Genomic DNA, 68,334 nt, shown 5'->3' on the forward strand with positions numbered 1-68,334 from the left:
CCACCTTGCCAACTCCTTGCTTCCCCATGTGAAATCAAATTCCAGCTTTCGAAATCCCTGCTAAGCTCCTCTTCTTCCACAACCCTTGATGTCCTGTTCTTCCATGCAAATCGTCCACGGGTTTAGAATTCTCAAAGAGATCAAAAGTTGTCTTACACTAAGGTGGAATTAATTTCCTCTCAGGAAGAATTCAAATAATGTGATGAAGAAATATTCTTCGTCGAAGGCCAAAGTCCATCGGGAGTTCTGCCAGCTAACAAATGCCTGGGAATGGAATGCATTTCTATCACTGAATGATATGAAGAAGTGGACGGCCTTGTGGATTTGGAAGAGGGTGTCAAAGGTCTGGAACAAACAAATAGAGAAATGAAAGCCTTCTTCTGTTAGCAGACTTGGATCTCCTTAGTAGCTTCAGCTCTTGTTCATTTGATTTGGTGTTAAAAAGTAGAGATTGGGATCATAGATTTCTTGTATTTAAAAGAAGTTTCCCTTGTACGAAAAATTGCAAACCAAAGTAAAGCAGCTAAGGCCAATAGCTTGACCGAAGGTGGGGGATTTTGATGGAGCCTGAGAAGACGATGATGGTGATATGCTTGTTGGGAAAGCTGCTGATAATCTTCAAGAGCCCATGGTTTCATAAGATCAATAAGATCTTCAGGGTGTTTAGATAAAAATGAAGTTCAATGCTTGTGCGAGTAAAATAAATATGATCATAACTTGGCTGATACTAAAACTAGGAGTGAAGGGACAGTGAATGTTGATTCCAATGGAATTAAACTTCCGATCTGGTCCAAGTTCAATTATGCTCCCCAAGCATTAACGAGAGAATAAATTTAGCCAAGAAGGAATATCAAAGGTGTACAATATGAAAATATTATGTTAATCAAAAAAGAAGAATCATGATACCTTTACATATTCAAAGACAATTAAGTTCCTTAAGGCAGAACTTGAAGTGGTTCATTATGAAGATTCTCATCTAGAGAACCAAGCATCCCCATGTCAATTATCAGGTGAAGAACATCAAAGTCTTAGCTATAGATCAGCAAATTTAAGGAAGTGGACTTGCTCAAAATGCTCAGGTCTTGCCGAAAAGTTGTTAAGAAAGACTTCCATAAAATCTTGGAGCCCACCAAACTTGATACTCATATGGAAATTTTGGCATTGGATACCCTTTCTGCTTCAAAGAGCCATTTTTGAAAATTGTCTCAATGGTTAGAATCCGAAACGGTGGACTTGTCACCCTATACTATCAAAATAAGGAGAATCAAAAGAAAGGTTCTCAAAGATGGCTATCAGAAGGTAATTCAGCTAACTCTCCTGAAGCTATCAAGAGTGCCTGAATCTTTGGTATCGACACCAAGGAGAAATAGTAAAGAATTTTATTTGAGCAATAAAAAAAGTTGTATGATTTTGTCTATTTTGCACCGTCGTCATCGCCGCCATCGACACCTCGCCAAGGTATAAATCCCCAAACTTAAGAAAACCCACCATCGGCACTTGTACTGTGGCGAACAACCACCCATGCACACTTTTCTTAACAATGTGGGAGGAAGTTCATCACGGTACTTATGGAGAGGCTGGTAATCCTCCCCTAAAGTCCTATTTTCGTTGTTTACAGTGCGCCGAGGGATCCCCTATGCATGGTTTTCTTAGCATGGTGCGAGGGAACTCGGTGTGATGCTTACGCAAAGGCGGACGAGCCATATGCACTCTTCTCTTAACACGGTGGAGAAAAAAATAGAAGTACCAGTATATGAGGAAAGAACTGCTTTTTCATATATGCTTTTAAAAACCCATGCATGCCTATATTGACATGCTGGATGACAAAAAAACTACTATGGCCACGGTGTCTCGCAACACCAACCATTTACGTCTTTCTTGACATTGCGGGTCGACTTCCTCTTGATTTTTTTCCTAAATGGGGGAGACGCCGGGAGGCTGATGAAATTTTGTCTAAAGACAAGGACTTGAAATATAAAGGACATTATTTGGACTTGGACTTGTAAATTGAATGAACATTAAATGCACTTAATTTGAACTTAAACTTGTATGCAAAGGATATAACTTGAACAACGGGGGACTTGACGAATGGAAGAGGCTCGTATTGAGCCTACACTTTATTTGAACATCTTTTGGATTTGAACTTGTGTTTTGAACTCAAAAGGATAAATGAACCTAAACTCATCTTGAACATGATTCAAACTTAACTTGAGTGATAAGAACCTGAACTCAATATGATCACAAAGAAAATTGGAGTCAGACTTACGTGAACATGAATTTGCATTTTGATCAAGCGAAGGACTCTTGGATTCAAGCTCAAATGAGCTTGATGAACTCGAACTTGACTTGAACTTGCATATTAAGCTGAACTTGAACTAAAATGAAATTGAATGGATTAAGGACAAACTTGAAGGAAATGCAAAAGGAAACTCGGAATTCAGTATGATAATGAGGACTTATTGTGAACTTCAAATGAGCAAGTTTTGGAAATGAATAAGGCTACTTGGATTTGGACTTGAATGTGCCATACTAAGACATGAGCTCAAATGAGTAATGCAATAAACATTAACTTAATTCAAACTTGGATCTAACTTGGGTTTTGAATATAATTGAAATGAACGAGTTGTAAAGTGTTTCAATTTAAATGATACAATATTATAAATGGAATATTGAGAAGTTATCATCTCAACTTAGATGTAACTGAACGCAAACATAAAACTCATGAACAAGAGGATTTACAGTGTGACAATATGTTCATAGCCACCACAAAGAACTTATAATCGACACATGTATCTGATTGATGACCAGTCTTAATCAAAAGTTCTCTCTCTTGATCGGGAGGGGTAATTAACTATAGGGGCATTCACCTATAGGAAACCCGAACTCAGATCTTAAAGTCCTCGCAAAATGAGGAAAAAATCTCTGGATAGTGTCTTACCTACAAACCCATTTACATTCCAAAATTTACCCCGGAACCTAATACCGTTAAAACTTCCTCGCCAAAGAAAAAGCAATCAGCGGGTGGAGGCCGGGCCGAATTGTTGGAGCCCATAGATTTCTGACGACTCCACTGAGGTTAAGAAGTTAATGAGAAAAAATCATTGATTATTTTCCAACTCATACCCATAGCAGAACCTTCACGTCTAACAATTTCTCTTTTATAAAGTTTGTGTGTAATCAAAGAAAATTTCGAACAAAACTCATCAAACAATGAACGAAACCAATGCACATACATAACTGAATTCAACGTAGTGAAAAACACAAGACTCATACACATTGATATGATCGGCAAACAATCTAAGAAATCACTGATCAATTAAAACTACAACATCTACTGTAATTTCAAATATTGACAATGCAAAGTCAAAAATATTTTAAACTACTAGACATGAGATAAGTAAGAAATATGCGTCCTAATAAAAGCAAAATTAAATGGTTGCTTCATCACCATACTCCTTACTTCCTGAAGTTTTTACCATCAGATATAATATTTTGGATAAAATATAAAGAGGATAAAAAGTAGAAGTAAAAAAAAAAGGAAATGCAGCCCTTGGGTTTAGGAGGATGGAAGCCTATAACCATTTAGTTTGGATGTGAAGGATCACTAGCCGTGGTTTTTACCTAAGGTGTAAGTTGCTGAGCTCCTCTTAATATTAGCAAGCAACGAAACTACTCTCCCTTCTCTCTCTCTCTCTCTCTCTCTCTCTCTCTCTCTCTCTCTCTCTCTCTCTCTCTCTCTCACTCGCGCACACACACATTTTAGCTAGAAAGAATGAATGACTACATGAATCACAGTCTCCAGACCTTTCGCATCCCTCACACTCGATTCTCTCTTGTTTTAGCAGAGTAGCTCCTCAGCTTTCCTTCAGCTATCTATTTCGAGTGCTAGAAGGAGTGGGGATTGTGAAAGACCATCAATCCATTAAGAAAGCTTGAATCTAATGGATCAGCCTACCTCTCCGTTCCCCTTGAGAACAAGAAATGGTTTTCATGAAAATGAGAACGTGAAAGAGGGAGGTACATATAGCAGGCCTTTTCCTTGAGCCATCTGATCATAATATTTTTTTAATAGATATATGGAGATGTGCTATAGTAAACTGTACATCACTCATTTTGGAAGCAATGGAGTGAACTTGATAAGACCACATTAAGCTGGGTTTAATTTTGTTTGAGGAAATTTCGTCCAAAACCTATCTAGTTAGAATAGGTTGGCCTATATATATATATATATATATATTAATATTCTCTCTTCTTGACATGCATTAAATAGTATTCGATTCAAGCACGAGTGAGCTTAATTGATTCATTTTTATGAGCCGATCACAACAATACAACTCAATTAATAAGATGAGACTCCGATAAAAAAAATGTTACGTGAGAGATGGTTTGTGCAGGAAAGATTTAGGTGCACGGGTTCATATAAATTTGTTCATAAATCAAGGCCGTCCCGATCACATATTTCTCCAAATATAATGACGAACAAAATGTGATCAATAAAATTCTAAGGTCAATGGCAAATTGGGGTAATTAATAATGAGCGTCTTGACCTTCTCTCGCACTATCGCATAATAGCGAACCTAAATATCTACATGAAGCTAATGGGAGTGATCATTGCTAAAAATAATGTATAAGGGTAGGAAAGAAATAAATATCTTTAAGCTTCCTGAACTCTATCAATCCTACATATCGGTCCTTAAACACTGATCAAAGTTCAATTCTTTAAAAAAATTCTCTATTACAAACTACACCATCACGATCAAACATGACACAAACCCTTATGTCTGATTGGTCATATCATGATGCATAACCAACATTGCCCAAGATCTATTTTATAGGAATTCTTTTATCTATTAACAAAACAAAGCCACTAACAACTTCTAAACATTGAAAATAAAATAATCATTTCTTTTTTACTTTAAGTTAATGGATCATATAAACATAAGTATTTATTTACAATAGTCATTATCCCTATCACTATCATCATCAATATCATATCAATAACTAGAAAATTTAAACAATAGAAGGCATACGTATAATCCTTGCCCTTTACTTTATGTGAATTAGTTTACAATAATAAAATAATTCAAGTACACTAAAATTTTATTAAACATCACATCAATTATCACATGTATGTTGTTGCATCACATTACATTTATTTTCTCAGGCTCTTATACCTCCTAAGTATTTAACATATATTATATCAGACCCTTATGCCTCCCAAGCAATTCACATATATAGTAACAAGCCCTTATGACACCTTATGCACAACATATATAATTTATTCATTTAATTGAGAAGACCCCTAATATCTCCCCAGTAATCATTTACATATTTTCGATCACATGACAATAAAAATAATGTTACTTTTAACATGTACAAGAATTAAAACTTTCAACATAGATAAATAATATCTTTCACATCACAAGAGTATATAGAGTAGACAAAGTGTTAATAATGAATTACATGATTTTTTCTCTTCTTCTCCTTTTCCACACATTTCCAGGCACAAGAGTAAGAATTTCAATTACATCGACATGAATGAATAACGTCAAATATAATACAAGAATATGAAAAATTTCAAGTTTAAGATGAACACATTAGTACTTTGGGGGGAAATAATTTTATACATATTCAAAATTTATGAATCATAAAAATTTTTCTATAGAGCAATCATAAAATCATATTTAAAATTTATTATTTTATAGCCACATTTATCATTGTCCACCATACTCACAAAAATGCTTAAAATTTGATGCAATAAAAATACATGATGAAAATATAAATTTTTCTTGTTAACATGATAAGAACATTGTATTCTGCATTATACTTAAAGTTACATGATGGAAAGTTTTTAAAAATCTTTTTGTCAAATAAATTACCAAAATTCTCACACAAATAACCCAAATTAAAAATTGAGATGTGATAACGATAACCCACCTCAATCTAGACAACTTTTTCCACTAACTCGTTGGCTAAAATTGGCCTAATACCTCAAAAACCAACCTTCCCTCTCTGGGACCTCTCTCTAATTGCAATCTGATAAAAAAATAATTAAGAAATTGTTTGGATATTTTTGATCCTATCATCATAACACTCAATTCTTCATCATCGCAGTGCTGCCACGGAGATATTCCAAATAATAAGGTAAAGAGCATAAGCCTATAGCACCAATCCTTCAGAGCGCCACTTGCTATCATTTTGGCCCTTATTCTAACAAAGATGGTACCACCCAACCACCATCATAGTGTCATTGTGCTCCAAGAAGTATTTTTTACATAACATTTTATTTTCCATTTTAAACTATAATTCTATTTTATCATTATTTTAAACATAAAATAACTTTAATATTGATATAGATTCAATAAATATTAAACAAACTAGAAATTTTTACCAAGACTTGTTTAGATCATCTTCATAGAAGTAGTCAATACATATTGCAAGTTTTCCTCTTGCCTTTTATTTTGCAAGTAGCCAACTTAACCTCAAGTAAATTCACCAAGATCTCAATGGAGGCCACCTCTTTAGAAATAGATGCCTCAACTAGGCCCAAGTGGGACTCACCTCAACATTCTTATTATTAGAGGGATGTCCTAACAGCATAAGGAGAGCACCACTCAACATGGACTTATCCTTGCCTCAACTCTTGCAATATGTTCTAATGGATCCATAGCCTTATTAGGTGGCATGGTAAACATTTTCATTGCAACTACTTTGATATTTACTCTCTTTTCCAAAGTAGGAGTAACAAGCTCCATGGATACTTGGACGGTCTAAGGACTTGCCTTAGTAACCTTCATCTTACTTATTAAAGGGTCAATGTTTTGTTTAACACTCTCATCCATTGTGAGGTAAATTACTGCCATCCTCATTAATTTAGCACTCAACTTGGCTAACTTGACTTAGTCCATTTTCTCTTAGTCACAACACAGAAGAGTTTAATAAGCTGTTGAAAGGTGTACGATCATTAAGCATTGGAGTGCTACTTATAATTTAAAATAGTGGGTAGCATCGCAATACTATTATCATGAGGAATGAGCATGATGCCTAATTAAGGCTATAGTAAAATTGGGCAATAACTTTATGTTTACTTTCCTTTTAACTATTTGATAGTCATAATAAATGCTCACCATCAAATTACTTATCTATTTCAAAACTCACAGTCTAAAGGATCAAGTGAATCAGGGAGCTAAATGTATACTCATGCATACATTCTCATGTGTTTGGAAAGTATTTCATCAGTTCCAATGGAATTATCCATACTTGGTAGATCTTAGTAACAAATATTCATTTAAGGGTGGTCATCCTCAATCATTATTACTTGAAAGCTAAGGAGTTGGACCTAACTTGGCAAAGTAATCCAAGGAAGGTCTCCACTTAAATAAATCCCTAGGGTCACACAAGACTCTCTATATCGTGAGGACTCGTCACTCAAGTGGGACGCACCCTTTCAACGTGACGAATCATCACCTCAATCAATGAACCATCAATGGATGTCACCAACCAAGCCATGAGGAGGGATCAATCAAATAATATATAAACTTTCTTCCTTATGTTTAGCTAACCATGAAGTTCACTTGTCCTATATTTCATTTGACTCACCATTCATACCACAATAATCAATAAGAAACCTCACCCAAGAGGTCACCATCATTCCAAAGGGATGTGATCACAATAATCTTTCCAACTCAATCCATTTGAAAACCCGCCTTCACTAACTCACCCAGCAGACAATTGGTGCAGTGAACTCACCCCAAAGTTGAAAACCTACGCCAAAGAATAGCGATCATATCATTTCCCCAAATTTGAAGAGAGACAACCACCACTTTTCCCTCAAAGATTGATCAAATAAAATCATGATAACTAGTTCTCAAAATTATAGCCTTTTTTATATAGCCTTCTCTATATGCCTTAAATTCATTTAAATAAAAGTGTAGAGAAACAATTATCTTAGATGTTTTATAGAGCTAGCAAAATATCTTACTTTCAAAAAACTTATTCCCCCTTTCATTGTACAACATGTTCCCATGTTTGAGTCTCTTGAGTTTGCTTGCTAGTAAAGCTAAGTATATTTCATGGACAAATTTCAATTGAATAGCTAGTTCTCCTCTTTCAACTGAATTTAAGATATTAACTAAATTCAAATAAATTTTTCATTTTTACTGCAAATGAAATCAATTTATGATAATATGAATTCATTTTATACTTATATGATTACCATTGAAATTTTTTGTTTTGTAAATGTGATTTTATAATGCAGTGTGAACTACCTATCTATATTTTTAAAATTGAATATCTCTCATATTTGTGTCATATAAAGTTTATATTGTCATTTCTATGTTGATGCATCTTATGAGAGAAAAAAAAAAAAAAAGTCAAATATTTATTCTCTTAAGATTTTTAATTTTAAATTCACCAAAATGACTTCCTATTTAGCCTAAATAAATGAAATAATACAAGAACTTCTGTAATCTTCATAACTAATAACTATTAACATTTATGCTAATTGATTTTTTAATTAATTTATTATTTTAGTTAACCTATATACTATGACCATCAAAATTTACCCCAATTAATTAGTTTAGTAAAATTATATTCATTAGTCTATTTTTACCTGCTTAATCTCATTCCTATATTAGCTAATTGACTAAAGCAAACATAATTTAAAACTTGTCTTGCCAAGTCATTATTAAAACTTAATTAGCATACCATACAATTCTAGTTAAGAATTAATATATAAAATTTCTTAAATTAAATAACACATAAGTTAGTTAGTGCAATTAGTTTCTTAATCTACTAAAAATTAGTTATTTTAGATACATCATTTGAATTTTACAAGTGTAATTAAGATTTAGGGTAACAAATTTTTTTGTTTGTTTGGGATAACTTTCTTACTACTTTGATTTTTAAATTGTAACCTTAATCTTCAAAAAAGCTACACTTGTCCCAAATAAATCATTGCTTGAATGATTAGGAAATCAAATGAGTGTCTGATAACTTTTTGTCAAGGGATAAACAAGGATAAAAATCATTGACATTATAAATAAGTCAAACCCAAAAAAGTCATTGACAAGCTGGATTAAAGAGGAATGCACATTTGAACTATTTAATATTTCATCAGTTAGAAAAAAAATGACAAACTTTAACATCATTAAAGAATAATCAACAAATTTTGATCAATGAGAGTATCAAAACCTATCATATACAACATGTGCAATGCACCAACAAAGCCTTTTTTTTTTGGACTATATTGAATCCACTATCCAGCTTTAAATAATAATAAAAATTAATAAATAACCACCACTATTAATTTTGGTCTAAGAAAAATAATCTGAAAGTATACTTAAGAGATTATGTTAAAAGTACACATTCTTAATTACACATTTATAATATTATACAGTTAAGAATTATTTTTTTCATGAGAAAGTATTGAATCTATTTTAACAGATATAACTGGTGAGATCACAACTCAAATGGATGTAGAAAGTTTGCTATATTGATAGTAATATCGTCAACTATGAAGCTTTGGGTGATTGCTGCAACAAAAAAATACATGAATAAAGATCACGAATTAGATACAAGTTTAGTTCACACGTACTTGCTTGGAAGAACAATTGTATCAAAGATTATATGCTCTCATCCAAACAATCCTATCAACAAATTTGAATATTTGGCTACTCGCTTTCATGGTCCTGATGAATGATAAGTGCTATCTAAATGATAGTTGCATGATAAAGTGCCCTTCTCCACATTCATCTGTAGGACATACTTTTAACACTCCTTCAGCATCACCGCTGATGTATCTATCATGGGCATTAACAACCATTTCTATATATCTTCATCTACAAAAAATATATGTTGTATACACTTATATTTATAGGCTCTTGGTGTATTGTATGGTATGGAAAATGTAACAAAGCTTAAGGTGATTGATATGCCATAAAAATTTGCCTTGATCATGCACGAATCTCAAAGCATATATATGTTTGCTACTACCAAAATTAAACTCATGACCATCCAAACTCTAATTTTAATAAATTTATAGTCAAATTGACCATTTCAAAGAGACAAATCCAACGACACAATAATTGGTCCAATCATAGCCGAAATGGGTCCAAATCAAGGGACTGATATAAATTTGGATGGTGCAAAGAATTAATTTGATGACCAAATGACTCCAAATATGACATGATTATAGTCGAATCGCGCGAGCTGCTCGATGAGACTACAGTCTCTCTAGACAATCACTAAAATAAAGTCCTTCCACCTTCGTCGCCTAAAGACTAGGTCTCACTAACTACAATCCCTCTAACCATTGTCGCCGGACAACGATCCTTTTGACCTTTGTTGCCCATCGACTAATGTCCCTCAAACCACAGTCGCTCGACTACAATCCTTCTGACCTCTGTTGCTCATTGACTACTGTTTATTCTTTCGACCTCTATCACCCTCTGTAATAATTTGATTTTTTTTAAATGAAAATTTTAAATTTCAATGTCGTGCCTTATCAAAGAAAAGAGAGGGAAGAGAGATAATGTTGTTCAAGGCATTTTCATCTATCAATTTTGTTTAGAGATTTCTTCTATTTTTTGTAGGTAACTCAAATATCATTTTATTTTTCATTTGATTAATTACTATATAGATTTTCTTGTATTTAACGAAATTGCTTATTTTTTACTACATTTTGATTGTGATATTTGAATAAGCAGGAAGGGCTTGCTAGTATAAATGATATTTTATGTGATTAAATAAAAAAAATATCTTGATGTATAAGATTTTAGTTGCTTTGACTTGTTATTCTTTATTATATTGATGATTTATAGATTCTCTAGTATATTTTTAAATTGATAAATAAATTATTCTTCCATATTTGTTTCTAACATGTTACGCCCTCCGATTAAAGTCCCTTCGACGACAGTTTCTTGACTACGGTCCTTTTGACCTTTGAGGCCCATCGACAAAGGTCCTTCTAACCATCGTCACATGAATAAGATTCCTCAGACAACCATTGCTAGACTATGACCTTTTCAACCTCTATCGCACGCCGACTATGGTCACTTTGGCCACCATCACACAATTAAGGTCCTTTTGATTTCAATCGCAGACCGACTATACTCTCTCAAACCACTATTCTTTAACTATGGTCTTTTCAACCTTTATAGTCTACTGACTATAGTGCCTCCAACCATTGTCACCCGACTACGGTCCTTTTAACAAAACTAGAAGGTAAACGTCTTCTTGAGAAGAGCTCTCATGTCATTCAATTCTTCTAACTTTAACTATGTACTATGTTATATATGATGCATATTTATTACATTGATCCAAAGCAAAGACATCAATTTTTAATCAACAATAAACATTAGTGAATTCATTTCTTCTCGGTAAGGCCCCATGGTTTTTCCCTTTTTACTCATTTAAATGAGACAAGTTTAAATGTAGTTGCTTATATCTTATGGCTCCAAGTTTACCACTACAGGAAATTCACTGTATACCAGCGGTTTGACCATCACTATTAACCAACAATTCAACCGCTAGTTCTTAACACTAAACAGTCAGAATTTTTGGTGGTCAAATGCCCACGAAAAATACAGTTGATATTTTCTTTAAATGGTTACTTTTACTGGTGGTTTAGCCTCCATTTTTAACTAAAATTTTTCTAGTGGTTAAAATCACAAGAAAACCATTGAAAAATGGCCCTAAAATTTGACACCCCTGCCCTTCTTCCTCATTTCATCGTGTTACTCATTTTCTTCTAGATGCCCGCAACCTCGCCCTCACCCTCACCAAAGCGCATTCGATTCATCAAAAAAACTATGGCCACTGAATGCGGTTTGTGTGTCACCCCTGATGCCCTCACTCCGGCCGTTGAATACCCTTGTAGGTGATCAACTCCATCATCTCCTTAGTTTTTTCTTTAGTAATGGATGTTCTCAGTAAATATTTGTAAGAGGATGTACCTTACCTTATTTTTTTTTTTTTTTTTTTTTGCTGTTGATATTCTTCTTGTTGATAAGACTATAGAAGGAATTGAAGGTAAACATGAATTATAAAGATCAACCTTTTAATCTAAAGGTTGATTTTGCGAAATCCTTAAGCCCATATCATTTTGCTTTAGTCATGGATGTTCTTAGTAGACATTTGCAAGAGATTATACCTTGTTTTTTTTTTTTTTTTTTTACTTAAGATATTTTTCTTGTTGATATGGTGAGAGAGGGAGTTGAAGGTAAACTTGAATTATGGATGTTAACCTTAGAGTGTAAATGTTTTTGCTTGAGTTAATCTAAAACATAAATATATATATATGGTGTGTAATGTTAGAAGTAATACACTTAGTGAGAGGATTGCGACTTTGGGTGATCAAATCATTAATTAGTTTATCGTTTAAATATATTGGATTGCTTGTTTAGAGTGAAGGTTAAATAGATGAGGATATTATCAACATAAATCATGTTGGATGGTTACAATGGAGAAATACATCAGGCTTGTTGTGTGATAGAAAAGTCCCCTTCAAACTTAATTGAAAATTCTATACTATGGTGGTGAGACCTGCAATTCTTTATGGTGCCAAATGTTGTCCATTAAAACAGAAGCATAATATTAAGTTATGTTTTGCAGAGATAAGTCACGTCAGATGGTTTGGTCACTTAAAATGGAGACCTTCTGATTGTGTTAGTGGAGTTGAAGAAATTATTTTCCCTAGGGTTGCTGCCCTGAGATGAGGGATAAAGGAGATGAAAAAGATTTAAAATGAAATACAGGTGGAGAAAGATTTAAAGAACTATTTCTGGCTATTATGGATTATGTAAATATATCTGTTTATTATGTGTTATTTTTTTAGATGAACTGATATGTTGATTTTAGATATCAAAATTATTTCATATATCTTTTTTGTTTGCAGGTAATTGTGAAAATTGGCGTAAATAGAGGGGAGAGCTGACAATTTTTTTTTTCAAATACTATAGGTTTTCAGAACCTAAAAAGTGTTTTCCCCGCCGGAACCTTCAATACCAGACAACTTTCAATTATGGCCATTGTTTTTATTTTTTTCAAAGCAAATAACTAGAGGCTAACAAGTGGCTTAGTTGCGAGACATACCGGCAGTAACTAACCGCAGATAATACCGCAAACTGTAAGTAATGGAAAACTTTACAACAAAAAATTGGCTACCGATTTTCATTTCCTACGTGAAAAATAAGAGACTACCGAATTTATCTGTGATTTACCTGCGGTTTTGGGTTCATTAATTTTTGAATGTTTTAGCCACAAAAAATCACCAAAAAATGGCTCCCAATTTTCATTTCCTATGCAGTTTATTCTGCCAGTTAATTAACCTTTGAAAGACCCTCAAAAATCTTACCAACTGCTAGAAAATCTATCTAAACCATTGATAATGAGTAATTTTCCTGTAATGTACATTATAAATTTCCAAAAGAGAACGCCTTCCAGAAAAGATGAGATTATCATTTGGAGCCTTATACATATGTATAAGCAAGGAACTTGCATCACAACAATAAACTATAACCTAGCTTAAGACTAGAGTTAGTGGCCATAACAAATAAATTTTGGACTGTGAGAGGTTGCGGGGTTTTCATATGTCCTAGGTGTAGCAACTTAAGAATCCAAATTGAGAATATGATTTTTTATGATAGCAAAATGTTATTTTTTTACTAAGTTTATTTTTAATCTAAACATTTCTTTGATATTTTCTATTTATTGTTTGTATGTGCTAACATTTCAGGGAAATCATATTCTAGACTGTTGAAGACTTTAAGATATAGTAGATTAGGATTTCATGTAATAAAGTTTATAAATTTTTTATTTTTGTTTTCTTGAGTCTGAAAGAGTATGATTGTAATTGATTAATCGTGTACACACACGGGGAGAGAGAGTAAAAACTTTAAATTTTAAAACTAATCATATTATACGAATTCTAATCGTATTGTATAATTAGTCATGTTTTTCCTCTAACATGTGGTTAATCAAATCATTCCTTGTATTTTTTTAAATGTTTGTACTATATGAAGTTAATTCATATAGATGACTAATAGTGTACGAAATCAGGTGCATAATAGTTCGTACCAAATGAATTCGTTCATTTTTATTTTATTTGTAATGTTTGATGTTAGTTCATACAAATGACTAATAGCGTAAGAAATAAGGTTTGTCCATTATCGTACTAGATGCAACATGGTTTATATTAACTATTCATATTATATTGTGTTAGTTCATATAGATGACTGATATTATATTAACTAAGGTTCGTACCATCTCATACCAAATTAACACATTCAGTTTTAAACTGTTTGTACAGTACCATAATAGTACGTACAGATAACTATTAGTGTTTAAAAATAAGGTTTGTATATGATCGTAACATGATTTTTGAACTATTTTTACAGACAATCCATGATTGTACTGTATGATCTGAGGTCGATTCACTTATAATTTTTATTTTTTTTTATAGTTTTTCTTATGTTTTCTATATAAGAAGTCCTAAAAACTAACACTCAACACCTTTGCTATAATTTTCTCTTGAGAATGGCCATTGAGTGTGAGTGTTTATGAGAGATTATGAGAGTGAAGCGTGAGAGATCAAGTGAGAGGGAGTTGTGAGGGATTCACTTGATTTCCCAAAGCGAGGATCTCTTTGTCTTCTTCAAATTTCTGCCCATCTCCTCTGGAGGGTTTTGAGAGAAAATATTTAACATTGTGTCTAAGTTCTTTGTCTTCACCAGGAGGATGAAAAAGGATGTGACAATTCTCTGCTTTCACCAGGAGGGAAAAATAGGATTTGATAGTTCTCTGCCTTCACCAGGAGGGTAAAAAAGGATGTGATGTATGCTACCATCACTTGGTTTGTGTAAAAAGCATCAATAACTTAACACACCGAGTTGGTGGAAGAGAGTTAGTAATGGCTTCTCTGCCTTGTTGTGGGGGAAAAAGAGAGTCATTTTTATTTAGTGCAATACCTAGTGAAGGAATCCCTAGGGAGTGCACATAGCTCTAGTTTGGACCAAACTACTATAAATTTAGTGTTCTTCTGTTCACTTTTATTTTTTTGTATTTTATTTTTTCACACTTTAAAGCTTTGTGGTTCAAAATGTTTTTGGATAATCATATCTAAATAATTGCATACTCAAGGATCATTATTAAATTTTTATATGAACAATTTTTAAAAATTCAAGATTTTTTTTTAAATTACAAGTTCATACCCCTTCTTGTTATCCTTGGGAAAATTCAATAAGGTCTAACAACCTACAAGAACTTTCTTTATGAGGCTTAATGTTTAAGTTATTTAAGTTTGAGGTTATTTGTTAGTAGTATGTCAGTGGAGATTTTAAGTTTAATTTTAATATTAATATTTTAGAAAAAATTTAATTAAATTTTAGAGGGTTCTACTTATTTGAGTTATTTTATTTTAGGTTTACTAAGCCCAAGTATTGATTACTGATAAAACACCGTAATAGCTAGAACATTTTACTTATTTAGCGTGTTTACTTAAATGCATGTTATGAAGGAATTAATTTTATTATTATATGAATTTATTATTACATCATGTTTTTGCTATTATTGACTTATTTTATTTCTCATACTATTGGAATGTTAAAGTTACCAATATAAACACCGATATTGTTTAATAATATTGATTCATTATGTCGATATAAATCTTATGGCATGTTGAGCACATAATATATTAATTTGATATTTATATAGATTTCCTTGATAGTAAGTGTACACTTTTATATAATTTTTCAGTATTGATAAGATTTTCATAGTATTTATAAATGCTTTAACTTTATTAGTTTAAATAATTTCTTTTTTAATTGATAGTACCGATATGATAGTTGCTTTATCGATTTGACACCCATACTAGTTTATTAATTTCTCCATTATATATATTTACTAGCATTTATTTCACTTTGCTTTACTGTTTACAAACTTTATTGTTATTACTTATACACCTTACAATTTTTGTATTGATTCATGATCATATTAATACTACTGCTATACTTTTACTATTGACATATATATTACTCTTTCATCATGGTTTGAATATAGTCACAGAATTTTAGTTACTTACTGGGCTATTTAGCTTATTATATGTGGTTAAATATTTCTAAGTCAAGATAGAGGATCATGAGTGAGAGGTTAGTCATCATTCTTTTAGTTCTATTCCGTTTCATTTTTGTTATTCCTTTATACTCATGATTGGATAGATATATTATTTGAATTTTGGGTTTAATATAATTAAATTGGTTAATTAGGCCTCAAATAGATCAAATTCCATAAAGTTATATGGTTAAATTACGAAATATGCTTATGTTTACCTCCTTTTATAATTATATTGATAAAATTATTAAGTATTTCCCCTTACATAATTAGGTTTTCTTGCTTAGTTTAGGGTCTTCCTAATCACAATCTTAGTGTAGCATTATTAATTTCTTAACATTGGTTAACAAATAAAAAATTAAAAACCTAGGATACCATATGCTTTATATTGAAACCCTTCAACCCATATACGAGGTATACCCTAGCTTAGCATAATTGATGTCCAAGACCTTTACGAGTAATCATTAGACCCCTATAACCTATTTGATCAAATATTAAAGCAACTAATGGCTAGTTCTAGATAGCTCTTAATCATAGGGCTCATTCTAGATTTCAAAATGTTTCTTTCGAGCCAATTTAAAGGTTTAAATAGTAAAGACTAATCAATCTCTTTGACAACTTGTCAAAGAGTGTTTGAATAAAACTTATCCTTAGAATAAGGTAACTTAAATCTAATTTCAAACAACCAATTCAAACCCACATAATATCTTAGTATTTTTTTAAAAAAGGACTTAAATTCATGCTCGACCTATAGTCAATTCTATTTTACTATGGTAAACCAAATTTGATAAAAATCTTAAACCCTAAATAATCTTCAGTTAGGCTTAATAAAAAAAGTCTAAAAGTTTTCAAACTTTTGTAGACCACTTATATGACCCTAAACCATATGCTCAAGTTTGATTAGGTCATTTTGGTTAGTGCATGTTTTGAACTATGTTAAACTTAACACCAATTGATATTAAACTAGAAATTAAACTTAATTTACCCATTACCTTACCTAATATAATTGCCTACAACTATCCCCAACTAATGCCCAACATTTATTAATTTATAAGGTTGTTGATCATTGGCAATTTAGTTAAAATGCCGTATATTACTTAGGTGACACGTAAATTTAGCTGTAATTAAAAGCTTAGCAATCTAAAAGCCTTAGACAGTTCCTAGACACTTTGTAGTACCCTAATGGCTAATTCCTAATAAACTTAATCCATAATTTATATGGCTACCAATAAAATAGGAGGGACGAAATGAAAGTGAAGCTTATAAATATATTAATTTAGAGTTAGTTTGTGTTGTGCATTATGGACCTCAATGCATTATGAACCTCAATCCATCTCAAAGACCATACCTAATTCTATCCTCTAATCAGCCCACTTTAGGAACTAATCCTAAAATCCTCAAATGTTATGTGAGGCCTTGAACATAAAAAGCACTAATTTTTTTCTAGTCACTTTTCTTTTGAAGTGCCTTTAGCAAGCCTATTTATTATGATCACACAAAGCTCAACTATAATTAATTCTAATATATCCTTTATAGATTATGGTACACAATATTCTCCCAAATCCTATTTTAAACTTTACACATTGTGACTATAATTTTAATGCCATGAAGGAAGGCCAGACTCGTACGGCTCGGTAGGATCAAACAACAAAGGCTCTGTGCAGCTTTGCAGGATCTTTATGTAAATGGAGATCACCTGGGGGTAATCCACACACGATTGGAGTCACAAGGGAGGTTCGGTAGTGGTTGTGAGAGTTTCAGTTTTGCAAAGAAGGGAAGTCTCGTGGCTTCGCCCTCCCCGATGCTTCACTCACTCTACTAGGGCATTTCCCTAGAGCCTCTCAGGCGCTTCCTCTAATTTGGAGCCCTATTCTTCCGATTTCTATTCTTCATAACTCTATATGGCTGGTAATTAATTGCTTGGCCCCAATTTTTTGGATGGGGTTCCGAAATCTTGTTCTTTTTTTGGAAGTTTTGTCCTTGACTTCCTCATCGTCAAGTTTTTCAGCTTTGAAAGTTTCATCTTATCTGGATCTTCCTGCTTTGTGATTTATGATAAAGAATTGAATGCCCTAGCAATGCCTTTTGAGTTTGCTTTAGTCGGTAAATTTCTCGGCTATTGTCCATCTCTTGAAGCTATACAATTTTTTTCCCAACTTAAGCTCCATGGTGAATTCTTTGTCACTATTCTCAAGAATTCTTTGATCAAACTTAGGAATGATTTATATTACTGCTAGGTTTTCGCTCTCCATTCCTATTTTGTTAACAACTATTAAATGAAGTTGTTTAAATGGTCTCTACATTTAAACATTAATATGGAATCCCCTATCATTCCTATTCAGATTTTTTCCCTATCCTTCACCCTCATCTATTCTCTACCCAAATTCTTCAAGGGTTAGGGCCCATTTTTTGCCAGCCATTAAAGACTACTAATGCTACTACCAATGGGACTAGACCCTTATTTGCTCATGTCCTTGTTGAGCTAAATGTTACAAAGAGGTATCCAGATCAGATTTGGCTTGGTTCTAAAATTGTGGGTTACGTACAACTTGTAAAAATGGAAGTTTTTCCCTTCTATTTTATTCATTATAAAGCTTTGGGTCATTTGAAAGCTGAGTGTAGTGTGTTCATCTTGATGTTGTCCCTTCCCGTTGTGATTGGTTCATTTTTGGAACCTTTGGACCATCCTATTGGCGAGATTGAAAATGTGGATTCTAGTCTTTGCGACTAAACTTTTACCCTTGTGGATGTGAGATTGTCTACAGATGCTGTTTGTTCCTATCTTGCTAAGGATAATGTTAGCTTGATAGTTCCAAATATTGTGGAGTTCAATAACTCAGGAAATGAAGAGGTTTTTTATCTGGCGTAAAGCCCTTTATTATCGATGTTGTAGCTAGTACAGAGGTTGTTTATGCTCCTAAGGATGCTTTGGTTGTGCCGGTTCTTGTGCTTAAATCTCTTACACTTACCTGCACTACCCCTTACTTAGTTTATTTGGTAACTAGTCTTATTATATCCCCTAATCCTAATGTTGATATTAGTAATGGTGAAACTGAGTATTCTGATGATTATGTTTCTCTTGACCCTACAGACCGTGTTCGTGATCCTTCTACGGGTGGGATTTTTACTCTTATTTTTTGTGAGGGTGTTAGTGCTTCAGTTCTTAAAGGTGATGATATGGAAAGAAATTTGGGAATGGCTTATGTTCCCATTTATGTTCTTTGTAATGATGCTTTGCCATATCACCTAACTTGTTATGCAATGAATTCAGAGGACATGCATGGTGATTGGTCAAATGATGATCATTCTTCAACTACTGGGGCAGGTTTTAATGAGAATGCTTTAGATTTTGATATGAGTATTCTCCAAATTACTGAGGTTGGTCTTCCTGTTAAAAAACGTAATTCTCAGAATAAGTGAATTACTGCTATCTCTTCTTCTTTAAAATGGTGCTCTTTCTTATTTGTTGCGGTCTGCTTTGCTGATGGTTTTCTTATGGCAATTGGTTTTTTTTGGGCAATGAAGATGAGGCTTCGTTTCCACTTGGGCCTCCCTTGTTGGTAACCTTGGTGGTTCTTTTGTGGTTTGGGGAATTGTGGCTTGGTCTTGGTTTCCAACCTCTAATGGAGGGCCCTTACTTGCTTAGGTTGGGTATGCATTGCCTCCTGAGTTTGGTTCTCTTTATTAGTTTAGTTTGTATTTTGGCTCACGCTTTGATGAGTGACTTGGTGTTTTGGCTCCTTAGGATCCTCTCTCCTCCTCATTTACTGCTCTTGGGAGCATTACGAGCCCTTTCGTTGTGTTGAACTTATTTCTTTTTCTTGAATAATATAGTAGCCTTAAAAAAAAACTATAGTTTTAACGCCATATGAATTTGATTGAAAGAAAATACCCTCCTCACCTTCTTAACCATTTCAAGGATTGATTGTATCAAGAATATCATCAATAAATATACCAAGATAATATTATTCTGATGAATAGATTCTTTTTTTTTTGCTTGAGGCAACAGAAGGATGTGTTCAACCCCAACTTTACTCAAATAAAATGAACAAATATATTCCTATCATATTAAAAATCTTACAACCTTCATATTACCCAATGGTTTGATCTATAATGTCCAATTTAAGGTAATTGGTAGGATTAATCTTGAATGATTCGTGGGTCTTCCACTTTATTAAAATCTCAAATCTGATGTTGTATTATGTAAATAAACATTTTATTTATTTAAAAGGATTTTCAATTTAATAAAATTAAAAAAAATAATAATTTAAACATTTTAAATTCATATCTAATTCATTTCAAATTTAATTTTATTAGTAAAGCCTCTAAAGATTTAAAAATATTATAAGAATCCATTACTACTACATTCAAATGGATCTGACAAAAGCTTAAACAATCCAAAGGATTAAACCAAATATTTTCCCTTCAACCACCTTTAATTCTCAAATTCATATGAGCTAATTATAAGAGTCTCCTATATATCTTGGAAGCTATCACTAGCATTTAGAAGTTAAATGTTCACAATTTTCTAAGTGAATTTGGTCATTTGGGATGGTTTAAACCATTGTAATTTTGTCTTGTCCAAATGGGTCATATTGTCCCATTTGCTTAAATATGGTCAAACAATCGGTCAAATGGTTTAAACTCAATTCGATTAAGTTTGTAACATTTTAGGTAGAATAAATCTTATGGTTTTAATTTAATAGAATTAATTAATTAAGCAAATCATCCCTTGAAATTAGCTTTACCCATTTATGCTCAAGGAAAAAAATGTTGAAACATTTAATTAAATTGAACCACTTAAAAATGCCCAATTTGGTTGGATTAAACAAAATTTTCTCCACAAAATGCATTTTTAGATTCACTTTATAGGAGTTAGTTAGATTTGTTCAAGTGACTGTATTACATTGCATTAGACTTTGCTTGCTACATTTAACAAGTTATTTCACTTCTTATGCATTAGATCCAAATTATGCTAACCAAATATGGTTTATGTTATATTCATTCTAAGGAAGCTTTATGTCTAATGCACTGGGAAAATTTTATTCTTAAGGCTATTTATTCTTATTTGAACCACTTAATCCCATATAGGAAAATGTTGGTAAAGTGAGCTCATTTGGAACAATTAATTAACAAATTCACTTTATGAGATTTTCTCTAAATATGGAAATATTATTCTGAACAGTATGACAATTTATAATGGCCAATAAATATTAGTGATGATTCATAAATTGGTTATTATAAGTTTTATTTTAGGTCAATCATAGTTTTGTTCGGCCCATTGGTAATCCTATAAAACCGATTGGGTTCGAAGTATTTCTTTTATTATTGTAGCCATCTAGTAGTATCGATAGGGTCCATGAATAAGGTTTTCTAATGGTCAAAATTTTTTTGGAGACTTGTTTATAATTAATGAATTTAAATTTTCATGATCAAGCTGAAAATACCATAATGTTCTAATTAAATATGACCATAGAAAATCCTAAAAAAGATTCAATTTTAATTAGTAGATGCAATATGATTGAATTGGTCTGTTAGATTTTAAATGGGCCAAATTCCTTAAATAAGTGGTCAAATTGAGAGATACGACTCTATTAACTTTCATTTAAAATTAGGTTGGAAGAGTTTTCCTTTTTTTGTGCTTAGCCTTAATTGATTAGGTTTTGTTCAATAGTACTTTAAGGCTTTTTCGATGTCACCTTCAGTGGTGGATTGCTAATGACTTAAATATTCCTTTCTTTTAACTATAATATTTCAAATATTGTTATTTCTTAAACCCAGAGGCAAAGATTAACATACATCAAATTAGTATCTCAGGTCTTGTTCTTTCTAGAAATATGGTATAATCAAAACTATTTTATCAATATCTCTTCTTGTGTCTCATTTTATTCTCTCATTTCTTAGCCAATCTTAGATGAGGGTTTCAGGTATTTTCTTGGATAAATTTAGTTATAACTTTCTTTTAAGTGTGGTGACCGTAATAGATTGCCAGAAATCAAAATCCAATCATCGTAGCTATAGAACAAAGAATAAACATACAAGAAAGAATGAGTTAAAGTGCAAAATGAAGGCTTCATCACGATCCTATAACTTAAAAATATGGATGAGTGACTAACTGGAATTATCCAAACAACTTTGTGATTTAGCACATTAAATGGTAAACAAATTGGTCCATTGGACTAAAAAAATTGCAAGAACAAAGGCACATCCTAGAAAAATTTCTAAAATCATGGTCCATTATAAAGGTGAAGTTTAGATTTATGTCAATATAATCTTTATAATCTTACATTCTTTTTAATTTCTTACTTCGGAACCACATTACTACCCTCTCTTTATGTAATATTCATGAAAAATTAGTTATATGTAAAGCATGTTCGAACCACTCTAAGCATTTAATATTTTTGCCCATCTTTTCCCTCATTTAATTTATAATAAGGCTAGTCCACCGGAATTGTAATGCATATACATATAGTTTGATATACAATATAAACTTTTAGATGTTTAATAAAAATAAAAATTGGGAATAAATTCTTCTATTCAGTTGGTGAGTTAGCATTTATCATTTTGTAAGTTTTTTATAGCTCCTTCGTAAAAATGTACTTTAACCTTTCCTCACATCTTTGGTACCATCTTATGTATCCTCCAAATTTAACAACTCATCATCTAAATTCTCGCATCTACCCCAAACACCCCATCATACAAAAACTATTGGCCAAAATAAGGAGCCCCATCTTCTATTATTGTTCCCAATATCCTGGCATCACCATTAAACTCAATCAAACACTATATTTACTCTATATATAAATTACACATCCAAATCCAACATGCTTCTATCATTTCTTAAAATTGACCTTTTAAATCATCCCAAATTAGATTAATAAGATTAGTATTATTATTCTGTTCATTACACCCCTCTAAATCCTTCAAAGTTTTGTCACAAACTCAATATTATTTTTCTGAAATTTTAAACTAATGGCTCATAATCATTGATAGCATTTAATATAACAATATAGATTTAAAATTCTTTAGAAATACATAAAATAATGTTAATGAGTTTCACCAAAATGCTTAGACAAATGCAATATCATTTGTTTAAACATTACATACGAAATAATAATAAAAACAAATTGCATTAATTTAAGTAAAATCATATTTAACTTGCATAAAGTTACAAGTCCACTTTATAAAAATAGTCTGTTTAAAATATTTTATGGGAAAAATTGTTAAGTATTTTTTGAAGTCTAAAATAATAATATTCTTAAGGACATGAAACTTATTATTATAGGCATATTTTTTTCTTGCAACCAAAACTACATGCAAAAGAATATATTTAAATAACTCGATGTGTTTAATTCTAAAATGACTTTGACTATATATATATATATATATATATGTTTGTGTGAGAATCTTTGAATTGAGATGAGGGACGAAGGAGTCGGTTAGTGGAAATTCTAACATATTATTTCATTGGAAATTAGGTAAATTTTCTTACAAACAATTTGCTAGAAATTCTATTACGGATAATATTTCTGGCATAAACTTACCTCCAAAAAATCTACCTATAATAACCCTATGATATATATTGAATACATATACCAATCATATCTTTACCTAAATTTTTTTAACGCTCCAGAGAAAATATTCCACATAAAAATTAAGTTAAACCCGAATAACCTTAGTAGGTTTTGACCACGTTTGGATCTACCTTTATAAAGCCTTTGAATTCACAAAATTTTTTTTTGCTCCCCCATTTCAACTCAGCAAATAAATTTCCCTAATGTATTCCTTTACCCAAAAATCAACTTTACACCCCACATCAAATGATATCCATGCTCAAGGCAGAGCGAAAAAAAAAAAAGCAACATATTATCTCCAAAAGACACTTTCTTTGTTTCCAATAGTGGTTAATATTTGCCTTTTCACCTTCATTTTAGTGTTAAATTGATAATTTATTACACATATTTTTGTTGATAATTACAAGTTATTTTGCAAAACTCATAAAAAACTTGTTTACATTCAACTATAGTACTTCATTATCATCTTTAATTAATTGCCTTAACAAATCCCTTCCACTTTTATTTAAGTTTATCTAATGAGTGAGGGTATTTTACACTTCAATAACCTTAGTAGGTCTTGACCAGGTTTGGATCTACCTTTATAAAGCTTTTTTATTCACAAATTATTATTTTTTTGTGTCCCCCATTTCAACTCAGCAAATAAATTTCCCTATTGTATTCCTTTACACTAAAATCAACTTTACACTGAAAAGGCACCTGCTTCCGCCAACGTCTCTGCACCACGAACCACCTCGTCACAACTCAAGGCGGCGTCGGACAGCAACGGCTGAGCAGGCATCAGCTTTATTCCCACTTGGTTCTGCCACTGTACACACTAACGGCCATGGGCAATTTAGACATTTACTATTATATCATAGTTGGCTTATATATACTCATGTAACACACATTAATCAATCAATGGAAAATGTCGTTGTTACTGTTCATCTTCTTCCTCTTGATAGCCTTCTTCAGCTTGCTGCATCCCTGTGGTTCTTCATGGTATCAGAGCCACATCTAGCCTAACGGCTCTTGCATCATGGGAGACTCAAACGCTTAAGCCCCCAACACCCCCCCGATCGCCGTTCTCACTTCCGATGTCTCAACAACGTCAACTGACGTTGTTATTCCAGCTACTCTAAAATTTCTCTTAGCCAACAAAAAAAAAATGTTATCAACGTTCAGCTTCTTCCAGAAAATTACCCTACCTGGCGATCTGCTATTTACAAACTGTTTGCTGCCAATCATTTCTCCGGATATCTTGATGGCACCGTTCTATCTCCCCCAAAACATCTTTTAACAGCCACTGGCCAACTCAATCTCAACCCTCAACATTCTACTTGGACACTCATTGATCAAAATCTCTCCGTCGCCTTATTCTCCACCATATCTCCACCCATTCTCCCCTACATTCTCACCTTAGAAACCTCGGCATCTATTTGGAAAACGCTGGAACAACGTTTCTTCTCCACCAACCGCTCTAGAGTTATCCAACTCAAGAATGAGCTCCAATCTCTCTCTATGCTTAACAAGACAATGACAGAATATCTAGCTGCTATGAAAACTACAGTTGATAACATCCGCTCAGCTGGTGGAACAGTGGACAATGAAGATGTCCTTCACTACATCCTCAATGGATTACCGCCGTCTTATCAGTCTTTTAAAACCACTATCCGGAGCTCATTACATCCAATTTCTCTCGATGACCTGTATTCCCTTCTTCGCAGTGAAGAAGTTCATCAAACAACTGATGCTCTTCGCGAGCTTTCTTTTTCAAATCCAACTAATACAGAAAGTCAGATTGCCCTCTTCTCCAATCGTGGTCGCTCCCGTGGACGCTCGTCGAACCAGCGCGACCGCGGTCGTTTTACCACCAACAACACCAAAGCGTCTTCTCGTTCTCCCCGTTTTGATGGTGAATGTCAGATCTGTGGCAAGCGCAGCCACTCAGCCACTAACTGCTGGCACCGCGGCAACTTCAACTATACTCCTTCCTCTGCCTCCAGTGTTGCCTTAGTTGCAGAACCAGAATCTTCCCCCTGGTACTTAGACAGTGGAGCCTCTGCCCACCTCACTCCAGATCCACCTTCGGCACAGCATTCAACTCCTTACTATGGTCGAGATCAGGTTTTTGTTGGCAATGGGAATTCTCTCCCTATACAGCATGTTGGAAACGGTCTTCTTCCCACACCCACCCGTAAGATTCACCTCAAACCTCTCTTCCATGTTCCCAACCTCACTCATCGGTTAATCTCTATTTCTCAACTTACCAAAAACAACAATTGCTATATCACCTTTGACAAATCTGGTTTTTCTGTCAAGGACAAGACGACCAATCAATCTCTACTCCACGGACGCTGCCGTAATGGTCTGTATCCCGTCCCCTGCCAACCTTCCATTGTCGCTGCATCCACGACCATTGCTCCGTCAAGTTCCGCTCTGTCTTGGCATCGCCGGCTGGGACATCCAAATGCCAAGACTATGGCTGCTCTATCTAAAGCCTTTCCGTCACTTTACATTTCATCTTTTAAGTTCGTCTGTACTTCCTGTGCTCTTGCTAAGAGTCACCGGATCCCTTTTTCTACATCAACTAGTGTGTCCAGTTGTCCGCTTGAATTAATACATATGGATGTTTGGGGACCTTCCCCTGTTTTTTCATATGATGGCTTTCGCTATTTCCTTTTGCTCATTGATGATTACTCTAAATATAGTTGGTTAATTCCATTAAAACACAAATCAGATGTTGCTTTAAACATAATTCGGTTTATTATCACCATTGAAAAATTAGTTAACTATCAAGTTCGCAAGCTTCGCAGCGACAATGGTGGAGAATTCACAAATCAAACCATTCAAGCTTTCACTCGCACCCGCGGCATAACCCATCAACTTACTTGTCCCTATACTCCTGAACAGAACGGCGTATCCGAATGTAAAAATCGGCACTTACTGGAAACAGCTCGTGCGCTTCTCCTCGACGCTCATTTACCCCCAACCTTCTGGTCTGACGCTCTACTCACTGCCGCTTTTCTTATCAATCGTTTACCATCACCGAACACACTCAACAAATCTCCCTATCATCTTCTCTATCAATCACCACCAGATTATTCCGTTCTTCGTCAATTCGGCTGTCGCTGCTATCCCTGGACAAAGCCTCTATCTCCTCATAAACTTGCTCCACGTTCTATTCCTTGTATCTTCTTGGGTTACACCATCAACCAGAAAGGTTTTAAATGTTTTGATCCTATCACTCACAAAATTATCTCTTCTCGACATGTCCAATTCGATGAGTCTTCCTTTCCATTTCTTCCATCTCCCTCTATATCTCCAGCTCAACCCTCCTCTGATCTTCCCTATTTCCCTCCAGTCAAACATTCAAAAAGTCTTACCGACAATCTGTCTCTGTCCTCTTCACATCATTCCCCACAGCCATCCCCCAGCCTCACTACCTCGCTCTCTCCAGTCACAAATTCACTTACAGAACAAACGCTGTCTGCATCCTCCTCCGATCAACCAATACTACCTATTTCTCACCCTATGATCACTCGCGCGAAGACGGGTAATCTAAAACCCAGAATTCTCTTGGATCTCTCCCATACTCTTCGATCGTCTCCAACGTGCTTTTCCATAGCCAACAAAGACCCGAATTGGCGCTTTGCCATGTCTGCCGAGTTTCATGCCTTACAAGCTCAGGGAACATGGTCTCTAGTTCCCCCGCCTATCAACACTCCTATTATTGGATGCAAATGGATCTATAAGCTTAAATTCATGGAAGATGGTCGCGTTGCTCGCCATAAGGCACGCTTGGTTGCTCAAGGCTTAAAACAACAGTACGGCATCGACTATCTTTAGACATTCAGTCCGGTGGTCAAGTTCACCACCATCAGGCTATTTCTCCTAGTCGCCCTGCATCACGACTGGCCTGTTCATCAGCTCGATGTAATGAACGCGTTTCTTCACGGCAAGCTTGATCAACCGGTCTACATGACTCAACCACAAGGCTTTGAGGATTCTCATCTACCACATCATGTCTGCTTACTTCACAAGGCCATCTATGGCCTCAAACAAGCCCCAAGACTCTGGTTTGCTACTCTGTCTACTTACCTTAAACAACAGCACTTCGTGCCGAGCTCAGCAGACCCGTCATTTTTCTATTACCATCAGGCTGATATCCACATCTACATTCTCGTGTATGTTGATGATATTCTCATTTCAGGCATTGACCCTACCTCAATTACAACATTGATGTCCAATCTTCAAAAAAAATTTCAAACAAGAAATTTGGGACATCTATCCAAATTTCTCGGAACAGAATTCTGTCGGACTGCTGAAGGCTATCACCTGTCTCAACAATCTTTCATCACCGCTCTACTCCATACTGCCTCAATGACTAACTGCAGGCCTCTGCTCACCCCACTGCCCTCAAAGTATCCCACCGACGCTCACCTTCAGCTCCCATTCTCTCAGCCAGATCTCTTCCATCAGCTTATTGGTTCTCTACAGTACCTCACCACTACCCGACCTGACATTGCATTTGCTGTCAACAAATTGTGCCAACATATGCACAACCCTCTTCTCCTCCACTTTCAACCACTAAAGCGTATCTTGCGTTACTTACAGGGTACACTACATTATGGACAGTTTTTACCCAAAACAAACTTACTTCTCACTGCCTACTCCGATTCTGATTGGGCTGGCGATCAACTTGATCGCAAGTCCACCACTGGCTACTGTCTATTTCTCGGTACTGCTCTCCTGGCCTGGTCCGTTAAAAAACAAACGATCGTTGCCCGTTCGTCCACGGAAGCCGAGTACCGTTCAATGGCTGCCGCCGCAGCTGACATTATGTGGACCAGACGCCTCTGTGAAGATTTTCAAATCTTGCTTCCCCCCACTGACCTCTTCTGTGACAACGTATCCGCCATGTCCTTTGCGTGTAATCCCATCTTTCATGCTCGAACGAAGCATATCGAGGTCGATCATCACTTCATCCGTGATTGCATTACACCACACATCAAACGATATCCATGCTCAAGAAAGAGAGCAAGCACTGAGCAACATATTATCTCCAAAAGACGCTTGCCTTGTTTCCACTGGTGGTTAATATTTGCCTTTTCACCTACATTTTAATATTAAATTGATAATTTATTAGTCATATTTGTGTTGATAATTACAAGGTATTCAGCAGAACTCATAAAAAACTTGTTTACATTCAACTATCGTACTTCATTATGATCATTAATTAATTTCCTTCTTAACAAATCCCTTCAACTTTTATTTAAGTTTATCTAATGAGTGAGGGTACTTTATACTTCAATCAAGTTATCTCTAAATAGTTGGGAGTAAACAAGCAGTCATAAATTTTTAATAAAATTCTTAATTTATTTAAACTTCGACATATGCATTTTTCTTTTGGCAAATTAAACATTCAAAAATGAAACTCTAAAGACTAATAAGATTAACTGAATTATATAGCCAAACCCATATTTTAACTTGATTGAGAGGACAACCGACTTTGGTCTTAGGTTAATAATGTTGTTGTGAATGTTTAATGAATTATCTTTTATTTTTGAAAAATAAATTGTTTCTTTCATGGATATGTGTTTGTGATTATAGTGGTTGATTAATTCTATAAAGATGATGTGATGTTGATTCTCTGATTTATAATGCATGTTTAGATTGCCCTAGGTTAACCAATCTAATTTTATGCACGTGATTATGCTTATGAAAGATTATTTTGAAAGGGGGCTAAATTTTAATGTTTAAAACTAATTATAAGTTGCACTGAAATGGACAAATATTTTTTTGCACTATGTCATGTGTTGTGTGATTGAATGCCCGAGAATATAAAATTGCTCTTTCTTTAACATTACAATAGTATAGACTCTTTTTTTTTCCTTGTTATTTTTTAAATACAGTTAATGTGGTAAAAGTAAGGTTGTCAAAGTTTGAGGGAAGTTGAATTGTTTATCTAAAGAAGAAAAGGAACCAAAAAGAAAAAAATCTTCTGTCATGAATGGTTTCCTTCTTTTGGAAGCCTTTTGAAAGGTAGATCAACGTTGAAGATATGAACAATCTCATATCATACTCATGTATGACTTGTATCAATAATATATATATAAACAATCTCATTACTCTTATATGCCTATTTTTTTACTCAAATCTAAATACCCATAAAGAGTTTGTATTAAATGCTCTGTTGGCCTAGCATCACAATTTCATAACGGCTATTAAAATATTTAATACAAATGACTGTTATGGAAGTAGAAGAAGAGACATACATACTTTGAGATTAGTAAAAAAATAGTAAATTTTTTTAACTTATGGTTGTATAAATGACTAATTTTAGATATATCTATCAAGAATAAAATTTAAGCTAAAAGTAAAAATATCATAGCATTATCAAAATGATTACTCATATCTCACTGATCAAAATTTATAGAGTTAATCTAGAATTTGTTCTAAATGTAAACTAGTTTCAATAAATTTAAAATTTTGAGCAAAATTACAGAGTGATATCAAGCTTTAAATGTGTGGGCTTGAACAAGACCAAACAACGACAGCTAAGGTTGTCAAACTTTCTTGAATACTACTATTATAAATATACATATACATATACATATATATATATATATATAGACACTCACACACACACACGCACTTATAGTGATTATGAAGCTTTCTTAGAGTCTTAGTTCTTTTGTTTCCACTCAATCTTTAAGAGGAACTTTTAAGTTTGAATAACAAATAACAAATGGGAGGAACTATTATAAAAGATAAATATATGATATGTATCAAAAAGTAAAATTGTTAAGTGTTGACATAAGAGTAGAGATTATTTATATCTTAGTGGTGCAACAAAAAATATAATATAACACTCAAACCTTCTTATTTACATATTTAAAAATTAAATCATTGTATTTACATAGCTTATCAGTCCGTTAATGTCATTCATGTATACAAGAGGAAGAGAAAGCTATGCAAAATCTCCTAATAAGATTTTGCCAAAGGCCATTGACTGGACAATGATGTGTGGCAAAATGCATTAGTTGAGGTCATTGATGGAAATGGGGTCTTCTACATTATTTTAACCTTAAAGTACTTAGTTGGGGTAGCACCATAGCACCACAGAATCTAGCATCGTTAAACTCTTCTAATGAAATATGAGAATTTACTTTACTTTTGAAATTTTTTTCTTTGGTGTCAGACCAACCATCACCCAACTTCTCTTTTAAATATAAATACAACTACCAAAAACCTCCTATTCTCTAGACACTACAGTTCATCAAATATATTTTTAATCCTCAACAAATAATCATAATGAATAATCATATTCATTGCATGTTCTTCGTTATCACTTACAAGGGTTTAGTGCATTTAGCTACAACATGTAGCTAAATGACATTGAATTAATGCATTAGTCCACTCGTTGATTGCCATTGATAATAGTTTGAATCTATTTCTTGACGGTCTCTTCCTTTTCTTATGGGTAGCATGCATTTTTCATGCATATGTTGAATGTTTATCTATTCTTGCTACCTCAGAGCAATCACCAGCGTTAAACACAGCTTTTCCATCATGTCGTCAGTTGATCCATGCTATGAATGACAAAAATAGTACTATTGTTAATTAGAGATTTGCATTCCAACTAATATAGCCTTTATGAATCAACTATAACACTTATTAGAGATTTTCGCATGATATGTTGTGGGTAGATTTCCACGTTTCTTACAATTCATATTGGTTTTTGCTTAGGGATGCGTCATGTCCAACATTATAAAAGAACCATCATGCTCCAAAGCCCTAATATCATGGCTTTGACACCAAGCCATATCCTTCACAATTTTCTTGTTACCTACAAAAAAATTATACTTGAAAGTTCTTTGCTCTCAAAGAAATCTTACAATTTGTATGATGAGCCTGATGTCATATTCATCAATATTCTCATCCAAATTAAGATGATCGTTTCTTAACCTCCATTAATTTTTTTTTTTGTTTTATTCGCTATAAGCAAGCCATTGTTTCTTCCACTTAATTGTTGTTCGCACGTTGTTATTTTGTCAAATAACAAGTTTTATTTTAAATTGTACTCCATGTCATTCAATTATGTCTAAGCTCATATTCAATTTAATGGCAAGTTTGAGTTCCTAGCTATCCAAGTCAAGTACCTTGTGGTCCAGATCGGATAAAAAAATAATTTGCTCAATTTTAGGTTCCAATTCAATTTAAGTCTCTTGTACTTATTCGTTTGAGTCCATGTTGGATCCTTTTTAATCAATCAAGATATAAAAATCTTCAAATGAAATTTCGGCATCCTCTTGGAATCTCCGCTTTCTAGTGGAAATTGTTGGAGTCTTAGCCTGCCTGCCACGTCACGAAAGACAAGTACGATCGGTGTCGAGGGACGCTGCAACCTAGTCTTCAACCCCCATGATTCCATGAAGGGCATGCACGGGTCTTTAAAAGTAACTATTTGAAAATGCAATTTTTCCCCGCCATGTTACACGAGCGCTTAGCGGTACTTATATTTTGCCATGTTGTGCTGAGAAAAGTACGAGCAAGGCTTGTCTGCCTCATCGTAAGTGCCGCACCGAGTTCCCTCCCACCAAAATAAGAAAAGCGTGCATATGGGGTTCCTCGGTTTGCTGTGAATGCTGAAAACATGACTTTTGAGGATCACCGGCCTCGTCATAAATAACACAATGAGCTTCCTCCCACCGCGCTAAAAAAAGCACGTATTTGTGATTGCTCGCTACGCTACAAGCGTCGACAGTGGGATCTCGAAGTTTGGAGAGTGTATATACCTTTTGTGGTGAGGTCAATGGCATGAGATGGCAAAATGTATATAATACGGGACTTACGAAAATGGACAAATCACAATGAATCCCACTCTCTTTTTTTGTTTGCATTTTTTTTAATTTTGTTAAATCTTTTTTTTTATCCTCATTATTTTTTTTGAAATCTCTCTCTTTGGAGATATATATATATATATTCAACACAAATGATTATAAATGATTTACCGTTAAATGCTTACTGAAATTAAATGAAGGTAAAAAAAAAAGATGAAACAGAGTAATAATCGTAAATGAATAACTAGTAAAAAATGAGAAAACATAATAATGGTTTTAACATAAGTAGAAGCATTCGAACTAATTTATTAATGATAGTAACCAATATAAACAAAAATGAAAAGAGCAAGATAAGAAAAAAGAGTAGAAATGGTAGCAGGGAAAGAAAAATTCATGTGAATGCAATTATAGGTACACAGCTCACCATGGCCTATTGGTTGAGAGCTTATGCTTCAACTAAGAGGTTTTGGGTTCGAATCTTTGTGTCTGCGTGGTGTGCGTGAGTTTGCTTTAAATTGGCCTAAATGTCCCCAAAAAAACAATTATAGGTGGAGAAAATTGAGAATATGCTTCTTTTTAAACAAAAAAAAAAGCTATTTTTTACCTTTTTTGTATAAAAAGGAAAAGAACTATAGATTCTCACGTGAAGCAAGAGTGGGAAAATAGGTTGACTGGAGAAAAGAAAAGGGCTTGCAATTGCGGTTTCATGTGGAAAACAAGTTTTGCTTACAGACGTTAGTTCACAAGTTTGGTCTATAAGAAGGCGTGAGATTTCATGAGGTAAAAAATTCTATTGCTGTTTTTGAGTTCAATTGAAGCCAGGATGAAGATTTGAAGGTTGAGAAGGGACGGGAATGTGGTGCTCTGATCTTGAAGTGCCAGTGTGTTGGAGATGGTCAAAACAAAGAGTTATGAAAGTAAGGAGTTTAAGATTTTATGGCTTGCAGTTGGATAAAGAGGACTTCGGGAGAGTAAAAACAAAAGAGTAGAGCTTCTGAACCTTGAGCAGGAGATTGTGAGTTTGAGGATAGGCCTATTGGGAGCTCGTTTGCGTGAAGGGAGCAACCAGAAGAGGTCTTATGACTGCTGTATGCTCTCGTTTTAACAAGGAGGCTACGCACTTGATGAAACTCTGCGCTTGTTTGGTTTAAGATAGAGACTCAACTTTCAACTCAAGCAGATTCTTAAGGATTTACCGGAAATTGGCACAGAGCATCCGAGGTAAATTAATTATGCTGTGATTTTTATTTTGACTTCGAATTTTGGTTAAATCTACTGGCAATGTTAATAAAGCTTCACTATTATTAGTAGTATGATTAATTTGGGCTAATCTTAATGCTTCAATTAATGAAAATGACCTTAATTCATGTGAATTTTCTCAAAATATGTGTGAATGCATCGAAACTTGCACTTATTTATGCGCATGATTTTTTTGAGCAAATTAATTGTGTACTTTGAGTATTGATGATGTTCCGAACATAATAGCGAATTTTGTTTTGTGATTGAATGTCATTTGGGCAAGGTTTCATGTAAATTTTCATATTTTTCATATCATCACTTTAGGGTTTGTGATGACGCGTTAGACGACCACAATTGAACAAGTAAAATGTATATTTTTGGTGTTGACGATAGTCTGTATGCCACGGTGAGATTTGTTCTACGATTGGACGTCATTTAGTTGATGTCGTACGTCAATTTAAAATGTTGATCACCCCCTTTAAATCGATCTCATTCGATTTGACTACGAGTGGTCTCCATTTAAGAGAATTTGATGTCTTGATTGCATAAACACAGTCTATTTGATAATCAGAGGTCATTTGACCCTTGAATTGGTGTATCACGTCGACACGCTCCCTGCTTGGTTCTCTTGTTCTGCTCTCTTTACGTGTGGTTTTGTGTATAGGGGGTCAACAAATTTCCCCAACAAATGTGATTTGCGTCTAGAGCGTATCACACTTGTTGCAAAATCGTTAGTCTTTGTTGGCTTTCTTTTGATGCATTTGATTTGTTATGTGGACTATAACGCTTTTTTTCTCCATGTGCAGAAAATATTTCATTGATAGAGGCTCGATGATTTACCTCCATGTGAGCATAGCAAGGGCACCATTTGGAATGTTATTGACAAACAAGATCTCCCGGGTGATGTTTATGCTTGGGACAACTTGGAGTAGCACGAGGATATAATATAGGGGCTTGATGTCTTTAGCAATTTCTATATATGTTCCATCTACTTATGGAATGTTCTGAGTATTCAGTAGAGTTCGAGGACCCTAACAGATGGGTCACTAGTTTTAGATTGTAGATCGGGGAGTACAACCCGCTAGAAAGTTCAATTTCCTAAGTTAGTTTTGCCACTTGGGATATTTTGCAGCCTGTATCAGATAAAGTTTAGCCGGTAAAGTAGTCTTGACTACTTAGTCACTGACAGCTCTAGAGTGGCTACGAGATTCCATTGTCACACATATTTAGTGCACGATTATTGGTTATATTTATTGGGCCCATTACATCCACTAGGTGCAAAGAGTTACCCTTTAAGAGGTGGGGATTTTTTATCCCTTATATATATATATACCTCAATCTTTGACTACGGGTGCCTTCCTTCATCTTGGGCTCTTAGTTTTATAGAGTTTTTTGGTTTCAAGTAGCAGCACTTATTGTGTGTGGGTAAAGGAGCTTACTGTCGTACTTTTGGTTTTTCAGATAGTTTTTGGGCTGCCAGTTTTCAATCACCTCTTTGATGAGTGTGTTCCTCTTGATGGATAGTTATTTCATCGAGTCCCCTCAGCAGACTATGATTGGAGAGGTTAGTTTGTGGTCCAGAACATCAGAGGGTTTGCCGATGCTTTCTCGAGCCAACATGCCTGCAGGTGTCTGGGTTCATAGTTTTTTTAAGGAGAGGTACCTTTCTTCTACCATAGTGTTACCTCATGATCCTTTTGACTATGGCTTGGAGTGCGAGACTCCATTGTCAGGAGAGTCTTTTGAGCTATTTACTTTCCACTTGTTACTCTTTGCCACTTTAGTAGGTGTCAATGAAGACGTACTTTTAGAAGGGTTTTTAGCACTATGGCTCAGTACTTTCATGCTTCCACTCAAGATAGGGATTTTGTGGTACAATATCCTTATAATTCCTTATTAATTTTTTGAGGCATGGAGACTTGCCCTAGCTCCAACCGTACTTTCTAGGACATACAAAGTTTTGAGGTCCATATTTTAGTTGAGTTCCCTATAGATATGAGATTCATTTCTTCTCTAGTATTACTTGTAAGCTTGGATCTCCTTACACGTTCAGGGTGCCTTCTCTTGCATAGAGACTCCTGCTTACTTCTTATGGAGAGAGCACCCCACAATCCTTATGATGAATAGATACCCATCCCCAGAGTTTCAGACGAACGATGCATGGACTCCGTTCTACGAGAGACCTATTTGCACAATAAATTTTTTCATAGATACACTTGCTAAGATTTAGGATAGGCTCCAACTATCTTATGGTTCCATCTTCTAGTTATGTAGGAATCGTTTAGACATGATTGACCTGGGTACAATTGTTTTTTTGTCCTACTTTTGAGCATGGTACAAGGAGGTATGAGTGCTAGGTGCGTGAGCTTGGAGTGCCGAGAGGACAAATGCCTCATCGGGGCTTTTTAGAAACTATAGGCGGTAGAGGTACTTCTCTATCTTATTCACTCTCCTTGCCAACAATTAATTTAATAAATAGTTTAGTCATTTGAACTTTTTCTTTGACTCTCGTTACAAGGACATACTCTTAGGCATGTACTATAACTAGGGCCAATGTTCCTTCTCTAGATAGAGCTCTAAATGTGGCACTCGTGTCACATAGCACATAGACTTCTTGAACTTCTCATAGACGTGATGGTCTCTAGTGCACTACATCTTCCAGGAAGTCCATAGATGCTTGCTCTTTTCTAAGGGACCTTGGAGATAGTTCATAGGGGCTAAGGAGGTTAGACTTTATTGGTCATAACATATTGGGTCCTTTCACTGACTATTTCTTCCTAGTGGACCCATACAATTCTTTTTGTTCAGGAGAGTCCTCCGGAGTTGGCACAATTTCACCAACAGAGGTTTTAGAGATACAGTCGTACAGATCGATCATATTATATTTGGTTCCTATGACTCCTTCATCCCTAAGAGTTACCCGACCGACATTATAAGTCCTTATGTGGGTATGCTTTTATTATATATTAATTTATTACAATGCATTATTGTAATATTCATATTTTTATTCATTAGTTGTAACACTTTGTATAATACCTAAGGGAAAGTATTATATCTCAGAGATTCATAGTTATATTCCCTTAGCCTTAGATCCGAGGAAAGCCAACATATGGAGTAATGGTACAAAGAACTTGTGAGAGTTGATAGCTCATATTGACTCGGTCTCTTTAGAGTCCTAAGATAGGTTTCCTTCCGCCACTAACCAGACCCTCAGTCTACTTGCCAGCTTCGGGATGGACAGTTCAAAGTTACCCTATTGGGAGACACTGTGTTGTGAGGTAGAGAGTCACATCAAATGATTAAGGTCCTTCTCCATCCTATGGACCAGAGCCACACTTCCAGAGCTAGAGGAGAGAGTCACCAGGTAATAGGTGATAGCTTATGATGCTCATAACCAATTTTACAGTACTGCAAAGTTTTTGAGGAGACACTACCATAGTTGCTCGAATATGAGCAGGGAGATAAATGGATTGTAAGCTCGTATTAAGGATCTGTCGATGGAAATCATGGAGGTGATGCCCATGAGATTTTAGATATGAGAGGGCTCAATTAGCATGACTGCCTCATAAAAAGAGAGGACCAGTGCCACCAAACTTTACACCAGTCGATGTTGGTAGCTGACTTCATACTAGCACAGGTTGTTGAGGAGCTCAAGATTGCACTCCCTTTAGCTACTATTTAGAGTAATTGGTTATAGGTTTATCACATACTTCAGAAATTTTTGTTTTTTTATCCTATGTTTTGTGCGGCAAACTTGACAGAAAATTTATACGTTTTTATTATTGTTGATAGTACTGAATGTGGGTAGATATCTTAATTTTTAAATAGCAGAGGAGACTTTAATTTTAGTCGCTTAAGTTCAACAGATTGGGTGAGATAGAATTTAATAGCTTTTTTTCCTCTTATTGTCGAAATAGGGGTTTCTCTACTGTAGCCTTTCTTATGACTTGTTGAGTAAATAGAGTTGCCAACAATTTGATCATATTTGGGTTTATTGGATCCGACCTCTTATAAATATTTTGTCTTTAGACTTATGATATAGAAAATATGCTTTCCAATGCTAAATTTATTGAACATGATAGATTTGAAGTCATTCTTGGTGGTTGAAGATTTGGAGCCTCCACACATTTAAAAGTTTCTCGAGATTCATCCTTCCCACTAGAACATGAAAGTTCGTTAGGGATGTTAGGCCCTATAGAACTGGCCCAAGACTAATTAAAGTGAGTGGTGAATTGGTAAACTTTAAAAACAAAACTCCAACCAAAATCACCATAATCAAAGTGCGGAAGAAAAATAAATGCAAAATTTTCCAAAAATCAAATGTAATATTTTCAAACAATGGTGGTCTTGTGATTGAATAACCTTCCGCAAAATTATGATTAGCCATGGATCAAATTCAAAATCTTTTTAAAACTTATTTATAAAATCTTGCTTTGATACCACTTGAAAGTTTGTTAGGGTTGTTAAGCCCTATAGAACTGGCCCAAGGCTAAATAAAGAGAGTGGTGAATCGGTGATAAAGAAACTTTAAGCAAAGTACAAACCAAATCACCATAAATAAAGTGCGGAAGAAGAATAAATGCGGAAGCGATAATAAGAAAAGAACACACCGTATTTATAGTGGTTCGGTCAAACCTTGACCTACGTCCACTCCTTGGAGGCACCCTCCAAGTATTGCACTACAAAAGTGTCTCTCCTTTAGCCCCACAACTAGGCGGAGAAGCCCTTACAAAAATTCCTTCCACCTTCCCCGGTGCGGCGGAGTCGCCGGGTCCTTTTACACCAAAGATATCTTCTTCTTTGGTGAGCTTTCCTCGAGACGATCCTTGAATCCGACGGTATTTAGATGCAAGCCTGCCGGAGCAACCGTGTGGAATCCCCTCCACACTCCCTTGAGTCCCCGCTCACAGGATCTTCTGCCGCCCAGACTTCACCCGTTCCTCACTCCCTTTCAAGCTCTCTCTTCAAGTCTCTCCCATAAGAACGAAGCTCTAATGGCTGCCAAAGACTCCTACAAAAGTTACCATGCCATAGATTAAATAGAATCTCTACAAACTAGCTCATTGATGCAAGTTGCCCACATTATCATCCAGGATGATAGGACTATCGTCCTATATGATCAGTACAAATTCAGCTCATCAGCCCGGGACAATATGGGACAATCAAAAGAAAATTGGTTACATCATCCTGGATGATCTCACGATCGTCCTGGCCGATTAGTTTAAAACTGACTTCAATCGTCCTGATCATCTCCTTTGATAGATATTGGCCGATGTAAATCGTCCAGGATATCGTCCCGGCCAATCCAATGATCGTCCCGGACGATTGGATCGTATCAATCAACCATTAATGATTTCCAAATACTACCAGGTCAATTTAGGTATAATATAGTTAGATCATCCTGGACGATAGTAATATCATCCTGGCCGATTTCCTAAAATAAAGAATACCTAAACTGATTATGGCGGCTGATTCTTTCTGAATTGATAATATCGTCCTGGCTGATAAAGGTATCATCCAGGCCAATCAGTTTATGATGGCTGCCTTAATGAGATGCCCTAATTAGGGTTTCAGATTTTGGACATATCGTCCAGAACGATATAAATATCATCCCGGCCGATATTACCAAAAATAAAAATCCTAAAGGGAACAATATGAAAACTTCTATGTTACAAATCAACAGGTTCCACACCCAATACAATAGACTCAAGAAAGGAAAAAAGATTACAAACTGACACAGACCAAGTCTACCCAATCTTGAGCTGGTTCCAAATTGCAGTCTGATCGTGTGGACCTGATGCGTTAGCACATAAGGCAATCGTAGAGAAATAAGGAATGTTTGCTATCATCAAAATCATAAACCATTGATCCGCAATAGAACATTCATTCTCCAGTCAATTAGGAGAATTTGGTGTACTATAAGTACTTAAACTTGTCGAGTCATATTAGAGTTCATACTTTTTATAGTCACTGCTGTCGATTTGACGATGTGGGGGGTTCCGCTACTATGGCCTTTCTTATGTCTTGTTGAGTAAATAGAATTGCTAGTCATCCAGTCATATTTAGGTTTATTGGATCTGACCTCTTACTCCCATAAAAACTTTAAGCTTTAAGCTGTTGAAAGACTTCAAGCTGCTCCGGTTCGACTTGTTAGAGTATGTAGTCGCCCAAAATTTATTTCATTACCATTGAAATCTTGATACACTAGAGAAAGGGTTATCCCAAACTTTTTGGAATATCACCCACATATGTGTTGATAATAGAATTTGTTATATACCTATTTGAAAGAATTTAAATCTTGTTAGTTTTAAATATTTATTTGGGGACTCAACGCATAGTAGGATACTAACCAAAATAAATATTTAGAATGCCCCCTATCTTGTAGGCAGATTTTAGATAGATTTTGTATTTTAAAATTTAAAATATTTATTCAAGGATCTCAGTGCGTAGCACGATATCGACTCAAATAAAAATTTAAAAGCCTTCAAACTTGCAAGGGATCTCTACGAGTTTTTTTAAAGCATTCTTGTAATACAAGAGAAATTTAAAATGTGAAATATATGTGATAATAAGCATGTTTGAAGCATATAATACATTTAACACAATGTTTTCTCGAATGATCTTCATGCATGTTATTTCTATAAGTATCGCCTATTAATCGGTGACATAGTTCTTTGACCGTCCAGATCAATTAGTTCATAAGTTCCTCCCTAGTATACTTTCTCAATGATGAAGGGGCCTTCCTAGTTAGATATGAATTTTTTACTAACACAATAGGAAAATAGCCTATTACCGACGAATTTTTTGGCGGCTTTTCGCCGGACTAATTTTTGGTAGATTTTATGGCGTATTTCCGATGCATCACAATGAAATATTTTAGGCATATTTTTTTTGCAAATTTTCCTGTGGAAATTTTAGGAAATTCTGACGAATTTTCTAGCAATTTTAATACATTCTAAAAAAATATTTTTTTGTGATTTAATTAATTAATAGATTTATATCCCATTTTAATTAATTACTAATTTAATGATTTATTTTAATTAATTATTAACGCATGCTCATGCTAGCTTGTTGGCTGGTGTGTTGGGGGTTCGACCTAATATGAGAGGGCTCGGGCGGGTTCGTGCTGGCTAGCGGGAGGAGGGTTCAGGCTTCCTGGGGTGGGCTTCGGCTTGGTTTCAATTTTTGTTAATTTGTTTTTATTCTGGCAAATTTTTTCATCGGAACTTTTTTTTTCCACCGAATAGTTTTCCGGCGACGAAAGTTTGCCGAAAACATTTTCCGGCAATTTTTTTTCATCGGAACTTTTTTTTTCGACGCACATTTTACTGACAAAATTATTTTTACTAGAAATCCACCATAAATCTATTAAATTTACTGGAAAATAAATACGTTTCCACTAGAAAATAAATACTTTTCCACTGGAAAATCTTACGATAATACATGATTTTCCTGTAGTGTAATTTTTTAGTATAAGATGATTAGCCTTCACAATACTAGGACCAAATTCCATTCTTGAAATTCTTAAGGATGTACTATTAATTCATATGATTTTATCATTTTTATTCATTAGATTTCCAGAATTTTGTTCAACTTATAATTTGACTTCATTAAGTGTGTCAAGCTCCTACATTCTCAATTACACATTTTGCTACTAAGTGGGATTGTGTTGAATTACTACCCAAAGTGATGACAGTTTGACCTCTACTGACAGCCCTACTTCACCCTTAAACACTAACACATAAGGAGAGGCTTTGGTCAGCATCTTGTAAGTGACATGATATGCTCATAATTCCTCTACCAATTTAGTGTGTTACACTCTTTTTTTCTTAGTGGGGATATTCTTCAACAACTTCACTAACATCGTATTGAAGCCCTCTGCCAAACCATTTTTCCTTGGGTTATACTTGGATGAATATTTCCAATGTATCTTGTCCTGATCAATAAACTTTTAGATCTTAGTACTCTTGAATGTAGTACAATTGTTTGAGATTATACGACAAAATACACCAAATCTATAGACTGCTTTACGAATGAAGAAGTTAATCACATACTCGAACTTGAATTCTTTAAATATAGCTTCTTCTACCCACATAGAAAAAAAATTGTTGCTACCAAGATGAATAAGTGTCTGACTAATGATGGTGGATCTACCAGACCAATTATTTCTGTACCCCAACATTCAAATGTCTAGAATTCAAATGTTGGGTCCAATGGTTTTGGTGGTTGTTCTATAATATCATTATGAATCTGTCACTCGTGGAACCTCTTAGCATGGTCCATATAATCCTTTACCATTGTTGGCCAATAGTAACCCAATTTCCTAATTTTAGAAGCCATTTTTGGACCCAAGTGATGTGCACCACAAAGTCCATCCTGGACTTCTGATACCAGTCTATCAACTTACTTTTTCCCTAAGCGTCTTAGCCATATTTGATCAAAAGCTCATCTATAAAATGTGTCATTGACAAACGCTTATTGCAATTCTCTCCACTTGATTTGCATGGCTAGAGATTTATCAATCGGAAGTTTACGTTCTTTGAAGTTGTCAATAAATTATTACCTCCAATCGCCTTCCACTTCAACATCTTTGCAATATAACCATGGCTCTGAACATTTGCTAGATTTATGCCTTTTTGCCTTATAGCATTCTCCTTGCTAATCATTAGTAAAGATTGGTTGGGGAGGTTTATGATCAACTGGGGTTTTATCCTACTAGCTTGAATCTTGCATTTCCATTATCTATGAGAATTATTAGATTTTTACTCTAAGACTTGAGAAATGTAGACCCCAATAATTATAGGCCTTTCCTCATTTGTATTCGCCACATCCTTGGCTAATTTGGAAAGGAAATCTACTTTAGCATTTTGAACTCAAGGAACTTGAATTATTTTATCATATAGAACTTGTTTTAAAAGCTCAATAGTTTGCCGATGGTAGTGGGCCAACTCAAGTTTTCTAAATGTGAAAGACTTGATTTATCACAAGCTGAGTCATCAAAGATTTAGAGATTTCAAATTATGACATCAATCAAAATCTTTAATCCTATTGTTAGAGTTTTGAATTAAGCTTCATTGGTCTGAGTTTTAGTTAAATTGAATAGAAGCCTCATTATGCCTCTCTTAGGTGCTATAAAAATGATATTAATGTCAGCACGGGCTTTTATAAGATTTGTAGGTCGAGCAGCCTAAGTCGTAGATGCCCCATCAAAATAAATCTTTCAAAATAATAGTATTTCCTTCTACTCGACCTGCATGATTTATTCATCATTTAAATCATCGTTCAATGGTAGATATATAAGGATATGATTTGTAGCGAGAAAATTTACCAAGGCGTGTCATTTCACTACCTTCCGTGGCATGTACATGATATCAAAATTATGGTAATATTACTACCCACCTAGCTAGGAGACTTATAAATGATGGTCTTTTAATCAAGAACTTTAAAGAATTGATATTAATATCAATGTAATCTTACAAAATACCATGTAGTGGTAAAGTTTCTAAACTATGAAAATCAATGCTAAATAATTCTTCTCAATTGGGAAATAATGAATTCTTGATCTGACTGGCCTCCGACTGATGTAGTAGAGCATGTTCACTTTGCCTTATTCATTATGATTGGCAAATAATATTTTTAGGGACTCTTCTAGCACCGCTGTATACAAGATAAGAGGCTTCCCCGATATTACACTACAAAGAAGGGGGGATTTAACAAGTATATTTTTATACTATCAAATGCTTCCTGACATTCTCCAACCTATTTAAAGCGGATGTCTTTCATCATTAGCTTTTAATGGCAAGAACCTACCTTATAGATTCATTTTGAATCATCGAATAAATAACAATTTTCCTTAAACTAACGTAGTTAATGGAGGTTTCTATGAGGAAGCATTTCGATAATCGCATTGATCATATTGGGGTCAATTTTGATGCCTCAATATCGAATAATGTATCCAAGAATTTTTCTGATGAGATCGAAAAAGCACACTTGAGAGGGTTCATCTTCATATCAAATTTCATTATTCTCTCAAATACGATAATTACATTATTTATGTGATCATTCTAGTTTATGCTCTTGACAACAAGTTCGTTTACACATGTATCATACACAATGCAATCATGATAAAAAAAAGCATGCTAAAATCTTATAAACATTTGTTATAAATATTGCAATAATCATTATTAAGACTATAATATTAAATTTATTTGTTGTGTAAGGGATTGTATATTATTTATATTAGTCCTTGTAGTTCATATTGTACAAATTATCATCATGTATAGTAGTACAATCCTCATACAAAGTATCATGTACATAATATTGCTTAGTAAGGTAGGGCTTTTAGTATAGTCATGCCTCCTCATATAGTGCATATTCCTATGCATCATCATTTCATTACATAATATTTCATGTGGAACATCATATCATAGCATCATATACATAAAATATAAAGCAAGATAAGACTTTTGGATAAATAGTTCGTAAGTGTAGCTTTCCCTATATAATATCTTATCCCATATGGTATCGTATTCTGTCATATCATATTAATAGAACCAAACATGTGGCATTACATATTATAATATGAGATCCCGAGCTTGTTAGTTTGATGTAATAATTACTATTGATTAACTTCATATTTCTCGTTAAATTTATACATCATATCTTCTTTTTGTGTAACTAACAATTTTAGGTACATCTTACAATACCTAAGAATTTTGAGGGCTCAAGATTCGGTAGAATTTGATATATACTGAAAGATTATGCATTTTTTTTCTTTAATTTTATATTTCTTGAGTCAATGCCATGTAAGGGTGTATGCTTATTTAGCAATCATACACACACTTATATTGTGAAGTGATAAAATAGTTTCTTAATTTTATTAACAAATTGTACCCTACTATCAAGATTATTTTGTATGATTGGTTATTTATAAAATTATAAAAATCAAATAATTTTGTAATTAATATTTTAACTTAATCATACAATACGATCAGTTTCGTACTAGATGATCAGTTTAAAAAAAATCCTAGCCGCCAATAAAACTTAAGTACGTATTTTTAGTTTATAATTTTATACTATTCAATTGTATGCTACCTTTGTACTATTTGATATTTAAAAACATACTTAAATTAATCACCTTAATTACCAATCAAATAAATGTTTAATTAATATGGTTTATTGACTATACGAAATAGATCATACTGTACAATAGGCAGAGAAAAAATCCAATCATCATAGAGTTCATCTTCGATACAACCTTTATTTTTATACTAAAGATACCATAAGATGTCAAGATGTTCCTTTATGATCACAAGATAATTGAACTAATTGTACTCTCAATATATAGAACTTAAACCATTCATTCTGTAATTGTATTGCACCTCCAATCATACTGGATTAACTTTTGTTTGTAAACTAATTGTAATGTACCATCCTCGATTGCATTGTACAAATAGAAGTCACTAAATTAAAATTTTAAAGGTTTTTAAATCCTTATATGAACTCTCTCTTATATGATTTTTATTAATCTTTTAACTGTTCAAGAGATTTTGAGGGAGCTTTGTGAGAGGTCTTAGGGATTTTGAGGAAGACAAGGTGAGGTAGTGTGAGAGGTAGGAGTGTGAGGAGATTCCATATGGTTTCTCCAAGCAGGCTTGATCGTTGATTCCTCCAATAGGTTTATTGATTTCTTGGGATTTCTCTAGGGAGAGAGTCTTTAAGGCTGAAGATTAATATTTTTTTTCCTTACCAGGAGGGGGAAAGAAATGACATATTATTCCTTCACTAGGAGGTTGGTAAAAGCTTTCACGTTCGCTACCTTCATAAGGAGGGTGAAAAGAGCTTCTAAGGTTATCTACTTCACCACGAGGGTGAAAAGTATTCTTGTTCTCGGTCACAAAGTGTTGGTGGAAATGATTCTTATAAAGGCTTCTTCGGGTTGCTGTGGGGGATAAAGGAAATATAGTAAGGAATTAGTGCAATACTAGGAGAAGGGGACTCCTGGGAATGGACGTAGGTTAAGGTTGATCGAAGTACTATAAAGTTCTAATGTGCTCATATTATTTTTACATTTTACTTTCATATTTTTATTTCGTGCAAATTTACTTTCTTAAAAAAAATTTCTATGTTTGCTGAAATTGAATTATTCTATAATGAATAAAAAAAAGGATCAAATATATTTTCTTCATTTGCCTCCATTTATATTTATGTTTAACATTTTTTTTTTTAAAGTAGTTTTTGTTAAGAGGTAAATTTTTTAAAGAAATAATTCATCTCCCTTTTTGTTGTGCTTAGGAATAGTTCAATGAGGCTTAACATCCTCCCTTGAACTTTCAATTATTATTGGAGTGGGTCACAAAAGTAGTATTTCAGAAAACATGTGTAAAATTATTGCAACTCTGGAATATAGATTGATAATGTGATTTTTGATGATATCAAATTTTTATTATTTTGTTAATTTTTTTATTTCTCCAAGTATGTATTGGATATTTTATTTTTGGTGTTTGTGTGTACTAATAATTTAGAGAAATCATACTCTAGACTACTGAATATTTCAAGACAAAGTAAATTAGGATTTCTTGTAATGAAGTCTGTAAATCTTTATTTTTATTTTTCTTGAGTTTGAGAGAATGTGATTGTAATTGGGTAACCATGCAATTACACAGGAGGAGAGAGTCAAAATAGAAAATTTTAAAACTAATTGTATTATACGACCTCAAATTATATTGTATGATTTATCTTATTTATCCTTTAAAATATTGTTCGTATTATATGACGTTAGTTTGTATGGATGATTAACAATATATGAAATTAACTGTGTACCAATTCATCCTAAATAAATTACTATGTTTTTTACTATTTATATTGTACGAAGTTAGTTCAAACAAATGACTAACTGTCTATTAAATTGGGATAATCCACATTCATATCCAATAAAGAATGATTTTTGTTAACTGTTCATATTATACGAAATTTGTTCATATTAATGATTGATAGTGTACAAAATAAGCTTCATACCATCTTGTACCAGACGAGCACATTCAGTTTTAAACTATTTATACTAAATATCAGTTCATTTAGATGATTAATAGTGTTAAAAATAAGGTTCGAACAGGATCGTACATGTTCTTTTAAACTATTCGTTCAGATGATCGACGATTGTACTGTATAATATTAAGTCAGTTCACTTATATGTTTCAATTTTTTGAATGATTTATCTTTTGTTTTTATATATGATGTCCTAAAACTATCAGTCAATACCTTTCCTACGGTTTTCTCTTGAGAGTGGCCATTGAATGTGAGTGTTTAGGAGAGATTATGAGAGTGAAGTACGGGAGATCAAATGAGGATTTCAATTTTTTGAATGATTTATCTTTTGTTTTTATATATGATGTCCTAAAACTATCAGTCAATACCTTTCCTACGGTTTTCTCTTGAGAGTGGCCATTGAATGTGAGTGTTTAGGAGAGATTATGAGAGTGAAGTGTGGGAGATCAAGTGAGGAGGAGTTATAAGGAATTTTCAAGGTTACCCAAAATGAATATCTCTGTCTTCTTCAAATTTCTTCCCATATCCTCTAGAGGATTTTGAGAGAAGATCTTCAATATTGTGTCGAGGTACTTTGCCTTCAACAGGAGGGTGAAAAAGGATAACTATTCTCTGCCATCACTAGGAGGGTGAGAAATGATGAAGGCTCTCTGCCTTCACCATGAGGGTGAAAATGGACGTCGTTACTCTATTGCACTGGGTTGGTGGAAGAAAGTTTGTAAGGGCTTCTCAGGCTTGCTATGGGGGTAAAAGAAGAGTCAGTTTAATTTAGTGCAGTTATCTGAAGGAGTCTCCAGGGAGTGGAATAGGTTTAGTCTAGACCGAACCACTATAAATTTGTTTATTCTTCTATTCACTTTTATTTTTCTGTGCTTTATAGTATTTGTGGTTGAAAAATATTTTGGGATAATCATATCAAAAAAACCTATATACTCAAAGATCATTGCTAAAATTTTCTATAAATGGTTTTTATAAATATTTTTTTTTAATTACCATTTCACCCCCTCTTGGTTAGCCTTCGGGCTGTTCAATAAGGTCTAAGAACCTACTCAAACTTTCAAGTGGCATCAGAGCCTATTTAAAAAAATTAAGGTTTAGACAATCTTTTGAAAAAATAATCATGACTACTTTGGGAAATCAAAACACTACTAAAGGATACATTATAACTAGGCCACCTTTATTCGATAACATCCCTTTCAATTTTTGGTAAAATTGCATGTCTAATTTTCTTCAATCACTTGACTATTGCATATTTATATTAAAACATGAAGGTTACACTATATTCACCAGACTTGTTGATTAAATTAGAGTTGAAACACCCTACACTGATTGGACACTATAAGAAAAAGACTTAGCACAACTAAATGCTAAATGTTTAAATAATTTTTGCTTTGTATTAAAATCAGAAGATAATATACATGTTTCTACTCATAAAGATGGAAAAGAAATTTAGGATAGACTTTATATAACTTTTGAAGGGACAAATGAGGCTAAATAATCTAGGTTAAACATTTTATTACATGAGTACGAACTATTTTGCATGAAACTGAATGATTTAGTTTTTTATACATATACATATTTTACTTAGATTGTTACCTCATTGCATGCTTTAGGTAGAGAACTAACTAATATATAAAAAGGTTAATAAAATCCTACATTGTTTATCTACTACTTATGATGCAATTATAACTTCCTTAACAGAGTAAAAAACTTGAATGTATTTTAAACTGACAATATGCTTGGATCATTGATTGCTTACGAGCAAGGAGTGAATAAAAGACCTATTTATGCAGGTGACAAGAGGAAAGAGAAGAATATTACTTTTAAAGTGGATTATTTAGAAAGTAATTGATAAATTCATTGGGTAGAAGAATATATTAAACTCATGACTAGGCCATTCAAAAGTTTCCTTTGATAAAAACAATAGAGACGTCAACATTAGTAATTATAAGATTGCCTAAATCTCAAGATAATCCTTCAAAGGATAAAGTTGAGGAGAAAACTAATGTTGGGAAGGGCAAGAAAGAGTCCAAAGAGAATTCTGCACTCACTCAGCTTCTGACTCCTCTGAAATAGAAGTAGAAGAGGAAGTCACAAAATTGTGCTTAATGACACATAAACTTTTTCATTCATATTAAGAGGAGGTTTGCGACTTATCCTATGATTAATTATTTGACGTTTATGAGAAAATTCATAATGCATATAGGAAGCTTAAAAAAGTTACATGCTAATTTTAACCTCGAGCATTTAAATTAAAAAAAAAATAAATAAAAATCTTAGGAATGATCGTGCATTCATATATAAAAACCACATGGAAATTTGAAAGAATTTGATGATTTGAATAAGAAACAAAATTTATTAAAAACACCCCATACTAATCTAAAGAATAATTTTACGGTGTTCATGACTTAAACAGAAAAAAGAAAACGTGTTGAAAGCTTATAATTCAGTTTTATAAAGTGCAAAGTCACATCTTAAAGAATATTTGAAAGGTTTAAGGATAATAAGACACCTCCCACACTTGAATAAAATGTATAATTTCAAAATTTAGGAAAAGATATTATAACTCATATAGATTAATAAATCTTTGTCCTGGTGTTAAATACTTTCATGTTGAATGATAGGACATATTTCCCACTCTTACACAATTCATAATAGAACACATCTAGTGTGGAGACCTAAGATGCATAAAATATAGCATATCAAATATGCATCTAGATTTTCATTGTCAAGAGGTGAACCCAAATTTATTTGGGTTATCAAATCTATCATTTGATAATTTTATAGAAATGCTTTAATACAAGGTCTTGCGAGAGCATGTGGTACTTGGATAGCAAATATTCAAAACAAATTACTTGAGATACAACACAATCCATCTCGTTGGAGGCCAGGGATGGAGACAAAGTGACACTAGGAGATACTATCTTTAGGAGAGTGGTAGGTACATGTATGATTTGTAATAAGAATAGTTTCTTTATTGAGAATGTTTTATTGGTTGAAGGATTAAATCATAACTTGTTAAGGATTACTTAGCTTTGTGGTAGAGGTTTAAACAATAAATTTTTACCTACAAGATGCAATATAAGACAAAATGGAATTAGTGTGTTGCATGCAAATAGAATAATTAATATATACTTGCTAGATTTAAATTATGTTAAATCTTCTAATACTTTTTTTCTTAAAACAATCACTGATGAATAATGGTTATGTGATAGAAGACTTTGTCATGCAAACATGAAAAATCTTAGAAAGATTACCCAAACAAATTTGGTTAGAGGAATACACAAATTAGACATCACTAAAGATCATCAGTGTGATGCATTTTAGTTAAAAAACTATGTCAAGTCCTCCTTCCATTCAATTAAAGATCATTGAACTAGTAAACCAGGAGAAGTCATACATATGGACTTTTTGGATCAGTTAACACTATAATTTTAGGAGGGAAAGTTTTTAGGTTTATAATTGTTGATGATTATTAAATATTTACTTGGATTAGATTCTTATCTCATAAGAGTAAATTATTTGATGAATTTAGACATTTTTCTTCTTGGATTCAGAGGAAGCTAGGTTGTGAAGTTCTTTCAATTCAAAGTGATCATGGAGATGAATTTTAAAATGAAAAATCTAAAGTTTTCTATAAAGGGCAAGGAACAGATGATAACTTTTGAGACCTAGGACCCCTCAACATAATGGGGTTGTTGAGAGTACGAATAGAAATTTGATAGAAGACTCTAGTTATGTTTTGAATAGGGTGAATATTAGATCAAAGTTGAACAAGACACCCTATGAACCTCTCAAGGGAATAGTGCCAAACCTTTCATATCTATATATCTTTGGATGTAAAGTGTTCTTTCATATTAATGGTAAAACGCTTTTAGGAAAATTTGATCCTAAGTCAGGTGATGGAATTTTTCTAGGATATTCAATTGTTGGCAAACCCTATAAAGTTTTTAACAAAAAGATTTTGGTTGTTGAGGAGACCACTCATATAGTTTTTAATGAATTTAATATTTTTGGAGGGTCTAACTTGGATGCAGAAGATGTTGAATCAATAACACAAGAAATTAATTATTCAATTCTTGAAGAAAGGATTGAAACATAAAATGTATTGCCTCGAGATAGAAAATATCCTACGAGTCATCATAAAGAACTATTTTTAGGAGACTGAAGTGAAGGTGTTAGGACGAGTTATAGACTTAGCAAAGAAGTGAACCACTCAACCTTTATTTTAATGATCAACTCCACTAATATAAATCAAACACTTTCTGATAAATTTTAATTTTAGCCATATAATAGAATTGAATTAATTTTCTATAAATGTTGTTTGAGAGTTAATTGAAAAACCTAAACATTAAAGTGTTGTTGGGAAAAAGTGGGTTTTCAAAAACAATATGAATGATTCAATTGTAGTGGTTAGAAATAAAGTAAGCCAAGGGATACAATCAAATAAAAGGAATTGATTTTAAAGAAACATTTTCTCCTGTAGTCATACTTGAAGCGATAAGGGTGCTTCTAGCCTTTGCATGTTTTAAAGGTTTTAAATTATTTCAAATGGATGTTTAAAGTGTCTTTCTTAATGGGGTGATATAAGAATGATGTTTACGTTGAGCAACCTCCAGATTTTGAAAATTCACAATTCCCTAAACATGTGTTTAAATTGAAAAAGACATTATATGGACTAAAATAGGCAGCAAGGGCATGATATGAAAGGCTATGCACATTCCTAGTAGAAAAATCATTTGTTAAAGGAAATGTGGACACCACCCTCTTTTTAAAAAGATTAGGAGATGATATAGTCATTATTTAAATATTTGTTGATGATATCTTGTTTGGATCCACTAATAAAAATATTTATTATATTTTTTAAAATAATGATTAGTGAATTTGAAATGCGTTTGATAAGATACATGGGTTACCTTCTTGGTTTTATCATATATAAGAAAGAGAATGATGCATTTTTTAGTCATTTAAAATGTATTAAGGACATCCTTAAAAAATATGAAATTGATAAAGCTAAACTAATTAGTACACTAATGAGTTTCTCATTGTAGTTGGATAAGGACTATAAAAAAAATTTGTTGATCAAAAGAAATTTAAAGCAATAATTAGATGATTATTTTACTTAACTGCTAGCAAACCAGATATCATGGTTAGTATTTATCATTGTGCTAGATTTCAAGATGATCAAAACGAATCCCATTTGACCATTATTAAAAGAATTCTGAGGTCTCTTAGTGATATGGTATCCCAGGTATAGCTCTTCTTTTAAAACCATTGGACATTCTAATTTAGATTATGCAGGGTGTAGGGTTTATAAAAAAAGTTATTCTTAAACTTGTCAATTTATTGGAAACTCTTTAGTTTCTTTGTCTAGTACAAATAGAATTTAGCAGCCTTTTCTACTTGAGAAGCAGAATATATTTTCTTAGGTATGTGGTGACGTGGTACAGGTTCTTTAGTTAAACAAATAACTTATGAATTTAGGATTTTTAATTGGCACTAATCTAGTTTTCTGTGATAATATAAGTTCCATATTCATTTCAAAAAATTCTATTCAACACTCAAGAACCAATCATATAGATAGAAGGCATCACTTCATCAGAGACCATGTAACTAAAGGAGAAATTAAGATGAATTATGTAGCTATTAAAAATTAACTTGCAGAAATTTTTACAAAATCACTTGCTTTTGAATTATTTAGCACCTTATGAACCATATTGGGTGTTATTGAAATTCATTCTTGAAATTTTAAATTCAACAAATTCCATTTGTAATATTTCTTAGTGTTGATGTTTATGTCTTGTTTGTTGTTTGTGATTTTTCTTTGTTTGTTTTTTATGTATTTTTTTTAATATTTTGGGTTTGAATTCTCTTTTGTATTTTTTTTTTGTGTCTTATGGATCTTGGTTAACTTATTTTTAAAAAGGAATCATGATTATCATGCGTAAATCAAAAAAATTGTTTTCTAATTATAATATACGAACTACTTTCGTACTGTAAGAAATCACTAGATTTGGCATGATAAATTTTTTATGTTTATAATTTGAAAATAATTTTTTATAAACATATGATCTTATATGAATACTTCATCGTACTATACAAACTTTTTATTTTTCATCTGTATGAATTGGGAGGGAATTCGAAGTGCAATTATTTTTCAAAGATCTTCCTAAACGAACACATTTCGTTTGTACGATCCTGTTATGAACTTGCATATGGATGAACCTAATTTCCATAGTACAATCATTATTATCTAATCATCCTGAATGAACACCTATTCATCTATATGATCATTTTGGTTAAAAAGTAATATAAAATGACTTCTAAGGAATGGCAGTTTATGAAAAGTCATTTCATTTTTGGTCGTTTCTATTCGTATATACAAAAATTATTTTGTCTTGTATAGACATAAAGTCATATGTACAAACCTAGTTTCGTATTGTACAACCATCCCAATTTCTTTAAATTGAAAGGTATTCATTGAGTTTTCTTCACATAGTCTTTAAATCACAAATCATCTGGTGTTAAAAACTCTTCAAATGGTAAGCATCAACAACAAGCAGACTCATCATTCTAGCGACTCTTCTTCCCGTTCTAGTCAATTAGACAAAAACTTTCTTTCTAAGGAAAATGAAGAAGCCTATCAATGTTTCTTTGAGGCCAAAATTACCCCATATCATATTTTTTTCCAAGATGAAATCAACTTTTCTGTAATGTCTCTTTTTTATTCTACCTATTTTTCTTTCATTCTCACCTTAATCTATGCATATTGTTCTAAAGCATTTTATCAATTCCTAGTAATTCTAAGAATGAGGGTGAACCATGCCAAGATATCTTCATATGTGTTTAAAGAGAGGGTAGAGATTACTAAAGAATATTTAGGGACTTCCCTACATCTTAGATTTGAAGGGATAAGGGTACACACTATGACTTCTAGAGATGATTTTGACTGGTCTTCCATAAATCAAACTCTAAGAGATGTACCTTCAGTTTATCACCAATCTCGTGTATATACTTTGAACCAAAATGACAGGATCATCAAACATATTTTCTGAACATCTATTATTCTTAAAGTTGGTGATCTTATTAAGCTCACTCTTTTGCTTTCTATTATCACATATCTTATAATGTCAAACACTCCAATTGATGAATCCAATTCTATTGTGGAGTACATTAATAATCTTACCGACATTAGACTTCCTACCACTACAAGGAAGAATAATATGGCTTTAGGTCCTTTGGTTGCCTATGTGCTTGAAAGGAAATATAACTTGATTCATCCTGATCCACCAACTCATCTTCCAATGTACTTTACTAATGCTTCCTTTCATTCAATATTTCATCAGGATCATGGGGTTTCAAGAGATGATGTTGGAGAAGGAGAAGCTCTTGCAACTGCACCTACACCTGCTCCTAGATAATTTGATCATAATTTTATCAGGAAATAGTCCAATATTTTAATCGACTTGAGTCTCATTTTGATCAATGATTTGATCATGTTGAAACTCGCTTAGACCAGTAGGAAGATATATATAATGAGGATATGGGTTGGGGTAGAGGGCAGTTTGATTCTATGAACACTCAAGTAGCTACCATTAATATCTACTTTACCATGTTCTCTCCTCCTCAACCACCTCCAGATCAGTCCACCATGGCACCATCATTGACATCGTTCGAGTGCCCAATATGGACATGGTGGCTCCCAGACTCTATTTAATAGTGCTATAATGTTAGAGGAGTCAACGTTACAAAGCACAATCTTTATTTTTAGGGCACTGCAGTGCCAATTTCAAACACTACCAAGCCAAGGGGAATGCCACATGGACACCAAAACACTAAATCATCAGGTGCACCTCATCACAAAAATTATAACAAATCAGGACATGCTCGACTAGTGAACGATGTATTTATTCACTAAATAGTGGGTCCACATTACCAAGTGCCACAGCAGAGGAAATATTTCAGCACTGCGACATTAGTTCATTTTATGGAAAATGTGGTGCAAGTGTCTCAAGCACCACGGTGCTAGAATCCATTATTTTGATTATTATATAAATAGTCCATTTATAATGTTAGTAAGGGAGTTCAACCACTTAGTTAATTTCAGTCTTCAAACTGCTTTTCTGTAATTTCCTTAGAGGTGTTAATTAAGGTAATTCAAGGGGAAATACATCAACTTTATATGAGTGTTTGGTCAATATTTATTATAGAAGTAATTTTGTAAGTTCAAAGGGAAGTGTAGAGGAGATCCTTGAACCCATTTGGTGATATCTTTTCTTCTATACTTTCTTTCCTTTATGCAATTAATAAGAATGAGTTCGTTTCACTTGTTCTTTATGTATAACTAAATTCTTTAGTTTTAGATTAATGGTGTAAATGGAATATGGAGTACTAATGAATACTCTTCATCATTAATTTTATGATATTTCTAATGTATCATATCTTCATTTAATCTATGTAGTTTAAATATGTGTAGTTAATATCAGGTGTAATGTGAACCCTAGTAATAGAAAAGTAAGCATAATTATGTATTTTGAATATGTATGATGCAAGCATAGGCAAATCCTCTAGCTTTTTGGTTTTTTTTTCTATCGTAGTTTCTGTATGTTTTGTTTCTCTTGAGTATTTAGGTGATGGATTGAGATGTTTTGTAATTTTGTATGAAGTTGTATTTGCATTCTATGTTGGAAATAAAATGCTTGTCTTTAAATTAGTTTTAATTCATTAAAATTATCTTTGAGTTTCTATTATTCAAATTACTAATGTGTATTTAAGAGAAAATTTTAAAATATCTTGCAATATAATTAAATTTCCGAGTATAAATGTTTGTCCTTCTTAATTTAAAATCAACTTTAAATTAGATTTTAAATAATAAGATCATTTCAATTTTCTAACAATTTTTTATCTTATAGTCATAATTGTTGCAAAATTGGTAACTTATTTAGTCTTCTATTCTTATTCAATGTGTTGATTTTATTCTTAACAATAGGATTTTGTTTTGTGGATTATTTTTCTTTATAAGCAAAAGTTTATTCTTTTGTTTAAAAGATAATAACACAAGCTAGAGTTTGATTGTGGAAAGAACAAAATGTCTAAAATTGCATAAAATGTGCCAAATTTAAAAAGTTATACAAAATGAGCCCAACATGAAAATATGTGCAATGTTCGCCAAATTTGAAAACATGCACAAAATGAGCCCAAAATGAAAATTTGTGCAATATTCACTAGTCAAATAAATCTTATTGGTTAAGAGGCATAAAATGAGCCCACGCTAAATTTAGTTCTTTCCTCTATATTATTAATTCTTAGAAAAATCCTTGCATTAAATGATAATTTCAACTATTGAAATTGAAATTATAATAATTCTATTTAATTAATTTTGCAATCATCACTCTATTTGTTATTTCTACTTTCTAGAGCGAACATTGAACTGTTCAACTTTCCTTATCTAAATTGTTCTTTGATTTAGTATTTGAGCCTTTCTTTTTCAATTAAAACTTTAATATTATCTGTGCAAATAGGTTAAAGTTCTCTTATTTATCATCTATTAGATTTGTTTATAGCAACTTACTTTTCAGGAGATTTCTTTCTGATGTCAACAAAGGGGAAGTTATTATTTGTGTTTGTTTGAAGTCTTCTAGTTTTTGTTTTGGTATGTTATATGTTTTTATGTTTTGATTTTGTGTTTTTGCATTTTTGGCTTTGGATTTTTTTTTTGTTTAATTTAAGTTTGTTTAGAATTTATGTTTGTGTTCTATGACATTATGTTCTCAGGGGAGTATGTTTATGTTTTTTGTTTTCTTGTGTTTTCTCTTGTGATTTGTGTCGTACTAGCTTGTGTTGTGTTTATCTCTAAAACAAAAAATAAAAATGGGATGAGTTATTATTTCCTCATGATTTTTATGTCGAACTTCATTGATGAAGAGTTTAGGAGAAAAGAACATTATTTGTGACTCAAATAATAATTATTTTTGTCATCCTAAAAACTGGGGAGATTGTTGAAACTCAAGAATTTAGATTGAGAATATGATTTTTTATGATAAAAAAATATTACTATTTTGTTAATTTATTATTTCTCCAAGTATGTACTCGATATTTTTTATTTGGTATTTGTGTATTACTATTTTAGGAAATTCATATTATACACTACTGAAAACTTCAAGATAGAATATATTAGGATTTCATGTAATGAAGTCTATAAATTGTTATTTTTTTTTATTTTTCTTGAGTCTTAAAAAGTGTGTTTATAATTAGGTATCCACACACATACAAGGGATGATAGACTCAAAATTTAAAATTTTAAAACTAATCGTACTATACGACCTCTAATCATACTATATGATTTGTCTTATTTATCCTCCAAAATATAGTTAATGAAATCATGACATATATTTTTGTATTGTTCATACTGTATGAAGTTAGTTAGTACAAATGTATGATAGTGTATGAAATCGGGTGCGTACAAGTTCATTTCAAATGAATTTAATTATTTTTGGATTGTTCGTACAATATAATGTTAGTTAATACAAATGACTAATAATGTACGAAATTGGGGGTCGTCCATGTTCATACCAAACAAAACCTGATTTATGTTAACTATTCATACTGTATGATATTCTTTCTTACAGAAGACTGATAGTGCATGAAATAAGATTCATGCCATCTTATACCAGATGAACATATTAAGTTTTGAACTATTCATACATTACAATATAAGTTCGTATAGAAAAGTAACAATGTTTGAAATACATTTCATACAGGATCGTACCTAGTTTTTTTGAATTGTTCAAACAGATGATCGACGATTATATGATACGATATTAAGTCGGTTCACTTTTAATTTTCAATTTTTTGGATGATTTTCTTGTATTTTAAAAATAAGATGTCCTAAAACTGCCAGTCAATACCTTTACTAAGATTCTCTCTTAAGAGTGCCATTGAGTGTGAGTGTTTTGGAGATATTGTGAGAGTGAAGTGTGAGAGATCAAGTGAGAGGGTGTTGTGAGGAATTCACAAGGTTGCCCAAAGTGATGATCTCTTTATCTTCTTTAAATTTTTGCTCATCTCCTCTTGAGGATTTTGGGAGAAGATCTTCTTGTCGAGGTACTCTGCCTTCACCATGAGAGTCAAAAAGGATGAAGGTTCTCTGACATCACCAAGTGTATGTGAAAGGATGAATGTTCTCTGCCTTCACCTAGCTGGTGAGAAGGACGTTGGTACTCTGCCGCATCGGGTTTGTGGAAGATTATTTGTAAGGGCTTCTCTACCTTGTTGTGCAGGCAAAAGGAGAGTCACTTTGATTTAGTGCAATACCTAGAGAAGGAGTCTCCAGGGAGTGGAAGTAGGTCTAGTTTGCACCGAAGCACTATAAGTTTGGTGTTCTTCTATTCACTTTTATTTACTTATTTTTTATTTTTCTACACGTTAGAGTTTTTGTGGTTGAAAAATCTATTAAGACAATCATATCTAAAATAAATGCATACTAAAGGATCGTTGCTAAAATTTTCTATAGACGGTTTTCAGGAATATAAGAATTTGTTTTTAATTACCAATTCACTCCCCTCTTGGTTAGCCTTGGGATAGTTAAATAAGGTCTAAAAACCTACCTGAGCTTTCAAAAATGATCTATGACACACTTTGAAATTAGAAACATTTTTATCCACCTTTTTTTGACAATATACTATTTAATTTTTGGAAAATTTGCATGGCTAATTTTCTTCAATCTATTGATTTTCACCTGTGGTATTTGTTAATTGAGTTAAACAAGAAATATATGTCACTAAATGGAGTAATGAGTGTAGAAACTTATCTTAAATGAATGATGTCATGACCTAGCAAGACTAATGGTTCAACCCAAGCATGCCTAAGTGGTCCCTCAGCTTGAAAATGACCCCGTGTCAATTTCACCTTATACAACCACTCTCCTTGCTCTCTAATAATGCTAGCAACTTTCCTTCATCCAAGCATTGTACCTGATCAATCATAACCATCCTAACGGGCTCCAACAATTGAGTTGGGTAAGACATTTCAAAATTATCATTCAAACCATATTCACTATCGATCAAGCAATTCTAAATACTTCTTAGCATTTCTCTTTGCTCTCCCAAATGTCCCTAAGCATCTTCTAGCTACTTCCATATATTCTAGAGCCTTCCAGCATTGAGGTTGATGGGGATCTTACTAGCTCGTCCATCCAAACTCCTTCAACCTTCCATCTAATCATTTTTGGGGCTTGAGTTCATCTGCAATGTTGCAAAGGAGCTCTAGATAAGGAAAAGCAGCTATCAAACTTCCTCGTAGATCAGTTGTGTGAAGGTATATTCAAAACCCTAGGATCCAGGTTATATTTTTAAATAGCTTCTAGTAGAATTCATCAAAACTCATGAAATCACTTCCCCATCTATCCTTCAATCATTTTCTCTCTATGTCTAAAGTTTTAAGCCATTAAAATTATTTTATGAAGTATTTCAAATCACGTATGAGATTAGCGTTTCATGTGGCTAAGAGAGGAAGGTGAGTTTATGGACATTCAATTAATACTATTTGAATAGAATGACCTTGATCTCATTTAAAAAAATCCCTATTTTGACCCTTTGAAATCGAACAACATTGTGCTTCACGAACGACTTGATCTCACCATTCATTTCAATCTACATCGATCCAGCGGCCTATGTTGCATCCGACATGGATTAAGTTGTCAACCATGCGCGAAGGCGTGGTTAACTAGGATGCTACCATTTTGAAATATGCGGCACACTAACTCCGCTACTATATGAGGTAGCCTACTCACATCCGAACACATGTATTTTAATTTAAATATTTTATTACATGGTTTTAAATAGCTAACATTCTAGAAATCCTTATGCTATTCATTTTTCACTCAAAATTAACAAATAAATACATGTTTTCTTTTGACTTAAAATCCCTTTCTTTTAAAAAAAAATTGGGTGTGAAAGATGAGTATACAGAGAGTAATCTAGCTTTGATTGTTTATCAAATTTCCCTCATTTCTCTCTAGATACTTTTCCAATCAATTCAAAACTCAAGCAAGATTAGATTATTGTTGACCTCCATGGCCTAAAACAAAACTAAAACTAATTAAAAAATGTATATATACAAGATACCTATTCATTTCGACGGCCCATACATAAATCTTGCAAAAATTCTGCACAAATCTTGCACCGCCTACTACAATGTCAGCTCTAAAAAATTGCGCCAAACAACAGCAACAGATCTAAATCCCGCAAGTTTCCTGCTTTCGCGTGTGTTCCAACCGATCCCCTCCAGCTCAATCGCAGGACATGCCTGAAACCTCTGACCCGACACTTCCCCTCTCGATCCAGTTCACATATTTCCATAACTAACGTCCTCTTCAGTCTTGTATGAAAGCTCGAAGCCAACTCCTGCGATTGAATCCCCAGGTGACCTCTACCTCTACCCTAGTCGCCTTCGTTTGCATCAGCTCATGACTTCTCTCGCTACAAGCATTCGACCTCCAGTAATAAGCGCCATTCATCGAATCCCGTGGCCTAGCTCCCAGTTAACCAAACTCCTCAGACCACCATAACCTTACCTGTAACCGAAGCTCCCCAACTCGATTGCCTTGAGAACCGAAGCCAACACCACAACAAGCTTTTACTTCTTGCTCCCGTCGTCAACTCCTTCGACCCACTAAAACTCACGTGAGAACTCTAAGCCGCAGAGCCCCATCAACCAAAGCCTTCGGGCCTGCAAGCTTCCACCGATCCACTTCCTTCCTTAAGTCGCAAGCCATAGCCTTCTTCCACCAACATCTAAGCCTGACGAACTTTTCATCCCATCTCCTTCACTGCTCTATCCGAAACCACTCCACTCAAATCGAGTTCCATAGACCCAAGCCGACCCAACCTTTGTAGCGACGCCTCTACTATGTTTTTTTTTTTTTTTTAAGAACTGCATAATTTGGAATAATAAAAAAAAAAAAACAAGAAACTAAGTGATAGAGGATCTATCACTTTCCTCCTTTAACAAAGAAAAAAAGGTAGGAGGGACCTTATTAACTTCTAGAGTATCCCAAGTAAAGTTGCTACTTAAAGCATGGTTAGCACACCAATGTGCTAACTTATTACAATTTCTATTAACATGCTTGAATAAAATTACCTCAAAGTTGTTGAGGAAATCCAAGTCTTCTCTAGAAGATTTATCCAACCGTCGTTTGTCTAGTATAGATAAATTTTGAAAATGTTTCATAACATTATAGTTGTCTCCTTCCACAAATATGCCTTTAGCTTTGAGCTTCCAATCTTCAATGATATTGCCAATAGACCGAACAACCATCCATTCTAGTTTTCCAATATCCCAATGCTCCGTAGGAAAGTAGCATCCTACCTTTATGATCTATCAAGATTCCACCTATTCCAGCTTTGTTTGAGCAATGTAGAGATGCATCTATGTTTATTTTGATCCATCCGGGTGGAGGGGGATGCCAATAAGAAGGAGTCAGCATGTGCTGTTTGGCATTCCAGTGGTCCGAATGTATAAAAGAGAATGAAGTAGATGCATAAGTAATGGCATTAGTCACAATGAATCCATCATCCATTTCTTTACCTTTATGAATAAGAGCATTCCTACTCTTCCAAGATGTAAAGATTAAAGAGCAATATAGATTTTGTAAAAAAGAGTTATTTTTACTATGGTCTTTCAAAAAAGAAAGAACATCAGTTAAATCCAAGAGAGAAGGTATCATAAATCCCCAACTATTAGCCTTTTTGATAAGCAATTTTAATTTGAAACAGTTTGCTGCTAAGTGATTGCCATCTTCTATTAAATGACACCCTCTAGGACAAAGGTTGCCATCAATCAATCTTCTATGTAGCAAGAAGTCCCTGGTTGGTAGAGCATTTCTTAGTAGCCTCCACCAAAAATGAGCTACCCGTGGATTTAATTTAAGCTTCTTAAGGCAGCTCCATCCATTAATCCATTGTAATTGAATCTCCATTTTCTCAGGTATAGCATTTTTGACCAATGCAGATATTGTATTACCTGAATGAGAATTTAGTAGTTCCAGTTTATCTTCAAGAATCTCATTTTCAATTTTCAGGTTACAAATTAGATTGACTAAATCAATCCCAAAGTATTTCCTTAGCTCTTCAACATTCCATGTTCCTTCCGTGATGAAGTTAGAAAGATTGGAAATGTTATCTATATCAATAGAAATAAAGGTTGGCCAACATTCCAATTTTCTATCAAATAATCAAATATCCTTCATGATATTTATAGATACTCCATCTTTAATATTCCATCTCACTATATGCTTCAAAGCGTTAGCTCCACTAAGATACAGTTTCCAAGTAGGAGATGGGTTTTGACTTCTCACCGTATAAAAGATTTTATTACCATATTTTGCATTTATGGACCTGGAGAGTAAAGAGTTAGGTTCATTATAGAATTTCCAAACCAATTTAGCTCTTAGTGGTTCTACTGATTCGACTGCAGATTGTATCCCCATACCTCCATGGTTTATTGGTTTGCATATATCTTTCCAAGCTACATAGTGTAAACCATTATTACCATCACCTTTATTCCAAAGGAAATCTCTACATAATTTGTCCAGTTTTTTGAGTACCAATATCGGTAACAAAGTTAAAGTAGAGTAATAGACATGTAATGCTTGAATAACTGACTTGATGAGGGTAATTCTACCTGCAGTGGAAACGAATTTCTTACCCCACACATTCATTTTATTGGCAGCTTTCTCCAGGATGTTCGAAAAGTCTGCTGCTAACAGCCTTCTTTGAGTTAATTTGATTCCCAGATAACAGAAATCCTTTGCTTCTTTGATTCCCAATATCATAGATATCCTTTTCTTCCTTCTTCTGCAAGTATTTCTGCTGAATAATAAGGCAGATTTGTTGCTGTTGATGATTTGTCCTGTCCAGCAACAGTAGTCCGTCATTATCTTCTTAATCTTCTTGATATTTTCTTCTTTAGTGTTTGAGAAAATTAAGATGTCATCAGCATATAGTAAGTGTGATATTCTGGGAGCCATGGGAGCAATCTTTAAATCCAAATTTTTTCCTTTGAATCTAAAGGCATTTGAAAGTAATTGAGTGCAAAGAATGAAAAGATATAGGGATAAAGGGCACCCCTGTCTAAAGCCGCTTTTCCCAACAATTCTTTCCAAGACTACACCATTCACTTGAATCATGAAAATAGGATCAATGACACAATCCATTAACATATTAGAGAATTTTATGGGAAATCCAAATAATTCCAAGATCTGTTTGAGAGTATCCCAAGCCATATTGTCGTATGCTTGTTCCATATCTAGTTTTGCAGCCACCATTCCTCTTTTAGATTTAGAAAATCTAAATTTATGAAAAATTTCTTGAGCAAGGAGAACATGATCTGAAATAGCCCTTCCTTTGATGAAAGCTATCTATTCTTCAGATATCAGTGCATGAATGACTTTCATAAGTCTATTTAAAAGGATTTTAGCAACTAACTTGTATATGGACATACAAAGGCTTATAGGCCTAAAATTGGAAGGATAAAGAGGGTTGTTTATTTTAGGGATGAGAATTACCAAAGTTTCCTTCCATGAAGAAGACCTTTTACCAGATTTGAAGCAAAGAAGAATTGCTTTCCATACATAATTTTTAATAATATCCCAATATGCTTTAAAAAAAGAGTAGGTGATCCCATCCATTCCAGGTGCAATGTTGCTACTGAGCTCCCTTATTACCACCACTAATTCATCTTGAGCAAAATTAGATTCCAGAAACTCACGATCTCCCTGGTTTAGACTATTTGCGAATTCTGGCCAATTGGATAATTTGCAATTCCTTTGTTTCCATTTTTCTTTAAAAAAGAGAGCAAAACATTCCTTAATATTGACAGGATTTTCAATCAAGTCTCCATCTTCATTCTTCAGTTGCCTAATAAGGTTGTTATTCCTCCTTCCATTAGCATAAGCATGGAAGAATGAAGAGTTTAAATGACCTAATTACAACCATTTAGCTTTGGCCCTTTGTTTCCACCAAGTATTTAATCTAGCAAGAGTAGAATTAAATTCATAAATTTTGTTTCTAAGGATCAAACCTTTACTGATTGGAAAACATTACTCTGAAGCCTCCTCTAATTGTAATTGTTCAATCTCCATCTTCAGCTTTTTCTTTAATTCTTCAAGCTTTAGATGTTTGGCCATACTCCAAAAAAATAAAGCTTTTAGAACTCTATTCAGTCTTTTGTTTAGAGTTTCCATGTCATTACCCCTCACTGGTTTAGCCCAGGAATTTTTGACAATTATAGCAGCTGCTTCATAAGAAATCCAGACATCTTCAAATCTCCAAAATTCTGCTGCCAAAAAGAGGAAGTTCAAATAGCTTCAAAACTATGGGACAGTGGTCTGACGCGATTCTATTCAGATGTCTTATTGAAGCTTGCTTGCAAAGATCCAAAGCTTTTGAATTAAGAATGCATCTATCAAGCCTCTCTAGGATCCTTGCACTACCACTTTTATTATTACACCATGTATATTTAGATCAAAGAATACTTACATCATGTAAGTCATTCTTATTTATAAAGGATTTCATTTCCATAGGTCCTCTCGAGAATGAGAATTTTTTCCCTCCCTTCTTTTCATCTTGTGATAGAATACAATTGAACTCACCACCTATTATAAAGGGGGTTTCTTGATCAACTGCTTTATCCAAAAGTCTCCACAATTCTCTTCAGCCTAGGACGTCTTTGCTCCCGTAGACAGTAGCCATTTTCCATCTTCCTTTATTGAAAATTTCTAGTTCACTTATCATACATTGATCTGTTGCTTCAATTAATGTAAATTCAGCCATTTTAAAGTTCCAGATTACCATGATTCCTCAAGAGTTCCCTCTAGAAGGATGAAGAATGAATTTCCAATCATTTCCTATCATATTTACAAAGTCTTCATTAGAAAGAGAAGTTAACTTTGTTTCAACAATGCCAACAATAAATACATTCCACTCCTTTATAAAATCTTTCAAATAAAAGGAGGTAAAAAAAAAAAAAGAATGGATTAAAAAAAAAAGAGAGAGAAAATATTAAAAAAAAGTTGAAAGAGAAAAATATAAAAATAAAATAGAGAGATGAATTTCTTATGTTAATTTTGTATTCTTTATCACCATCATTTCATTGTTGCCACAAAGGTATAACTTCAGAACATGAAATCCCTTCCCTCGGTGCTTGCTGCGCTGCAAACAACCAACCATGAGCTCTTTCTTAGCACGGTAGGAGGAAGTTCATTGCGGTGCACATGGTGACCTAGTTAATCCCCCTAAAGTCTTTTTTTTTTTATGTTTATGGCATGCCTAGAGATTCTCTATGCACGCTTTTCTTAGTGTGGTGGGCAGGAATGCGATGCAGCGCTTACGACAAGGCAGACAAGCCTTGTGTGCACTTTTTTTGGCATGGCAGGGTAAAAATATAAGTGCCCATATGCATCTTAGTGTCATCGGGGAAATAAATGTGTCTTCAAATACGTACAATTGAAGAACTATACACATCTTTCTTTGTGTGGTAGGATTGAAGACTACATTCATAGTGTCCCTCGACGCTAACTATGCATTTCTTTTTTGACATGGGAGGCAGGCTATGACTCATGAAATATTCTCTTAATTGGGGAGACGCGAGGTGGCTGTCAAAATTTAGAGAAACAATAGGGAACCTTGACTGAGATAAATGCAAAGAGCTCGAACATGCAAACTTTTGAATAATAGTGAACTGAACTGAATACTTGAGCTCAAATGAATGGACAAAATTGGGAAATTTTTTTGGACTTGGTTTGAACAATTAAATGGACTAAAAGCAAACTTTAATGTTTAAATAAAAGACTTTATTAAAACTTGATTTGAATAACAAATACTTGAACTCAAATCAATAAATAAATAGGGTCCAAATTTTGAACTAAGTGGAACTTGAACATTAAATAAACAACATTGAAGTTTAATTGTTCAAATAAATGTTGACTATCAAACAAGACTCATGATGAATGAACTCTCAATGCATGCAAGTGATTAATGGTGGAGTTAATGACTTGGAGTAGTAAACCAAAATATATTTGTAGATGAGAACAAGTTATATCCACATTATCATGCAATCAAATATAACTGGATCTATAAATAAAGAGGTTTAGTTTGCATAGAGAAATATACAATAAGTGTGGCTCATCAGGCAGTCCACATTAAATTTCCAATGAACAAACATATTTGGTTGTAAGAAATGAAAAGAGACGTGTTGAAAATGGGTTGAGTTCATTACAAATGTAGGAGTGCATACAACATAATACAAGCGTCATCAAAGGAGCTCAAATAACACACTCTCAGTAAATGTCAGTTAATTGCATATATATTAAGCTCTTTATTGATTATAACAAGAAGTAAGCAATGAATTGAATCATGCCTTGTAATCAATGTCAATGTACAAATTGTTCACAAATAATGTTACAAATCCTTCAAATCAATATCAATGAACAAAGTTATTGCATCATCCACAACACTCTTTATCCAATATCAGTTAGTCAGCAAATGAAAGCTAGGTCTCCTACTAATATTGGAAATCAAAATGTGAAGAACATGGCAGTGTTCTCAATTGACATCTGAATGAAGAAAATGATATTCTTTACGATAGTCATGAAGGAAGAGAAAGTAGCCCCCATTACATTCATTTGCAGACAACGCGAAGAAGAAATGTCATGCTGAATTTAAGTAGACAGAATGACTGCAAAGTAATTGTTGATGAATATGGATTATCCGACAACCAACACTAAGATATAAACATACATATTAATTTGTATGCAATCAAGGATAGAAAATTCTACAATACATATGATTTCTCTACCAATACAGATGTACGAACCACATGTTATCTTTAGGTAAACGATGATAAAACATTAGTAAATGCAATATCCTTTAGTCAATTTCAACATGTAAAGCACACCTACAAGCCATTATAGCAACTGTAGGAGGGCCATTACACATTCAACATATTAAATATGGATAAATATGAAAGTACTATAATGGATGAAATCATCTATAATCATAGTAGGATATTCATTATTGCACTACAATCCACCTGTAGAAAGTAATAAGTTATGTATGACAGTTTACCCGTATAAAATGAGAAAATAACTATAGTACGATGTCACACCACTGTATCCTCAAGTGGATAGAATGTGTATACGAACTTCCAAGTAGAGCGTTACATTCAAATGTTGGTTTCCCATTCAACTAATCAATGCTAAACATTCAAAAATGTCCCTCGTACTTGCATTATAATATGTAAGCGCATAGGTACAGAAAGGGGAAAGTGCAATAAGAAAACTTGCATGGGCCCTAACGAGCGTGTTATGGTTACACATATGACGTATAGGGATGCTATGTGTGTCATTAAATGAACCAAAATTCAAGCATGATTCTTTTATATGGATAGATATGATTTAGCATGGCCCAAATTATCAAACAAATATATGGTTAATGTGTAGACCAAAATATTCATTTTATACATTCATATTAGGCCGTCATGGTCTATTACAAAAGAAATTCAACTAGTAAAATCGTACACTTGTATTGGATATGATAAGATTGTTATTGGTACACACACGACATCTACGGATGATACATGGAATAATAAATAAACTTAGGTTCAAGCCCGATCCTTCTATACAGGTTGATTGGAGTCAACATAGCTTAAATCATTAAATAAATATATGATTGTGAGGTTGAACGAGATTTTTATTTTATAAATTTAGTTTAGGACTACAAAGACTTCGACAAAGAAATTCACCAATAAAAATATCAAGCTTTTGAACACAAACCTTTGTCGACAAGTTGATAGATTTGACAAGGTTGAGTCAATAAAATGTAAATAATCCCAAATATCCAGATGATGGTCGTGTTGAATGTTGATCTATACTAGAGGGATCAATTTCAAATATCCAAAATTTTACATAAATGCCAAAAAAGACTCAAATATACAAAAAAAAAAAATTTAAAATTAAAATGAGCCATCAAACACATAAAGAAAAATCTCTCCACCCTACGCAATAGTTTGCTGAGGTGGACAAATTAAAAACTACTTCATCTCAAAAAGAGCTAATGATTGGTTGAGAATATCAGTAGGATTCATTTTCAAACTATCTTTTGCCAATAAGGATTTGATATGTATCATTTAACCGACAATTTTGCCGCCAAATGGCACCGTAGGTAAATGATTATTATAAGGGACTTCTTAACCAGGTGGTTTGCTTCAAAATGGCACCATTAAATTATAGTTATGGCTACCCGTAAGCTCCCCGATGGCATCAAATTCTTGAGAAATGAATCAATAGGATATAATTGAAAGTTCGTTAGGGATGTTAAGCCCTATGAACTTAGTCCCAAGCTAACCAAGAGGGGGGGGGGTGAATTGGTATTTTAAAAAATTCTTTTCACAAAGACTGAAAAACACATAAACCAAAACTTACCACAAAAATAAATGCGGAAATAAGAGTGCGGAAGAAGGAAAACAAGAACACAGAAATTTATAGT

General features: G+C 33.5%; 1 protein-coding gene across 1 annotated transcript; it reads left to right on the forward strand.

The window, feature by feature from the left end:
• Nucleotides 1–27,599: 27,599 nt before the first annotated feature.
• LOC110099539 (uncharacterized mitochondrial protein AtMg00810-like) lies at nt 27,600–54,213 on the forward strand. Its single transcript, XM_020826737.1, has 2 exons — nt 27,600–28,593; nt 53,867–54,213. The coding sequence occupies exons 1-2, from the start codon at nt 27,600–27,602 to the stop codon at nt 54,211–54,213; spliced, it is 1,341 nt and encodes a 446-aa protein (XP_020682396.1).
• Nucleotides 54,214–68,334: the final 14,121 nt, after the last annotated feature.

This window comes from Dendrobium catenatum, unplaced genomic scaffold (assembly GCF_001605985.2).
Source record: "Dendrobium catenatum unplaced genomic scaffold, ASM160598v2 fragScaff_scaffold_589, whole genome shotgun sequence".
In the NCBI taxonomy this organism is placed as follows: domain Eukaryota; kingdom Viridiplantae; phylum Streptophyta; class Magnoliopsida; order Asparagales; family Orchidaceae; genus Dendrobium; species Dendrobium catenatum.

Coding starts and splice junctions, on each gene's coding strand:
- LOC110099539 (XM_020826737.1), top strand. CDS start 27,600: ATGAACGCGTTTCTTCACGGCAAGCTTGATCAACCGGTCTACATGACT. Junction 28,594..53,866: donor ATCCGCCATGTCCTTTGCGT/GTAATCCCATCT, acceptor TTATTCTTAAAG/TTGGTGATCTTATTAAGCTC.